The sequence below is a fragment of the Cupressus sempervirens genome, chromosome 2 (genome assembly GCF_028749045.1).
Source record: "Cupressus sempervirens isolate cs-2001-9-10 chromosome 2, ASM2874904v1, whole genome shotgun sequence".
Taxonomy (NCBI): domain Eukaryota; kingdom Viridiplantae; phylum Streptophyta; class Pinopsida; order Cupressales; family Cupressaceae; genus Cupressus; species Cupressus sempervirens.
In genome coordinates, this window is record NC_143119.1 from 397,880,756 (window position 1) to 397,941,703 (window position 60,948).

Sequence of the window (60,948 nt, forward strand, 5' to 3'; positions counted from 1 at the left end):
AAAGGTTACTCATATCAAGAAGGAATAGACTATGATGAAATGTATGCTACTGTGGCAAGAATAGAAGTAGTAAGGTTATTCTTAGCCTATTAAACACATAAGAAATTCAAAGTATATCAAACGGATGTCAAGTCAACATTTCTAAATGGAGAACTTGAAGAAGAGGTATACATAGAACAAGCTGAAGGTTATCCTTTAACAGATGGCAAGGGCATAGCATGTAGATTGAAAGAAGCATTGTATGGCTTGAAACAAGCACCCAGAACCTGGTATGAAAGGTTGGACAAGCATTCGACAAAGTTTGGATATAGCAAAGGCATGGAAAATAGTAATCTCTATTGGAAAGAAATTGATGATGGATTAACGATTTTGGTAATATTTGTTGATGATATCATATCTGGTGGAAATGATGATGAAAGTGAGAAGTTTGTAGAAGAAATGAAGAAGGAATTTGAAATGAGCATGATAGGAGAAATGAAATATTTTCTAGGATTACAAATTGTGCAGGACAAAGAAGGAATCTTTATTTCTCAGACTAAGTATTTGAAAGATTTACTGAAAAAGTTTGGTTTGGAAACATGTAAAACTGTCAGAACACCTATGATAACTAGACACAAGTTATCTACAAAGGATGAGACACCTACTATTGATTAGAAGAAGTAAAAGTCTATGATCGGCAGATTGTAATATCTAACTCACACAAGGCCGAACATAGCAAATATAGTTGGAATTGTTGCAAGATTTCAAGTTGATCCTAGAGAAGCACATTATGTAGTAGTTAAAAGGATATTTAGATACAACGAACACCAGAGTTTGGATTGTAGTATGATAAATCTAATGATTTCACTCTATATTCTTATACTGATGCTAATTGGGAAGGCAGTATGGATGATAGAAAGAGCGCCAATGGTGGAGCCTTCTTTCTTGGAGGAAGATTGGTTTCTTGGCTAAGCAAGAAGCATGATTGTACCTCACAAAGTACAACAGAAGTAGAATATGTTATAGTAGTAAACAATTGTAATCAAGTTGTTTGGATGAAGAAAATGTTGAAGGATATAAGGATAGAATTTAGTGAACCTATTGTCATATATTGTGACAACATAAGAATAGTAAATATGTCTAAGAATCCAATGTTTGCATTCTAAGACCAAGCACATTTCTATCAAGTATCACATGTTGAGAGAGAAAGTTGTAGAAAAGGAAATTAGATTGGAGTATGTAAGCACTAAAGAGTAGATTGTAGATATTTTCACTAAGCCTCTTCCTAAAGAGACTTTTGAGTATTTGTGAGGTATGTTAGGGGTTATGCCCCTTCCTACATCAAAGAAAATGATGGAAGAAGTGCATTAGTCCACTGTAACAGAGCACCATTATTTTTCTGGATTGAATGTTGATGCTTCTTGTATCCAGGGGAGTATCTATGATGGACAGAGTCATCTAGGACTCTTATTGGATATTGTTTTTGACCAATGTCTTTGGACACTTGAGCTAGTCAGAGACAGTTGATGCAAAGATTGTTGGTTGTTGAAACCTTTGACATTGATGTCAATGCGGGAGAAGTATAGCATGAAAAGAAATGTGCATGGAAAAATAGTTTGAAAAGCATGAAAAGTATAGCATGGGAGAAAGATTGATGAAGAGGATTTGAAAATAAAGATTAACAGTCTTTTGCAGTTGGTATTCTTGGAACTAGATATTTTTCATCTATGTTGTCATCAATGCCAAAGGGGGAGATTTTTGGAAGCACAAATGTTGATGATATTCCTATGGGGGAGTATTGTAGAAACATGATTAGATCATTATCATGATGATATGTTACATTCATGACTATTTTTGTCATTGATGTCAGCATAGCAATTTTCTGTGGTATTTAACAGAAGAACAGCAGAAAGATCAAGTTGGTACGGATAGATCGTCAAGCATTTTCAATAACAAGGTTAAAGGGAGATACTACTAAGTGTCTATTATATGTAGCTAACCTCAAAAGCATAAGATATTAAGTCTGAAAGAAGTTACGCAAGTTTTAGTGAAAATTGTTCTAAGATAGAGTTTACAAAGGCATGTTCTAGTAAACTTGTTATATCTCTTAGCAGAGTTATTATTCTAAGAAGCCGAAGTTAAAGATGTGAAGAAGACATTTTGGAGTTTATGTGGCCAAGTTTTCTTATCATAATGACACATGTATGGAAAGATTTCAAGTTACAAGGTAGAAGATTAATGTTATCACCAAGTGTAACATGTTCTTAATCTGGTCCTATAATAATTAATTGAGAAGGTGTAATAGTCGACTCAAGGAATTGTTTTATGGATTTGGTATAAAGGAAGAACATTTTCCTTTATCGTGTATGGATGTATGTGGATAATTTTAAGTAGCACAAGTGCAAAACACAAAGATAAGAAGAGCAAAGCAGAAGTGAAGGAAACTTTATTGCTGAGGTTTTATTGTGTGATTCAAAGTTTGATAATTGGATCTAAGGTTCATGACCTAGTTTACAAGGTTTGACAGTGATTGGTCCAATTGATAGGATAGAGGAAGGGAGTTAAATTATAGTTCATACAATTATTCTACAAGGAATAGTTGAGAGATCAGTTGGACAATGAGTTTGGTGATCTTGCCCCAGAAGTTGTTTGGATAGTGGGTCCTTCTGTCTTCTACAACTCCTAATAGCATTGGAATCTAATAACAAGGATTCAAAGTCTCCTAACAGGGACTCATATGTATTAAATGTTATAATATACTCCTAACAGGGTTGGAATCTTGTAACAAGGATTCAAAGTCTCCTAATAGGGACTCATGTGTACTAAATTTTATAATAGACTCCTAACAAGGTTAGAATCTTCTAACAAGGATTCAAAGTCTCCTAACAGGGACTCATATGTATTAAATGTTATAATAGACTCCTAACAGGGTCCATCCTCTAACAAGGAATATTGATATTAGTACATCATCTTGTGGGCATCATTCGCACCGAGGTTTTCCCTCTGATCAAGGGTTTCCCTAGTCAACATATCTGGTGTAATTGTGTATGTGCATCTCTGTATGGTTGTTATTTACTTTGGTTGAATGGTTAAGATTGTTTAAGGTTAATAAATGTTCTAATTATTGGACAACTGATTCACCCCCTCCCCCCCCCCCCCCCCCCAAACCCTCTCAGTTATCTTGGTGGACTATTGTTTCTAACAAATCCACATTCACCAAAGGACGAAAATCATTTCCCCCTTCAATGTGATCATGTTGCCTACGATGTCTCTGAGTTGTGATTAGAATTCTTCAATTCTTTAAGCCTTTGCATTTTTAACAAGGACAACAATATTTTCCATCACCTTTTCTTTTAAACTGAGACCACGATCTACCAATTATCGCCTTAGTTTGGTCTGGGTTCATATTGTTAGGTGTGGACTTTCTTCACAGACAAATATTTGGGCTATAAAGTTATATCAAATATAAACATACAAGCATTACTGGTATCTTCTACATAATAAAAAATAATTAAATATTATTATCTCTTTAGTAAGGGTGGCATCTAATCTTTTTGAATGAATTTTATATATATATATATAATAAGAAAAGCTTTCATTAAAAATATATTACTATAGAGACATAGATAACAAGGGCACAACAAGAGACAAAATATATATTCATTATTGAATCCTAAATGAATGAATGGCTAGAAAATATAGGTGGGGCATAGTTTATAACTTAATCAATTTAATAACTTTTAGTTTCCCTTTCATTCCCCCAACTCAACAAAAGCTTCCATTGTATAGCCCCCTAGTTTGTCTTTGTCATTGATTTATGTGTATGTAAAGAGGAGAGAGTGAAGAGCCCCCTAAGAAACATTCTCCAAAATATTGGGCACAAGCACCATCGTTGTTCAATTAAATAGGTAAAGGGCATAGAAAAATATTTGAGATTACATGTTATAGAATTCCTCTAACTGGCTCTAATATTTGGTCATATAAAAATTAAAACTTAGTGTATACAATGCACCTACAAACTCTTTAGAATGAATATGGACCCTACACATCAATAATAAACACCAATGCAACATGACTTGAAGACAAGTAGAAAATAAACTATCGAGAAGGAAATAAGCTAGGGAGGAATTCAATTAGATGGTGATATTCAATAAAGTACTTTTTTATGTTTTGGGGAGGCAAAAGAGCTAGATAATGCAATAGAAGGAGCTATGTAAAAAATAATAGAAAATTTATTTCCTTCTTTTTAAGTTTATAACTATGAGCTTTGCACATACATTGATCTCTAGCCTTGGAAAGAAAAATAGTGGGGGTTGAAGGGGATAATTTAGATACACAATTCTATATGTGATATGAAAAGGAAAAATCCCTCTCCAACTCTCATATTTGAAGGGTTTTCTAATGGTCCTATATAGTTGGATAGTCTGAATGAAAAAGAAAAAATGAATCCAAAATAGGGGATTACAGGTGATAAGGATTTATATGTTGATAAGTAGAAAAAAATTCCATGACAAGTCAAATTATGATATTCCTTAAGAATCAACTATGTAGTTTTTGAGTCAAACATATTGACCTTTGAGTTTGAATTGAAAACTACACTATTGAATTTTTTTTATTAAGGAAAACAAGTTTTGAAGGGTGTCAGAAACCCTTTACAGATCTTCTAATTTTCAATGAAGCCGAAACTTAGAAACAACAACCCTTAGATGCAACACGTCACCTAACAAAACAAGGTGACCAGGGTGGCCTCACAGATAACACGGTGCACTACTTGCACCTATACAGGTTTTAAACAGGCTCCTGAAACCCCATGGTTACAAAAGAAGACATTTAATCTCGAACCATGTCAAGTTACAAAACAATAGGCCAAGGAGACCTAGATAACCAAAACAAAAAGGGACAACCTCAAATAGACCAGATGAGCAGTTGGAAAAGAAATTTGAGCCTCAAGATTTACTTTTAGATCCTGTCTTTTGAGAACATAAAGACATATCAAATGATGGAAAAGAGGGCTTGACCTTTTCTACTTTTACTTTTGTCCATCCATCCTCCACCACTTGAGCAGCCTTCTGCCAAGCAAATTCATCCAAACCATTATATATGTGATATGGAAAGGAAAAATCCCTCTCCAACTCTCATATTTGAACGGTTTTCTAATGGTCCTATATAGTTGGAGAGTTTGAATGAAAAAGAAAAAATGAATACAAAATAGGGGATTACAAGTGATAAGGATTTATATGTCGATAAGTAGTAGAAAAATTCCATGACAAGTCAAATTGTGATATTCCTTAAGAATCAACTATGTAGTTTTTGAGTCAAACATATTGATCTTTGAGTTTGAATTGAAGACTACACTATTGAATATTGATAGCAACATTTGAATTTAAATTCCATAAAAAGAAATTGCAATATTATTGAAGCTCTATTTGTAATAACATTTAATTTATTTTAAAGTGATGTAGCACATTGAATCATAAACGTAGGGTGTTTTAAGCAAAGGATGTAACAAGAGGATAGATATACAACACCACCTAGCCTCTTTACCATGATGATGAGATGTATAAATGAAGAAAAATAAGGGATATGTAATCAACATAGATCTTGAACACATTCCATTAAATATTGGATGAACATCAAATTTATACCCTTGAATACATCAAATCGCATCATAAACCTCTCCAAAAAAGGTAAAACAATAAATTGATTAAATGATAAAATTTTATTGGAGACAATACTTTACAAGAATCAACAAATTGTTAATGCTCTACATGGTAAGAAAAGAAAGTTTAGTCCAAATTGGCTTTTATCCTACATTCTCATGGAATCCTATGGAATTGATGCATACACAATAGTTAAAAGGGATGGTGTACCACTTAAAGACCCTATATATGCATTGCATTTGTGTCAATACTATGTTTAACCTTATCTTTTCATTTGTTTTCTTGTCTCCTTATCCACATATCTTTGTGTGCTTGTATTTTCCTTACATTTAAAGCATTATGTGTTCTTTCATATATTGCTTCATTCATGACAAAAACATTTCACATTTGGGTCTTGAATATTATGTGTAATATATTAATTATTTATGATTAAGGTATTACTTAAAGGATACTCACACGTGTCTTCTTTTAATTTAATCATATAATATAGTAGATTCAAATTTAAGGACATGTTAATATATTCTATATAAGTATTCATTTCTTTCATCAAATGTTTAGCAATTTAATTATTATGTTATTTCTCTCATGAAAATCAATCAAATAGACATTATAAGAAGTAAGATGAAACATCACCAACACACACACACACACACACAAAAAGAATATTTGGGTCATACTCAACACTAGACAGAATATGCCCTATATATTGAAACGTGCATTTTTTGTACATCTACCATGTGCTCCTCCATAGGGTGTGACTCCTTGATCTCTAAGATCCTCGATGAGAAGAAGATGCTTGATGTCTATTGGATGGCCTATAGGATGTCATGGATTATTAATGTCTCCTTAATGAGATTCTCTCTCATAGACTTTGTATCTTACCTGTAGCTCTTTTATCTCATGTTCAACCTCTTCCAATCATCTCTTGAGTCACTCCTTATTATCTCTCCTGAACTATATCTCTAATGCAATTGATGAGAAAATATTCCTATATCTATTGAGATCCAGTATATTGTATTTGAACTCTGAGGTGGATGGTACCCTCAATGATATATTTATGTCCCTTAATATGTCACTGACAGAGAATATCCATCCCTTAGCATCGACTACAACATGTATATCTTAATATATACCACACATATTTTTTCATACATATTTATCTTGTTGTGCACTTGTGATCTATGTTTATGTTGTGCCCTAGTTGTGATCTATGTCTCTAATGTGCCCTAGTTTTGATCTATGTCTCTTTTGTGCCCTTGTAATCTATGTCTTTATTGTACCTTAGTCGTGATCTACGTCTCTTTTTTTCTTTCATTCTTCCTAATGTGCTCAACTTCAAAAGCTCTTCCATTCACGACCTCCAATCGCACCTACATCTCTAGTGGTCAAGGAGAGGAATTCCTCCTTGAGCATCCATATTTGAGATTGGCATTGATAGACCAATCAGTTGAGTGCCAACCTTAACGAACTTCGTTAATAGGAGCGAACAATGATTGTTCAACATGTATATAAGATGGAATGAATACTAAAAACCTTCTACTTAATCCTAAATGAATGAATGGATGGAAAATTTTGGTGGAGGAAGATGTTATAACACAATCAATTAAAATTTAATGACTTGTAGTTTCTCTTCCATTCTCCAAAACAACCATAAGAGTGGGAGTTGAAACTTTTACCTGAGTCAAGCCGCACCGGTCATGATTTCCCTTGCCTAAGAACTGCACACAAAAACCCTCCCCCACACTTGCAATTTACGTTAGTCTTTTAATCAAGAGTAATGGATCATATTCCTATGATGTGACAAGTTGCATTGTTACCAACTCTAACAATTCCTCTAGATTTCTAAACTTAACGAACTTCATATCTCTAGTCATATGATGTGAACATCCACTGTCTGTAACCCAATCAGATTTATTTTCAACTTGTGAAAGTAGGGCTTTTTCTTCTCTAATTTCATTTTCATAATTTTCTTCTTTTATAGCCAAAAATCCTAATTCATCATCACTTTCATTGTGAACTCTTTCCTCAAACTCATCATCTTCATTTGCATACAAACAATCACTAGGTCTTCTAGGCTTGAAATTCCTTTTACACTTTTTCTCTCTTTTAAGGCACTTAGAAGCATAATGACCAAATTCATTGCAAGTCCAATATTTTTTTTAAAAATCTTACCATCTGTCTATCTTCTTAGAAGCAAGGAAATTCCTTCTTCAATTCTTCTATCCTCCTCAGATCCAAATCTATTGCTACTAGCATAGTCTTCATTGTGCTTGCACTTCTTGATAAACGAAGGACATACACTTAATGCACTAAAGGTTGTTTCCACTATGGACAATTCTTCAGATTGCTTCAAGCTCACTTCTGTTTCTTCCAATCTTCCAAGTAAAGTCTCTATGGTAAAATTCTTAGTACAAGGTATCACTTGCTCAATCATCTGTGTTGTTTGTCTAAATGGTGGTGTCAATGTCTTCAAGATCATCCATATAATTTCATCTTTATCTTTAGATCCTTCAAAAGACTTAATTCCTACAACAATCTTAGATATTCTACCAACATAGCTTCTCACGGATTCATCTTCCATCATTTTAGCATCTTGAAACAAACATATCCAATTCTGTACTCTGACTCTTTTAGCATGCTTATCAACTTCAAAAGTAGATTCTAAAGCTTTCCAAATTTCATGAGATGTCTTTAAGGATTTTACCTGACTATATTTGTTCTCAGGAAGAGCTAACAATAATTCTTCTCTAGCAAGCATATTATGAATAGACATCTCTTTTAGCTTCACTACATTCCTCAAGTTTGCTTTATTCCACAATATTCTTTTCATTATTTTTCATCAGCCAACATCCTAAACCCATACATAGCAAATGAGTCTTCATCTTTTCCTTCCAATTGTCATAGTTGACTCCATCAAATTTAAGACTTCCTTTTCTGAAGTGACCCGCCATTGATCTCTCAAAGCTCTTAAGCTTTCTCTTCAAGGACTTGAGGCTCTGATCACTGGAGAATCCATCTCAACATGGTCTACTCCCTCTGAATCAATACGACCACTATCACTGAAGGTTGACTGAACCATATCCTCTATTTGCTCACTCACTTTCAAGGTTGCTTCTAATGAAATGTTAAGCTCCCTCTGAATCTCAATCTCCCTCTTCCTGCAAAAATATACTTGAAGAAAAAGATCAAGACAGATAGCTCTTATAATAATTAAAATTCTCTTTAATAATTATTCTCAATAATTATATTTTATTATAAGAACATTAAAAATTTACAAGAAATCAATTATTATTAACATAAATTTCAAATATGAAATTTTCATAATATTCTATATATAGAGAGAGAAATATTGTTGATTCATTTAGAAGTATATTACGTTAGTACCAATATGTTCACCTTACCTTGTTTACCTTATCAACCTCAAGTGAGCTTGTTTCATAGTGATGGTGATGTGTATTGGATAACTTCCCATCCAGGTACCCGGGTGTCACCTTTCAAGGCAACGTGCATAAATATATAGCGTCGCCTTGGTATGCATGTACTACGAGTATTAGTGAGGATCGTTTAGTGTTAGTTATATGTGGTGGGTCGTCTGTTTTCACCAATCCTTCCACTCCATGTAGGTTATTGAAGGACCCAGGTAACATGCATCGACGAGGCAATCACTCCTTTTAACAGTTCGAGCTATGGTCGATGTCCTCCATCTTGATACACCTTGAATTTATACATCATTTAAAACACTACCCATTTTCAATGCAAAGACATCTGCACAAGCTTTATTTTTAGATATAATCTCAATGTCAATTATGACATATTGTTCTACATGTCCTCAATGATGATCATTTTCCTAGCACAAAAGGGTTTCATTTCACAAGATTGCAAACAAGCAGCCATTCGCTGGGTGGACATTATCATATCAAATTGTATTATATATCAATGTTGCACCATTAACATACATAAAGTTACATCGACGTCAGGAATTTGCAGCCTTCACATTCGTTTGCATCAATCTAATACCTCAAGAGTTATAAATTATATGTGCAATAATATATCTATACAAATTGTCATCACAACATTCTATCATAAATTTGAAATATATCGCTACATCCACCATTCACAACATGGATGCTTATCATGAGAAGGCCAACTGTTGACATCATCTAATATTTTGATTGTGAATACAATTATGATTTTAACAGCAAAAAAGAGGGGGAAAATTCATATGATCTCTAAATTTTGCTTGCCATTTTTGTGTTATTTGTGTGCTTTTGCATTGTTCAATATTATTATATTATTACTTTGGGTCTAGTACCATATTGAAGATCGAAAGCTCACTAAAAATGTATTAATATTATGTCATGTCCAAAATATCGAGGCAAAAACATAAGAATTTTTTATTTTTTTAAAGTTAAATACCTCCATGTTTAACACATACTAATCTCTCTAATCTCCATGCTTGGATCTCTGAGCATTGGGAACCAATCTTAGACAATGGTGTTCAGATCTACCCTAATGCTAAAGATTTCTTCATTGTCAAGTTTGAAACTGCTAAAGATAGGAACACTATTCTGTGTGATAGTTTTTCTTGACTGGATCATTACCCTCTCATGGCCAAACCATGGCATATGAATTTAGATCCACTCATGGAATCCTTCAACAAGGTTCCTATCTGGGTTCAGCTTCCTAATCTTCCTATGCACCTCTGGCTTGACTCTGTTTTGGAAGCTATGGGGAATGCTATTGGAAATTTTTTGCTGGTGGACTCGTCTACTTATGATGTTCTCCATTCAACGTGTGCTCAAATTCTTGTTAAGTTGGATGTCTCAAAGGGCCTCCTAGAGAAAATCTGCTTGGCCTCTTCGTAGGCTCCTAGACTCAATTTTTGGATTATGAAGTTATACCCTTCAAATGTAAGATTTGTCATATGACAGGTCACGTGGCTGCTCGTTGCTCTACTGTGACGTCCAAGCCACAACGACCTCATACCTAGTGTCTTGGGGCCTCCTCCAAGAAAGTATACAATGCATAAGTCTCTTGATGTGTCCCCAGATCCTACCGATGGCTCTCCCTCGATGGTCGACTCTTTCGCATTAGTCGCTACTTCAGGGCCTTTGGTCGATATGGATGCCTAGCCTCCGGGTCAGGATGCTATCCCTCTTCCTTTCTTTGATCTGGTTGCTAATCCTAGTCCTAATGGGGGCCTGTCTTCTTCAACTTCTCCTAGGGAGATTGTTATGTCTGGTGCTTTTGCTTCTCTTGGCCTCCTCTCTGAGGCCTGGCTTGTTGAGGGAACTAGGGTAGAGGATGAATGGACTGATGTAAAAAGGAAAAAAAATCTAAGCCCTCTATTCATCCTATAGATATGATTCTCAGGTCGAGCTTGGGAGGCTCTAAATCAAAGGGCAAATCATGAGCTCCCTTGTTGTGATTGGTTTTTGGTGGTGGAGTCCATTGTTGGGTTCTTTGGCTCCTAGTTGGACATTTTGTTTGTGCTAGAGATAGGCTTTTCTATCTCCGTGGATTCCTCTCTTCTTGGGGGGTAATCAGATTTGTCTCAGTCTTGTTTCAGAACTTATTGAAAATCTTAAGATTTGTACAGGGTTTCAAGCATCCTTCAAAACTTGTTTTAATGAATCAAAAACACATACTAATTTGAAAAAGTTATGAAGAGTTTAAATGGGATAGAAGTGAGTTTCAGTTGTGATATAAAATGATGTTGAGTCGACGTCTTAATTAAAGTGTGACATCATAAATTCGAGTAAAGCATTAGGGTTCCATAGTTCTTGGGTTATAGTCAAATTGATATGTTCGACTACTTACCTAAGACAATTAGGTTTTGACATGATTCTATATATTCATTTTACGAGTTAAAACTATAGGTGTATTGAATTGCATTTATAGGTTGTCCTAGCAATACTTTAACACTTTGTCCTGATTTATAACTAACCATGTAGAATTAAATCATTACATTTAAACATTTGTTATTAAATCGATTTTGACATCCATTTACATTACAATAAAAATCAATACCATATACTTATAAAATGCAACCCTTTAATACATTTTTAATCTACCATTACATATCTAAGCAACTAACATTGCCACTACGAATTTTAAACACCTGATTTCAAAAGTCACCTTAGTTCTTACTTGCAAGTACTAACCCAAAGTTACTAATTAGTTAATTCTAACTAATATTTAATACTAACCAACTAACTATAAAATAATTAATAACTAATCTACACTTTACTAACCCAAGATGATTCCCTAGGAAATCTCGTTTTAATATAATTAAATACTTAAAATGAAAACAAACATTTTTTTACTAACACATATTTCTAACACAAAACTCAAATACAAAACTTATAGAAAAAAAATCTATAAACTAACACTTAATTACAACTAACTCATCCTAGCATTAAACACTTACTAACTTTATTAACTACTAACTAAACATTTAACATAAACCAATCGTACTAACTAACTTAATATATATAACAAGAGCTCTTTGCGAGCTTGAGTCCTTGCCTTTTGGTGTGAATTGTGATTAAAAGTAAAATGAAATCATGAACGCTTTTTAATGGTATAAATGTAAGATGAAGGAACAAGTTGAGGAAATTTAATAAAAATGAATGGTTATCTAATTGAAGAAAACCTTACACATTTTTGTTTCAATCATATTGAAATTAACAATGAATTGTAATAAATTTTAATTTTAAAATACAATATTTAATTATAATTATAATTTTCTATCCTCTATATTACTAAATTGATTTAGATTTTACTATAGTATATATATATATATATAATTTGTATTTCTTATATTATGTTTTAATTATTAAATTATAATATATTTAAGATTGTGCATACGAAGTCACTTTTAACATAATATTACACTTTATTATTTGAAATATTTAATATCTTTATACAACACACCTTATAAAGGCCTTTATAATAAATAGAATTTACATCTGGTATTTAGTTTTTATTTCTTTTTAAAGCAACTCTTTATTATTATCGTTTTTTAATCTAACAAAGATCAAATTAATTGATTAATTTTTCAAGATTTGAAATATATAAAAAATTTAAAGCTAGAGAACAAATCTAAATATTTAAAATAGTAAAATATTTTTGATTAAAATAATAATTAGAAGCTAAATCTATTTTAAAAATATATAAATTATAAATTAATTCTTTTTATTTACAAGACAAAATTAAAAATATTTACTCTTTATTTAAGACTTTCTTAAAAAATTACTTTAAAACTATTTTTTTACTTCAAAAAAAGATACAACCCTTAAATATATAAAATTTATAAAATTACTATTTAGTAAATAAGAGTTCAGTAGACATTTTAAATTTTTTTATAGTTTATATTTTATATAATTGAATGTGTACAAATTAATATTGAACATGTATCATATTATAATATATAGTTAAGATTAAAACATATATGTCATGTTATTAATCATTTCTTTTAAATATGTATTCAAATTTTTTTTTTCAAATATCCAAATATTTTATAACACTATAAATATATATAATTTTTATATGACTAATAAAGAGTGTTGTTTGAACTCGATTCGGATGTTTTCATCGCACTTATAGCTATCTAGTAATTGGGTTGTTAAAGATAGTTGGAATGTATAATTCTCCTTCAACATGTTAAGGTTATATCTTTGTTATGCTAATTTTCCTTTATTGTGGATGCAATTTATCGGTGAGTTAATCTGGAGCATGTTTCCTTTTGTCGGTTTAGTGGTTCTGTAATGATCCGCAATTCATGGAAGCATGTCTGAATGCAAATTTCCCATTATTAATTGGTTTAGATTCCTAATTTTATATTTATCTCTATCATGTTGAGATATTATCTATTCTATTTAGATTAGTTGCTTTGATCTTTTCCGTTATCGACTCAGAATTGGTCGTTATATTGTATTAAAGAGACTACAGATTTTAGGTTGGTGTTTCATTTGTTTCATATGGTTTCGATCCTGCAGCTAGAGATTGACTTCACCTAATTTTAGAGGATACTATCATTTTCGGTGCATTAGTTAGAGTTAATAATAGTTGGTGGGTTGTGTTCTAAGGTTCTTGTTCATTTATCTTCTTAGAATGTTATGGTTGAAAGTATGTTAAGGATTTAGCATGGACAGAGTATGATTCTTTTTCCATATATTTTTCCTTATCTATTTTTTTATGCTTATTCTGATCCTAGACTATGGGTAGATATCTTACATGGTTTATTTGCTCGTTGGAATTGTATTCATAGTTCCATGACTGAATGTGATTAGAATTACTAAGGGTTTTGTTTATATATTTGTGTAGGAGCTATCTCTATGGTCTTCAATTTTTGTTTTTTTTAAATCTAGTTTAAGCTTAGGTAGGCTTTTATATTATTGATAAATATAGATTTCCAAGGACTGGGAACCATTTTCCCATGGAAAACTGGAATGGCAGATTAACTTTAATTTGGTTTAGTTTGTTTGCTAACATGTTAATTGACTAGCTCAATTTGAGGAAGGATTGTTCAATGTGGAAGGATTACTTGCACAAGGGAAGTGTTTGTTTCTAAATCAGACAGAGTTCAACTTATTTTTATGCAATGAAGATTTGATGTAAATTTCCAAAGGGGTTCGTTCCCTCATATATTGTAATTTTAAAGTGTATACATCAGATACAATCACTGGGGCATATGCCCCTTTCAAAATGTAATAATATAGGACATTTGTCCCTAGCTACACTGGAGGTTTTCTTCTCCATTCTTTCCTACCAGTGCCCGTTTGAACAAAGTAAAGCTATTGTAAACCTTTTTAAGTTTAATAAAAGTAATCAAAGCCCTAGCAGTTCACCGAATTAAAAAAATTATATGATATATTTAAAATTATATTTTTATACAATATAATCTTTTTACACAATGAAATTCAATTCTCATCCCAAATACGTAAAAAATGAATTATTATCATTATTATCATTATCGTAAGCACATAGAAAGAGGTTAAATTTTGTTTAAAAACTTTTGCTCGTGTGACTAAAGGAGGTTGATGTAATTGAAGAATTCCAATGTCATCTATATCCTATGTAACACTGCAAGATTCTAATGAACCGTAATTTTGATAATGAGGACGTATATTTAAAGCAAGATTAAATCAATTGCAATTTTTGCGGCATTTATTAATCCATGTCAGCTTTATCAGTGGTTGTATGAGGGCAAAGGATTATGGCCACACATCTTTCCCAAATATCAACTTATAAACTCTGACAGGAGCATTAACTCTAGCTTGAGAATTAATTAGATACTTATTCTTTGTACTTTTCTGTATTTTTCAATTCAGAAAAATAGATTTTATCCCCAGGAAAATCCTTCTTAACCAATCATAAAAAAGATTGTTCCTTCTGATAAATGAATTTTAAAATATACAATCAAAAACTTTTTAAAAACTTTAGAAAAAATGATGTTTGGTGAAAAAAACTAATAGGAGGGGGGTCGATCAAAAACATTAGTTCCCTGCCTTTAAAGGTAGGGACAAATAAACTAATCTTTATTTTAAATAGAACAAACTAACTTACTTTAACAACCTAAACTAACCCACCCTTAACCCTTACCCCTTACCTTGGGCAACTTCCCAAATGGGGCACACTACCCAAAATATTCTCCACTCAACCCAAGCCTTGGCATGCGTTCCCAACATAACTCTAGACATGGTACGCATGGAGGAATTGGGAGGTGGGGGCATTTTGGAATGTTTAAAGTTTTTTTTGTTTTTAAAACATAATTCAAACAAGCTCAACCCAATCTCCACTTGGGGTGTGCTCCTCCCCATGCACTTTTTGTCAGATCTAACTTGGGAAGCAATCCAATATCTCAGCCGGCCCTAGTTGGTCACAGGTGTACATGGGTTTTGGGAAGAAGGGACTTTTGGTGGGGAAAAGAAACCAATGGGAGGGTCCTTAGGGAAATTCAATAACATTGTAATCCTTTGCCTTTATAACATGTTGACTTGTGATCTTTTAAACCAATCCTTTACTTGTGTATTTTCTAGCAAGAGGATGAGGTGGAGTAAATGGGGGGTGACATCATCAAACCTGAACTCATGGCGGGAGGGTGGAGTAATGATTTAAAAGTTTCCAGGTGGGGGTGGCAATAAGGTAAGTGTAGGTTAGAGATTTTATTTTATTTTTTTAATTTGAGAAATGTATATTTATTATTTAGTAAGGTGTCAAAAAGGATTTTTAAGAGAATCTTATAGAGAATATTCTTTGTTACTAAAAGGGGATTTAAAATCTCCTCATACATTTTCTAGAGAGCATTTTGAATCTCTCAACATGAAAAATTATATTGCATCCTTTATTTATTTATTTTTGTGCCTTTCCCTTTTTGAAACATAATGATTTTTCTTTTTACTCTATCTAAATCAGTAAGGAGATTATCTAATTAGTTAGTGATAATAGTTAGATATACATATAGTGCAATAGGATTGATAATTTATTGGTTAATCATGTCTTCACTAGGTAGAATTTAAGATGGGGGTTTAAATCAATGTATCCTTTTGAACATTTAGCACAAACCGACGAACCTAATAGATGAATTATTGCAATTATATAATTTAATTACTTCATTCAAAAATTTCCTTATGAAATGAATTTTTTATTACTTTGAATTAAATCCAAGATTTCATGAAAGAAATAGAGACTATTCAACTTGAACCTTTTTGCAAAGCAATAAACTTGAAAGTAAGATATGATTTTAAAATTCAATAATACTTAATCACATAACTTGCATATTTCTTACAATAATAGAATGTTGGATTCATCAATATTGAAATTACAACATTAAGACCATCTCTTTAATGATCTTTCTCAACATGGATATACAATTTAATAGGTGGTATAATAACAAATAAAACCCCAATAACATGACACCAAGAACACCATTAGTGCCTCAAGAAAACCAAAATTGCTCCATCATGAGATCACATCTGGACAATCTGCAAAACACAAAGAACAACTATGGAGAGCTCACCCCCAACCAAAGCCTCAATGTGAGGCCACACCCTAAGCTAGGAAAACCAATAACCAACCGGGTGACATCCAGAAAACAATCACAATGACACACTCACCATATAGTTCCCCATCCAAGGTATGCATGACAAGTTTCAAAATGAACCTATGACTTGGGAGAAGGTGGATTTTTCTAAGTACAAGATGTCAATCACGAACACAAATCATATGCCTCTTCCAAGGCTACCAAATCACATAAACTTATTTTTTTCTCTCTCCTTATTTCCTCAAAACACAATTAGTTTGTATTGACAAGTAAGGGCCCATAACACCTTACTTTTTCTCTCTCCTCAACATGAGAAGAGACTCTGCACTAACCTGGAGTCCAACTAAAGCCCTTTTCTCGTACATGGCCACTTTTTCTCTATCTGAGGGTGAGTAATGCAACACACCGTTCATAGTTTCCTCAATAAAGCAAATAAAAGAAACATGAAAGGAAAACAAATTAAAAATCCACAATACCCATCCCTTAATACTAAAATATGCAAGAATTTAAACATACAAGCAATGAAACAAGAACATAACCATGTCAATGGAGATCCTACCTTCACAAAGGTTATGACAAATACAATTTGAGATGAGTTAAATCCTCTCCTTACAACTCCAAACTTGACCTCTCTAAATGTAGAGAATTGGTGAACAACCTTCAACACTTCAAAGAGACTCTAAATAGTCTCTAAACACACCCACCCAAAATAGCAATAACTTCAAACTTGACTTAAGCCTCCTATGGTCTTCCCACTTGCCCCTATTATAAAGACAACCTTTTAGAGGAGTAGAAACTTGGGTAACCTCATGGTGATATCTCATTTTCCCTTCCCTCTATGGTATATATTTTCCAATGGCAACAATTTCACTCTTATTTGTATTATGGATGAGACATGTTATCCCCTCATGGGACATGTCTATCCATTATAATATAATTAATGTATCTGACATAATCTCTCTCTCTCTCTCTCTCTCTCTCTCTCTCTCTCTCTCACACACACACACACACACACACACACACACACACTTTAGTCTTGTAGTTTATCCAACAATTCCAAGAGAGATCCTTGTTGAGCCAATGAACACTTGTCCACCAACCCCTCTCTACCCTTGTTGGCTATGAGGAATAAACCATGTATTCATATTGAGAAGAACACTAGAATATTGGAAGCTTCACCTACTAAGCCATGCCTTCCCACTCGCATAGTTCCCTTGTAAAAGAAAATGTATATCTTTGTGATTCTTTAAAGAAATCCCCTTTCATAAGTCTTAAGTGACATATGCATAAGTTCCCTCTTCCTTTCTTGAGTTGCAATTTGTTGTGATTTTTCCACAACAAGCATTGTGTAGTTCATACTAAAATTTAGACCAAGTTTGCCTCTTCATCAACCTTTTGAAAACTCAAGACAATATGCGGTCGACAACACATTTCCAAGCTTGTCTTAACCTATTTTCTCTCAAGCAAGAGATGCATTTCATGCATTAGCAAGCCAAGTTATGGCACGACCCCCTCAACTTGAAGTCCTATCTCTATTTCCACCACGTCTTCTCCTAGTGACCTTCCACTTACCTTGGATCCTCCCAATGTGCATACATTTGTTTGGAGCATATGTCAAACCCACTTGATAATAGCCCAAGGCTAAAATGACAATTTTTCGATGGTCAAAATGTATTTATTTTTAGATCACAAGTAGAGTGGGGGGGGGGCATTTCATAGAGAAATTGTATAAAGCAAAGATCAAGAATGAAGTTTGTCCTACTATCATATGAACCATAAAATTTTGCTTCACCCTCTGTAGGTAAAGAACTCTATGGAGTCACCAAAGTTGTAGTTGCAATCAACTAAATGAAGGATAAAGCTAAACAACTATTTCTTTTAAGGCTTCACCATAATTCCAAACTATATTTTTCATTTGTAACCTTGCACCTTAGGCCCACAAGCATTTCTCATAACCCATTGTGATAAAAGCAGGGTTGAATGTGGAGGGTGCCACATGGCACATTATCACTGATTCTTTGTAGTTTTTAGGTGACCTCCTTCATTCAACCATGCAAGCATGGCAAGTGCTAGTCTCTGATAGCAACCAAGCAAAAAGGTCATGAGTCCAAGCCAATTTCCATGGTGAACACGCATCGGTTGGGTACATTTTCAAAGCCCTACCCAAAAGTAGAACTCATCCTATTGCGTCAACCCTCCATCTTCCAATCGTCTCTTAAGTGGTGGGAAGGGCCTACTTGGTACTTCAAAGGAAAAGAAGGTTGTGGATATCGTTGCATGGCTCCTACACACACAAAAGCAATACTCAAGTTCAAAAAACACATGGTAATGTGCAATTGGCTCTTTTCCAAGGTGAAGATGATTACGCATGTTCCACGAGCCCTTTTTTAAGGTTCCTGTGTCAAAGGTGGTTTGTGATGTCCCCAGAGTGGGCCCCTAACGGAAGGTGACGTAGGTCTATCTGTGCGGTTTGTCGCTACCACGTGTCCGGGGTCCTCGCCAGCGAGGCTATCCTGGGGTTGCCCCCTTAACGCGGGGAGGTGCCATTTACTAATAGTCCGGGCTTTTGGTACAACGGTTACTAACTTGGTATCAGAGCCGGAGGTCTCGAGGTCGAGACCCGCGGAGCGTGGTGGGCTGTGATGTCCCCAGAGTGGGCCCCTAACGGAAGGTGTGACGTAGGTCTGTCCGTGCGGTTTGTCGCTACCACATGTCCGGGGTCCTCGCCAGCGAGGCTATCCTGGGGTTGCCCCCTTAACGCGGGGAGGTGTTGTTTACTAACAGTCCGGGCTTTTGGTACAACGGTTACTAACTTGCTCTGATACCAAGTTAGTAACCATTGTACCAAAAGCCCGGACTATTAGTAAATGGCACCTCCCCGCGTTAAGGGGGCAACCCCAGGATAGCCTCGCTGGCGAGGACCCCGGACACGTGGTAGCGACAAACCGCACGGACAGACCTATGTCACCTTCCGTTAGGGGCCCACTCTGGGGACATCACAGCCCACCATGCTCCGCGGGTCTCGACCTCGAGACCTCCGGCTCTGATACCAAGTTAGTAACCGTTGTACCAAAAGCCCGGACTGTTAGTAAACGGCACCTCCCTGCGTTAAGGGGGCAACCCCATGATAGCCTCGCTGGCGAGGACCCCGTACACGTGGTAGCGACAAACCGCACGGACAGACCTACGTCACCTTCCGTTAGGGGCCCACTCTGGGGACATCACAGCCCACCACGCTCCGCGGGTCTCGACCTCGAGACCTCCGGCTCTGATACCAAGTTAGTAACCGTTGTACCAAAAGCCCGGACTATTAGTAAATGGCACCTCCCCACGTTAAGGGGGCAACCCCAGGATAGCCTCGCTGGCGAGGACCCCGGACACGTGGTAGCGACAAACCGCACGGACAGACCTACGTCACCTTCCATTAGGGGCCCACTCTGGGGACATCACATGGTTACAAGGTCCAACTAAGGTAGAAAGTGTGCAGCACAAGTGGCAACAATTTTGTGCATGTCACAAAAATGATGATACACAAAGCAACAATTAGCAAGTGATTACAAGGCCATCATGACAACAAACACATATAAGGAATGTAGGGAATCTTTTCTATTGTTTTTTGTAGTACATTGTATATAAGGACAATTATGGCTCTATCTTAATGGTTCAAGTTCTTTTCATTGTAAAAGAATAATTGACAACAATTCATGAAAAAACACTTAAATAACTTTCAACAATAGCAACTCCATTTAGAGATCTTTACATTGTACTTAATTCTTAATAGAAATCACTATAGCAAACTATTTTTCTAGCTTTTACTATGTATCATGTTTGTTTTGTAATCATCTCAAATCACTTTGCATTGTATCATTTAAGGAATGTGGTTATCCATTACTTAGTTTTCTTAGCATTTGAGAAGATGGGTATAACTAAATGGTGAATGAAACCATGTTATTCACTATTTTAATTTCATGTAGTGCTACAACCTTTCACATTATGCTTTGCAATGGAAAAGATTTATAAGTGTTCTAAAAGCTTTGTATTTTGGCACTTCAAATGACTATATGTATGCTTTACATTCTTTCTCTCTTCCCTTTCCATTCCTAAAAATCTAAAGAGCCAGCTTCTAAAATCTCAGAGGTTGTTTCACAGGCCCCACATCTGTTAAACTTCTAAACTGCCCTCCATAAGCACAAGCTTTAGAGATCAACAAGTAGTATAGACCTTCCCATAGCCCACGTACCCATTGGAGCCTCATTAATTGATCTAACCATTTTTTTTCCAATAAGGTGAGTAGAACATTAAATGCCAATCAATCAACATAGGCACATCTAGCTATGTCTTAATTGGCAATCTCCCTACACTCATTGTGAAATGTCATTTTCATTGGCCCCTTTGATCTCTTATGCCCCAGAGATTGTTCTTTGCATACAAACAAAAATGTATGGTTCTATGTAGGTTCAAGAAGGGAAGATTATCGAGAGGCCCTCGATCCTTTCTTAGTCTTCAACAAAGGATGAGCACCTGTAGCTAGTTTCCCTGCTACTTGGTCTACTTTTGCTTACTCTTCAAAATATGCCAATGTGTGTTCCTCTATAAGGTCTTTACCTTTTGGTTTGTCAAGACACAACTAAATGCCTTGTTGAGGAAGATGCACAAATGTTCTTTCACTAGACTGCATGAGATATTATATTGTGCTTTGCAATGACAACAAATCCAAGTGTAACCTCCACCTAGAAGTTGTTGTACCATTTCCATATATTTCTTCCAGAGGGGAAAGTGTGGTATGTTTTGAAGCAAAAGGTTCACTCCCAAAGTTGGAGGCACTTGCCATTTAATACTTAACACACTAACAAGAATAGGCACAAACCAAAAACAAAAAAACGTCAACACAAAACTAGAGATTTCATTTGTAAAAAAGAAATGTTAAAAAAACTTTAATTTTTTTTTATTTTATTTTTTCAAACTACCTCTTTTGAAGGAATCTTCTTCTTCAATCCTTTGAGAACAAACCAACACTTGCAAATGTGTAGGAATGGTTCAACAATCAACTCAGGGTATTCACCTATCAATCTTCAACTCTCTTTGTGCAATGGCGAGAAAAAAAATTGGTTTTCATTCACAATAGCATAAATTAGATAGATTTTTCCTTTTTGTTGCTTTCAATAACCAAATTTAGGGTTTAATAGTCGGATTACACTTTTTGTGAAAAACAAAACACTTCGTCTATTTTTGAAATAAAAAGAAAATTCAACCCAAGTTCAGTTGGCAACTAGTTGTGTTGAAATCACTATTGTCATTACACCAAAAGCTCGAGCTATCAATGAACATTACAATAGCTAGAGACACGGATCCATGGGAGGCAATTAAGCACATGTCACAAATCCATCAATCTATGCTAGATAGAGGCACCAACCTAGAGGGGATGGAGGCATTGACCTCCCAACAATCCCCCCTCAGCATGACCTGAGGGATTTGAACTTGTAACCCAAAGCTTTGATACCACTTGTTGGAATCATTGTTGTCGTTACACGAAAAGCTCGCATTGTCAATGAACATTACAACAGCCAGAGACAAAGATCCGCAGGAGGCAATTAAGCACGTCACAAATCCATCGGTCTATGCTGGACAGAGGCACCAATCTAGAGGGTATGGAGGCACTGACGTCCCAACAAATTCTTGGGTGCAAATACATCTTCAGTCCACCTAGGTTTGGCAAGGTTGGACCCACAGATAGATCCAGTAGCCTACCTCACTGGTTCAGAACTGTAGACACAGTTTGAACCAGATTAGGACCTGGGTGGCCACAAGGTAAGGAAATTGTAACCTTGCATGAGACCTACCAAAGGTTCTCTTATGGGAATAAGCACACTGGTTGATATGATTATCAAGATGAGAGATAAATGATTGTTGTCAATTTGGTGGGTGTGATTGTGTAGAGATGTAAATGCAATTTGCATGAGCATGTATCTATGCCATCTCTAGATTAGCCACTGCATATGTCAATCCCTTATATTGGACACTCCATGTGTCTAACATTATGTATCATTTTTCCTTTGATGCAATGTGTGGCTATGTTGGACTTACCATACTATTGTGTGTGCAATACAAGTGATTAGGACTAGCTATCCAACATATAGAGATGTGCAATATTTGAGTGCCATTAGATCATTGGCCATGGAATTGTTATTACTAGATGCCAATTGTGTTATATTCAAATGTGATTGCCTCAATTCTGCTCATGAGATTCTCCAGTATAGACCATCCATGAAGGGTTGGATATCACGTACTACTGGTGGTACATGACAGTCATGTAGGCTCTGTGATTTGGCATTAAAGTGCACCCATGATATTTTCTCTCCCACTACCATTAGACAGCATATTGGCAGCATATGGTAAAAATTGTGATTGCTAAAATTTATTATTACATATCATTTTAAATTTTATGTTATATGCTCTTTCTGTTCATCAAGTATATTGAGATAATGATGCAAGCTTAGATGATGTTATGATTGCGGGGATCAAATTTGTAAAGATTGTGTTTTATATCCAGGGACATAGCTCACATTATTTTTTATTTTATTTTTTAATCTACATAAAAAGAACCAAAAGGAAATCATTTAAACAGCATGATACAAACTTATCATAATGTTCATTATCTATTATAATCACAGAATTGCAGTCCTGGAATCTATCACACTGTAAGATGAAAGGTTACAGTTCCAAGTTCAACCACATTCCTGACAATGGTTCCAGACTGGAAATAAATACAATGAATACCACTACACGGAAAAGAGTAATATAAGATCATATAAATGAGAGCATCCATGAATCATAATGGAAAGCTAAATTGAAAAACAGTTACCAATAGGCACAATGGGCTTACCTCTTTTATAATAATCATATTATAACTTACAACAACACTTGATCGCTCTCTCTTTTAAAAGAAACAAAAAAGCTTGGACACACTAAAAGGATGATGCTATCCAGTTTCATTACGAATTCCTTTCATACTTTCTTATTCATATCTTTCAAAGTCATACAGAAAGATTTTACATGCATGCAATACACATCTTTGAAAAAACACCCCAAAGCATAAGAAATATGCCCAGGCATGTAAAAATAGCTGCTATAGAAGAAATTCTTGCTTATTGCTCAAGCTTTAGACCAGTCAAACCAGAAACTGTTATAACCGAGATTTCTAAACAATGCATATACAACCATATTGCAGTCTTAATTTTGCCATGTCCTATATTTGCCACAATTACATCAGCATTCAGAATTACAAACTATACTTTTTAATTATGCAGATATAACTAAGTCAGACCTGATTTTGCCCGCCAATTATGTCAGCATTCACAATTACAACCTATAATTTTTTATTATGCACATATATAACTTACATCGGTCCTGATTTTGCCCCAATGAAATCAGGGTTCAAGTCAGGACATAAAAATTATGTGTACAACCAAATTGCATTCCTGCCTTTTGTCCTAGTTTTGCCCCAGTAAATTGAAACGTAGATATTATACATATACAACCAAATTGTATTCCTTTTTCTCCTAAATTTGCCCCCGTTACATCAGCATCGACAATTTTGGCAACTATCTTAGTTATCTGTATACAGTTCCACTTAAGTCATTATCCCAATTTAGCCCCAATTCAATCTGCATCCACAATTACAACCCTAATTTCTTAATAAAGCACATAAAACAACAACAGTGTCACAATTTTGCCCTGCACTGAACAGATTCTCCAATTACATCAGAAAATTAGCTAATATATGTATATCATTAGACAGCTGCTGACAAACTGCAGAGGGATGACACAATTTTACCCTAACTAAACAAAATTCCTCAATTACAACATAATTTTTCAATAATTGCATCTTCACAATCAACTCCTAGAAGATAAGCCAACAATCCACTGCAACATCTACTCTGTAAACCTAATGTCGACCTAATAGAAACATATTTCGCTATTACAAGGCAATTACGTTCTCAATCCACATGAAAACAAATAAATTGCTACCGAAAGACTACGAAGAGACCCTATAATTACAGATCAGACATAAAACCTCATATTCTTTTGATTTCGACTCCCAAAAACTTCATAAACACAAAAAAATCGCAGACAGGAGGGTAATAAGGCAAGAATAATCAATTCAAAGGCACAAATCCAAATCTAAAATCAAAATAGGTTTGATTGATGAAAAATTTATACCTTCCATTAAAGAATTGAGGGAAAACAGGCAATGCGAAGAGGAATGGGTGAATGGGGTCAGCAAAAAAAAATGGATAGCTCAAATTATTGATTATTTCTTAACCATAATAATCACTTTCTTCATGTGAAAAGGATACTTAAAGAAAAATAAAGCTATAATGTACTTCTGGACTCGTGATCTTTACAACTCTTGAAATATAAGTTGATGTATATATGGATCATTAACTCACCATTATCTGAAAATATATTTGTGTTGGAAACAAGATGTTAAAGTGCTTGACTTGAATGAAGAAACCCAAGATATGTCTAAAGGCACATAGTATGTTTTTTACATAAACATGATGGAAAGTTTTCTTCTGTGATTAGATTCATCATTAACATGACAACTTATTAAGCACCTTACTGAAACTTCCACAATGTATTAGGTTAGATTGAGATTAATACACTCACAAAACAAACAAAAAAATCAGTTAAAACAATAAATGTTATTAAGATAATTATCACTTATAAGAAAGAACATATTGAATCCTTACGATTTTTTTGTACTGATCAAGACTGATAAATTGGGTTGTGAAACTATACCTATGTATGCACATTGTGTCACTGCTGAGTGTTGCATTTGATGTCACAAAAAGAATTTGTTGGATGTGTTTCTGCAAGTTTTGCCCATGGTTGATGTCGGACATTTGATGCAATAATTGATGGGGTTGGGACAAATTCAATTCATACTTTGTATTAAATCATCAGAGAACATCAAAACAAGACTGAGCACCTTCCATGGCTTCTATGATGCATATGAGTCATTTGTAACAACAAACCAAGCATTTTGATGAAGTACTTGAAGACCTGCATTGGCAATATCAAGGAGACCAAACATCAGAATAATCATAAAAATTTAAGTCAGTGTACGCCAAATTGACTTGACAGAATGACAGTCAAATATAATGAGTGAAAGTTTCTACTGCACATCTTTGCTACATCAACTAGCAAATTTTAAAGGAGAGTTCAGTCAAACTGTAAAGAGCATATTGCATCTATTGGTCATCAAAGTTTTATAAAATATAAATTTAACCAAACAGTGATGCTCTAGCAAAATTTGATATATAAACATTTTTTCTGAAACTGATACCTGTAAATCATCTCATAAATCTGCACCAGGGCTCTGTATACTTACGAAAGAAGAACTTAATTATTCAATATTAACAAATTCTCTGAGATTGCAACCTGTAAGTTGTCTCATAAAACTCTACCAGGGATCTTTACGCTGATAAAAGAAGAATTTGATTATTCAAGCAATCAGCTCAGACAGGAAAGTGGATTTGTTTCTAACATGAGTACAAAGTAAATTTTTGTTTTGCTCCAGTAATTAATTAGAGCACTAATGGGAATATTACCCAAATGTAAATCAGATGGTGAAAACATATTCTTCAAAGGCACGGCTGTAGGCAACAACCTCTTTGCATCATCAAAACTATCTAAACCAAAATGAAAAGAATGAAACATAGGAACCATATTACATCCCACTCAATCGAAGTAAAATGATATACGCCTCGAAAGATATGGGAATGCAACTAGTAAATTAAAAAATGGTGAAATAAATATAGTCTACTGAATCGTGCTCAAGTTATAATTGCAAATAGATACAAGAAAAAAAAGTAGAGTTCCTTAAGAAAACCCATGTAAACAGAGAAGAAGCTACAGCATAATGATTGCAAGGAACCAGGACCATCATATAAAGCAGGTTAAAAAATATGGAGGAAAACTGAAACAAATTCATTGGTGTGACATGAATAAGAAGTTTGCATGAACATATGGCAACTTAGTCTGCTTTGCAAGCGAAAAGCGACAAACACAAACCTCAATGCAATCAAAAATATCCAGAACAATTAAAGTTTTTTGTCAAGACCAAATACGGAAATATTTAGAACTGTTTAGAGCAGTGTAACAAGACTCGGACTCGGCTCGGACTCGGCAAAGGTAACTTGACTTGTGACCCGGCTCTAACTCCTAACCCGGCTCAGCGGTGACTCGGCAGTGAATCAGCAAAGTGAAAAAACCTCGAAATTTTTAGATTTTTTAGGATTTAAAGAACATTCCATGCACCCATTATTGAATAAAGCGTAAAGACACAATAACATCATTAAATAGAAGATAATTTGATCATAATGCACATACTTAAAGTTAAAACTTAAAAGTCAAACATCAATTACATAAGTACAATACTACAAAGGTAAATTACTAAAAGTAATTACTATATTACTAATAATTAAAGTTTAAAGTTTAACTTTAAAGTTTAGACATACTTTAAAGTTAAACAGTAGCTGAAGCCTGAAGGAAACATTATAAAAGTAAAAGTGTAAAACATAGAATCATATATAAAATGATAAATCCATGCAAAGTTGCAAACCATCAAAATGTATATGAATTACGTATTATGAAATCCAACACATCAAAATTCAATAGTCATCATCAAATTCAAATGTTCCAAATGCTGATCATATATTAAGTTAAACTGTTAAACCAAAAGTTAAAACAAGACTATAAGTCTACAGCTATGGCTCCTAGTCGGAGTCCTCATCATCATCCTCATCCTCATCGTCATCCTCATCCCCAACCTTAGCCTCAACCTCAGGGTCAGTATAATCTATAAAATGCCTGTTAGTAAGGCATCTAAGGTGGGTCCTGGATGTCTCGATAGCCATAGCATCAGCCTGTGAGGTGCCTCTAGGATCAACTGTACTCTCTGCCTCTGGCTCTGCCAATGTCTATGAGGTGCCACTAGGAACAACTGGAGCTCTCTGATCCTCTGCTGCCATAGCCACAGCCTCAGCCTGGCCCTCTCTATCTGTCTGGTCAAGCCACTGTAGGTCCTCATCATCAAAGACAGGATCAGTAGCCTCAGTGATCCAATCAGACTTCGGATCAACCTCCTCTAGAGTAATCGGAGAGGTGTCACTATCCAAAATCTCCCTGATCCTAATGCGCAGGTTGTTGTGCACAAAGACTAGCCTATTCATTTTCTGCACAGACAACCTATTACGCCTCTTCGAGTGGATGTGCTCGAACATGCTCCAGTTGCGTCACATCCAGAAGTGCTACTTGGCTGGCTCAAAATGCGAATGGCAATTTGCTGAAGGTTTTTAGTTGAAGGCCCAAACATTTGCCACCATCTATCTGAATTTTGAAAAAAGGAATACAAAAAAATATTAGTCTCATTTCAAAATTTGAACTTTAAGTTTAAAGCTAGAAATTTAGAAACTAGATTGTATAAGGCTTAAGCTGCAATTTTTACCTGGCTGCAATTTTATATGACCTTCTTTGCAAATTTCACTTGAAAAAATGGGCCCTGATGCATTATTATAGGCATCCATCTCAAGCAATATATCTATGGGATTAGGGGACATCTTCGATATCACTATGTATAGGCCACTAAGAACCTCCTCATCTGCCTTGAAATCATCATGGAAACGGTATGCCAGATTGAGGTAATAGGCTGCTGCGTGGATGGGCTTATGAAGCTGATTTTGCCATCTCCTATCAATTATGTCCCAAATAGGGCCATAGTTTTCCTCAACTCCTACATATTTGGCCTTAATAGCCTCCTTGACCCTATCCATGCCCTCATAAATGTAGCCCATAGAGGGCTTCTCGCCATCAGCAACTCGTGGGAGGGCTACAAGGGGCTCGGTGATCTACAAAACAATTGAACAAAAAAACAATTTAGTGAATGATGAAACTTTGCAAAGTTGCACAATGAAAATAAAACAAAAATATGTATGAGATAAATTAATTTATAAAATTTTAAGACTTAAGCTTTTAAAATTTTAAATTTAAATTTTAAATTACCTCCACAATCTTCGAACATGGCTCCCAAAAACCATCATCATCATAAATGCATTTTGTTGCATCTATCCCTGCAGGGCTATTGGCAAAGGAGGAGGAACTCCATTCTGGACCAACAAACATGCACCTCAACTCTAACCTTGAAGTCAACAAGGATTGTAGTGTGATAAAGTTAGAGGCAAATCTTGTGATACTAGTGTTGATGCGAGTTTTGTATCACTTACATAACATATTAGGATTTGACTATTCGATATGGGATATCAAACATGCAACTCCTCTCTTGAAAAGTTAGTGCTCATGGGACATGAGTATAACTCCAATGTTCCTTACACTGTTGGATACTCGCTCAGTTTTATCGATGTGATTTGTTGGTAATCATGTAGGGGTCTTACGCTATTAATTCAAGGATGACTTGGACTTTGGTGGAATGAAGGTGATGGTGACTCGGTTTGTGAAATGTGCAGAGGCAGATAATGTTGATGATGGTGGTGATGGAGGATGTGTCTGCCAGTGATGATGTTGATGGGAAAGCAATGGTTGTGGAATGTGAATGGATGAGTTCTATCACTTAACTTACTTCTCTAAGCTTCGACTACCCAGCTACTTACTATTCTACTCCTACTCTTATGAATGGAAGGTTAGCAAATGGACGGAGATCGAACCTAATGAGAGCTGACCAGCGACCTCACTTCCACAGGTGCAATGATTCAAAGGAATAATAAACTAGCATACCACACAAAGCTTCCCAACCAGCCGCTAGGATGCTAGTGGCCTAGTGTTGATCCCTATCAAACATTTACCAATGCTACCATACAACTATCCATCTACTTCACTCCTACTTAGCAACTTGAAATGAAACCAACTTTAACAACTTGAAAGGAAATCTAACTAAGTGGAAGTAGAAAACATGCAATAACACCCAATGTTCTTGATCAACATGCCAATCGCAACAATGAAAAAGAGAGCATTTTGGTATTATCTTCGCAACAATTTCTTCGACCACTTTACAAATGAGAGCAAATGGCCTTTTATAGGGGCCAAAAATACAACGGACTGTGGAGATCAAAACAAGATCAACGATCCAGATTGGATCCTCAAAACCCTAATTAGGGTTGCCACCCCATCGGCAAATGAGAAGCTAGCACCTCATCAATGGACCAATGAAAAAAGTGCAAAAAGTGGCAACCAATGAGAAGGCACCAAAATGGTGTCCAATCAGAAATAGACACTTGTCCTATTCTAGAAGAAAGGGAAATTGTCACTTGGGCTTACATCAAATGATCTTCTAATATAAATCTTCCCTTTTCTTTCATTTTCTTAGCTAAGGCAATACTTAGCTAGCCTTTCGTTAACTTCTTCCATAGGAGGACAAGGTGTGTGCTTCGCCCTGAGTTCCGTTGACTTCACCACGCTGCTTGCTGCTTGTAACATCTTTTCATGATCCTTCTCATATTCATTTGCAAATCCAATAAAAGCACTAAGAGAGGAAAGGGTGCCCAAATGCTTCTTCTTGATAGCAACCTTCCCCAACTCATCCAACCTCGATCCAAAATCTGTTTCATTGACATCCTCTTCTCTGATATCCTCAAAATCAAGCGCCACCTCAATGTTGCTCATCATGGTTGAAATGGAAGTGTTGACGCTTGGGCTGTGATGTGCAACTGCCTTTTGTATATCCTTTTACGGTACCGCCATTGGTATTGGTTATTTGCCTCATTTTCAAGAAGAAAATAGTTTTGGGCATCATATCCTCTTTGTTTTTCTTAGTGTTCGCCCGCTTGGGATTCTTACTTGCACTATCATCCTCCATGCTTGTCACCCTATTACGGGATAGTAGAGTGGTAGACCAAAAGGCAAGAAGAACCAAGAGGAGCAATCCTTAGACTAGAGCGAAAGATGGATGTCAACTTAAGAACCCCTTGCAACTCTAAATGATTTGAAATTACCTCTACTAGTAAACTCACAGCGACTTTTCAGAACCTAGGATATGACTTTCAAGAAGTTCAAATCACTTTGCAAATTAGAAATTTATCATGCAATTCACCTCCAAATAAAATTTCCCAACCTAGGGCAAAAATCGCAGCCACTTGTAAAAATCAGAATTTTATCTCCCACAAATTTTGGCTACCACAAAATTCGGCTCCCACAAATTTTGCCCTCCACAAAATTTGCCAAGCAAGAAAAGTGCAGATCTGCTCTTGCAAAATCACCAACGCCTTGAGAAGGAGAAGTGAGAAGTGAGGAAGAAATGGGAGAGAGGCCTCCTCTTATACCCAACTTTCTTCTTGGACCCTGGGAGAAAGAAAAACAAATAATTAATGCAAAATTATGGCCCACAATTAAATACTTAACCAAAATTAATTTTGCCATGATGAAAATTAACTTTCTAAATTGCCAATTAGTTCTAAATTGCAAAAAGAAATTAAATTATGCCTTGAGGGTGTTAAATATTTCCATTTAATGGGGGGTTTAGTAATTAATACGTCATTAAATTTGGATTTTAGCTAACCAAAAGCCATTTTTTCAATATTAAATTACCAATTTCATTAAAGGCAAAAAGTTTTCAAGGCAATTTTAATCTATTAAAGCCATTTTTTTTGCAATTTTTACCCAAATCGATTTTGCTATGCCAATTATAAATTTTTTGACAAAAATAAAATAAAATTTCTTCTAGAGCCAAAAATCGATTTTGCAATTTTATTTCACCATCACAAAAATTAATTTTCTTCACCAAAAATAATCAAGATTTTCCAAAAGACCAAATTTAACAAAATTTTCATTTTTGAAAATTATCCAAATTTTCAAAGGAAAAATGTCTAAGTACAAAATTTACAATTTTATCCTACCAAGTGTTGCTCTTTAAAATTTGTTCGGCTCAAGAATGAAATTGGTGGCTCTAGAAAATCAAGTGGAAACCGGGTGAAAATAAATCTAACCCTCTTCCCACTGGCCTGAAAGTGCCAAGGCGTGAAATTTTCAAAATTGTTGGACAATCCAAAAATTTGCAGAGGCGATAAAAAAAAAGGGGGGTCCCCAAAATTTTGGGGCGATGTTGTGAAAACCTCACAACAACTAGGACGAGCCAACTCTTTTCCCTTCGTGTATTTCCTCATAGTGCTGAAGACCAAGGCATGATTATAGATGAACTTACAAAAGATTTTTGGCCTTGGTAACACATGATTTCACCCATACAAGCTTGTCAATATCCTCTAACATGAGGTTGATGCAATGGGCCGCACATGGAGTCCAAAAGATTTTTGGGTGTCTCTCCATCAATAGTTTTCCTGTAGCAATTTTAAATTAGTTAGTAAACAATGAAAATTTTTGATGTATTAAAAAAATTTTAATTTTCAAAATTTAATGAAAAACTAAAACAAATTTTTTAGAACTAGAACTTAGAAAGTAAGAAGTTAAAATTTTACTTGCAACAACATAATTCGCTGCATTATCAATCACTACTTGGACAACATTGTCTTCCCCACCTCCCTTATGACCTCCTCAATAGTCTCATATAAGAATTTTGCATTTTTCCACGTGAGGAAGCATCTATGGACCTCAAAAACATGGTGGATCCTGAAAGTGAAAATTAAACAAAATAATTATCATTCAAGAATCAATACTCAATAAAATAAAATTTTCGTTATTTAATAATAGTATACATTAAATTTTAGACTTCAAGAAGTAGAGCATGATGAGTTACCTCCACTTGAAACAAGAAAATTTAGGAGGGTTTTGGACCACCTATCTATTCATCCATCCGGCATGATGGTACACCCCTTTTGGCTCCAAATCTTTTTGTGGTCCTCCAACTCAAGTTTCATCTTCTCAACCATATCTAGCAAGAGGGGGCCACTCAACTCATCTTCAGTGGGGGCTTTGAAACCCGCACCACAGATGGAAACTGCATCAATCATCCCCTACCAATAAGGAGTCTTGTTACATTTATAAAAATATTTTAATTACCGTATTTCAAATTTTCAACATCAAGTTAAAAGTATAAAATTGAATATAAATTTTAAAACTTAAAACATAAAACAATCAAATATAAATGAAGTTGAAAACTTGAAGTACCTGGCTGCTATAAATGGAATGTCGCAGAAAATCCAAAACTTGCAAATTGCTCTTACTCCAGCTTCATGTATCTCCCTATTCCAGCCCATGCTCTCAAGTGAGGGTTGTGCACCAGGAGTGGTACGTGGTACAAAAAAATTGTCCAACCTACTAGATTTTCTAAATCTAGGACGAAAGGTAAAGCCAGCACTATTAGAAGGGGTAGCAGCAGTAGCATCACTAGAAGTGCAAGGAATAAATGTAGAAGAAGCACAAGCAACAGAAGCACTAGGACGATAGGGGGGACGGGAAGAACCTTCTCCAACACAGTCTACTGACTCAGAAACATTTGCAAATGAGCGTGGAAGGGAACTAGAACCAATCTGAGCTAATTGTTCTAATTGTTTTTTTTTAATTCTTTTTCTTGTTCATATTTTTACAAGGCTACATAACAAAAATGTTGAGCCTCAACAGTTGCAGCTCCACAAGGCTCAGTATCATAACCACATATGCCAGCAATATAGTATTTTAATCTATTTATCCCTCCACTATTAATGGTTTTGCAAAATAGGCATTTTGTTTGAGTTCTCTTTCTACCCGGAAATTCTATGGTGAACTTCCAACACTCATCTTTTTTGTTGCCTTTAGAGAGCTTGGGTTTTTTACCTCCAAAAGCCATTATGACTTAATTAAGGAAATATGTAAATGTTGCTGCAATAAGACATTTTAGACGAAATATTACCATTTCAGCATTGCATTTTATGAAGATCTAAAGTAAAAAAACAACTCATAAACAAACAAAAAAAATTCATGCAAAAAAACCATAAGCATAGACAAAAAAATCATCAAAATCTAAACAATCAAGTCTTACCTCTTTCAAATGCTTTGGAAAGTGTTGAGAAGAGCTCCTATAAACTCTTTGATGATCTAAATGCAAGCTCCAATGTCACAAATGCAAGCTTTTTTCCTCTTCCTTTCAGCTGGTTGCAAAACAAGAAAACTCTATTTCTCTTCTACCTCTCTCTCTCTTTTTTCTTTTCACTATAGATTGTTATGGGAGCCCTTTTAAGGTTACATGCGTGAGAAATGTAAAAAACAAAATTAAAAAAACTTGTAAAATTTATATTTTAATTGCCGGATTTCAAGCCTGCCGCGGCCGGGTCACGCGAGTCACTCGATGACTCGCGAGTCACGCAAGTCATGCGAGTTACTCTTCGTGACTCTCCGCTCGCGGGTCACGAGTCATTGTGACTCGGCAAGGTCAGCGCGGCTCGCTGACTCGCGTGACTCACCGCGAGTCACGTTACCCTGGTTTAGAGCATCAAACCCAACCATCGCCTCTGCAATGCCGAAACAAGCTTGAGGCTCTTGCAGGAATCCATGAGCATCAAATTCCAAGACCCAAGCAACAACGGCAGATTTCTTTGAGAAAAGACAAGGAAAATTTTGACAAAACGCATCCCCCTCCATGGTGAGACTCTGCCAAATCTATGCCAGGCAATATGCAAACAAAGGAAGGCTGGACTAAAGTGTCGAAACAAGTCAAGAAGGGCACACACTTCCAGCAAGATCATGGATTAAGAAATTGGTATCCTAGACAGGACAAGAGCATCAAGAAACCTATAACAAAAGGATCAGCAATGACGAAGAATAACTCTATCCAGAACAGGATTCAACCCCAACCGAGGGCATTAAAAGTTCTTCAGAAGTCAACCAAATGACATTAGGAACTGTAGACACCTAAAATTGTCCAAATACCCTTTTCATTACTAATTAAATAGATATTTATTATCTATTTAATTATAGATTTATTCCTACATTTAATTAAATAAATTTACATTTATTTAATTACATTCGCCTTTCCTTGATTTAAATAAACTAAATTACATCTTAACCCATTCACTTTAATTAAGTAAATTACTTCGTTTACTTAATTAATCCTTTTTTAATCCCACTTGGAATTAAATATTAAATTTAATCCTATTTGAGCACATGGCTCCTAACTTTAACCCTCACCCAACCTCACTTTCCTAACCTAACCCATCCTTCTAACTTAAGTCAATCCACTTATCCATTAATTAATCCTAGTTTCTCATCTAATTGCATCATTAATCATTTGCACAATCCTAATCAAAGGATTAGCAAACCCTAGTCACATGTGACATGTGACTCTTACACCTCTCACACATGTCATTGATCCATCGCTTTCAAAAGTATCTCACATGTGTGAGAAATCTTGATCTCCACACTTCTTACACCTGTCATTGATCCATCGCTTTCAAAAGTGTCTCACACATGTGTGCGAAACCTTGAGCCTCCAACCCTCTTACACATGTCATTGACCCATCACATCAAAAGTTGCTCACACATGTGTGAGCATCTTTCCCCCTTTGAATGGTCAAAAACCCTAATCCACATGGATCCACTTGACTTCCACCTCAGGGACACCTCATTGATCCTGAGAGATCCTAGCCCTTCATCTTGCATTGAATCTCAACCGTCTGTTTCATCTCATTTCCTATAAAAGGAGAGCCCTCTCCTCATTTCCATGAAGCATTATGTAACCCATTGTTATGCTGCAAGATTTGTGAGCAACCACATCCCACAACAATAAAATCATCAACAACTTGGTGATTTTATGAGGTTTGCATTAGTGCTATTTTGAATGGTCTAAGCTCTTTTGATTTCATGTCATTATTTACATGTTGTCTTTCATATTTGAGGTTTGCATGAACATATAGGAATAGTCTTTAGTTGCTTATTGTTTATTCCGTTGTTACATTTTTATGCAATACATTTTGGCACGTCCGGTGGGACCCACTTCACGGGTTCAAACTAATCATCTAACGTGTTTTTAAGTTTATGTGTGAGTTTTCAAGCTTGTAGGTTGAAGGCTTGCACTTGGAGATCAAGTTTCACGAGGAGCTTCTAATTGAGCCATAAAGCCTATCATCGTGCTTAAAGAACACAAGAGAAGTCTTTTGACATATAACACTCTATATTTATTATTTCTCTATTTCCAAGTTGTAGGAGTGTATATACGTTGAGTATACTTCTTTGTTCAAAAAAAAATCTCTATCTTTGTTGACAAATAAATAGGTAAAAAAAAGGAGTTTGTTTTTATGTTTTTTTTTTATCATATATATATATATATATATATATATATATATATATATATATATATATATATATATAAGTTGTAAAAAAAAAGTGTGGTCAAAAAGTCTAAATGGAAAAAAAAAAAATTCAAAAAAATCAAAAATAATAATAATAATAATAAAATCGTTTTCAGTTTATGCAGGTTTGGCACCCACAGGCGCCACCACCGCAGGCACCGCCCCCGCGCCCTGCTCCTAACTTGGTGGCTCCTCCCTGCTCTCAATCCGTGGCATCGCTGCAACCTCCTCCCTACGACCACAACCTTGCCTCCTGTCTGCCGCTTGTCTTCTCCCTACTCCCACCACTCTGCTTACACCCGCAACCCTCGCTCCACTCGGTGCTGCAACTCCTCCGCCCACGCACATTAACCCTAGCCGCCCTCACCACCGCTACATCTTGCCGCACACTGTCGTGACTTCCCGTCACGAGCGCCGCCTCCGCCCACGTCCTCTTCCCTGCGTTGCTCTTACCTCGCCCGCTGCCACCAGCCACTTGCAACCCTTTGCTCGTGCTCCCTCGCTGCCATTAAACCCTCCTCCCCATGCCTCTGCTCCCTCCGCTCATGCCCACTTCACTTGGCCCTACAACTCCTCCCTCGCTCCACCGCTTATCTCCTCTACCACCGCCGCTTAAACCCTCCCTCCACTTCGCCTCGCCTTTTCGCTCCGCCATTTCTCCACCCGCCCTCCTATAGCAATTTTTTATTTTTTATTTTGATATTTAAATTAAACTTAGAAGTATTGATTTGCTTGTCAAACTTATTTTTAAAGATAAAACTTTTCTTTTTAATAAAATCATTTAGATCTGACCTCTTTCTTTTTTTTAGCAAAAAAACAAAAAAAATTCCCTGACATGCATCTAACTGTCAAATTTAAGCCTGCAGGTCGCTGACGTCATCACTACACCAGCATTCCACATGCCCTTCTAGATCATAAGGAGCAGCCTTCAATTTTTTGCTCATAACTTGAGCATACGGACTCCGTTTTCGAAAAACAAAATATCGCTAAAAAGCCAATTTTGAGCCCGTCGTGATGGTGTTAGTTTCATTAGATTTTGACGTTGTTTAGATCCCTCTTTTTTTTTTGTCAAAGACCAAACTTTTTGTGTTAACATTTTCATTGCAGGGTTATTTCATGTTTGTCATACATTTTCGAGGCCCTAACTTGTGGTTTTGCAAGGATATTTCTTCACTTGCGCATTGAAGGTTGGAGAATTCTAGAAATCACTAACCATATTGTTTGCAGGTTTTGCTTTAAGTTTGTTTTGGCAAAGAACTTGTATGCTTAAACACTTGTCTTTGAATGCATGGTTAAAGCTAAAACAATCGAATTCAATCTTGAACGCCATAAGGAAATTGAACATTTTAGTGAAATGGATGATAACACAATCTTGAATGTCTAAGGATCAACGAACATTGCAATGCATATTTCAATTTGGTGCTTAAAACGAACACTCACTCAATCTTGAATGCATAAAGGGAATTGATTCTTTCCTTACTGAATTTGCTTATGTTGATGACGCTCAATTTACTTATGTTGGCGAACTCTCGATTTTTATGTTGACGACATTGTCAAGTTGGAAAGAACATTGTATGCTATAAACACGTGTCTTCAAAATAGATTACAAAACCTAAAGTTTCATTGAGAAAGAACAAGTGTGTTTTGAACCCCGAGGCGACTTAAGTATTCTCTCCTCTCGCGCCTTCGGGTGATCTTGAGTGCACAAGAAATAAGTGGTCTTGTTTTTATCTTTTTAGGAGGCCTGCTTGCGGATTTCATCACCCCTTGGGACGACCTCAACTCCAGTGTTCTAGCAGAGTATAAAAATCGGGAGGTAAATCAAAAGACCTCTCTTGGAAGTAAAATCTTGTCACTCTTGGCTAAGCCCCAAAGAATTTTATACCTTTGGGAAGTGAAGAAGGAGATTTGGGTTACCGTCTCCCCCACGACTATGTGGCATTATTTTCTTTCATCTACACATTTGGGCCTCACGTACTTTGCATATATCGAGGACGCCCTCTAGTTGATCCTTGTACATCCTAGTTGAAACCTTATAGGATTGTTGGTGTGTTTGATGTTTTTTAGTGTTTGAAACCCTCCCCAGTTGAAGGGGACACACTGGCTACCCTTGTTTTGTATATATTTCATTGTTTGATTTTGCATCTCAAATTTGAAAAAGCCAAAACATCATATAACATAAAAATCCAAAAAAATCAAAAAATCTCAAAAACAACAAAAACAAGTCTTGGTTTAAGTCCTCTTAGTCAAGTTGTCCACATCATTTCTTCTTTCCATCAAATTCATCACCCTCATACATCTCTTGTCTTCATCATTCAAACCATTCCTTGAAGTCTTAATCATCTCTATTCGTCCAAATCATTTCTTCGTCTTCCTAATCATTCAATCTAATCCATAATCTCCGTCCTAGTCAGGATCCAATTTCCTCAACCAATCTCATAGTTCATCCTTAATTCAATCCTTCAAATCATCATTCTTCTAATCCAATTCCTTGTCAAATTCAATCAATTCTTAATTTAGTCCATTTACATCATCCATAATCAATCTTTCTAATTTCATTCACATCTTCTTCTAATTCAACTTTACATCACATCTTCTACTTTGAACATAGGAGCATTGTCATAAACATTGGACTTTAATTCAAATCCAACATTCACTTGTTTGCAATATCATAAGGTTTTTATCAAAGCTATAGCAAAACCTTCATCCAATATCAAATCAAATCAAATCAAATCAAATCACATCAAATCAAATCCAATCCAATCAATATCAAGTCAAATTCAATTCAAATCAAATCGACACAAAGTCAAAAATTGCTCCTAGTCCCAAGTTCATATTTCATTCATCATCAGATCTTTCATCACTCTTCGTCTAAGATCCATGGAAAAGAATTGGCTTAATCAAATGGTTGAAGATCTTCCAAGGCAATCTGGAGTTATACCTCCCATTCAACCTACATATCAAATCAATCCTCATAACTTCATATCCAATTCTAATCCATCTCATGTTCATTATTCTTCTACCTTTGACAAGGGAAATCCACCACATTATCCCTCAACCACATACGATCCCATTCATAGCCCACTCAATTCCTCAAACAGAAATGCCATGGCCAAAGAAATTGAGGAACGAAAGAATTCCATCTTGAGCCTAGCAAATCAACAGTAAAAGTCCACCTTCCATGCCATATGTTTCGAAGACCATAGTCCTCATGTCCCATCCAACCCCAATCCTCCATGTCATCTCCTACCCATACTTCCACCTTCGCACAATCCTAATCCTCCAAAAACATCATCCCCACCTCGTAATAGGTTTTTCTCACCCGAATTCCTGTCTACGTGCAAAAGTCACAATAAAGTGATCCAATCACCAAAAGTCATACCCCCAATGCCATCTCAAGACCTTCCTCCAAAGCATGACATTATGGATTCCTCTTCTCCTCTAGATCCGAGCATTTCCCCATCCCATCGTTCCCTTATCCCTCAAAATCCATTTATCCCTCTTAGCCCATCTCATGATTCCCTTCCTAATCAAGATCAAAACATTCCAAGTACCGCGCACATTACTGAGTCCATTCCATCTCAAGAGTTAGCATCCGTTGATCGTCCACTTCATGAAGAAATTCCTTCCACTCCATCCACTAATACTCCTCCATGTCAAGATCAAATCACTCAATCTCATGGTCCCATTCCCTCCACTCCTTTATGTGATTCTATTCCATCTCATGATCCACTCATTCCGCTACATGATCCTCTTTTAAGTCAAGATCAAAGCTCCCCTTCATTTGCCTTTCATGATCCCACTCCATCCCAAAATCCTAGTATCCCTCATTATCCCCCTTGTAATCCTAATCCTCCACATGATCCTATCACACCTATCCAATCCACTCATGAACCCCATATACATGGACTCAAATCTTGTGTTGAACATAGTAAGTATCCCATTGAAGAAATAATGTCTCAAGATGTTGGTACACCTTGCAATACCAAAATTCCTCCATCCAAACCTACCTGTTCTTATCATCCATATTCCAAGTCCATTTTGCGCCCTTATATCCATATTCCCATTCCTTCCTCATTTCCATCCATTTTGGGTCCTTATGTTCCACAGCCAAGCCCTTCATCCCTTCCTTCTATTTTGGGTCCTTACGTACCTCCATCCACAATATCCAATTCTTCCACGTCATCCCATCATGCTCCTAATCAAGATCAACAAAGGCACACATCCTTGAATTCCTTACAGCATTCACCATCCATACGCTCTCCACCCCATTTATCTTCATGCACCCATACCATGGCCAATGGAAGCAAATTGGATGCCAAAGAAAAAGAGAATAAAGCCAAAAATCCACAAAAATCCAAAGATCAACATGTCCCCTCTAAACGACATGTTCAAGAAAAGAAAAATACAATCCAAAACAGAACTCAAAGGCCACAAAGGCTAACAATCAAAAATGCAAAAATATTGTGGATCCCAAAGCTACTTAATGTAGCAATGAATCTCAAAGAAAGATTCAAAATGACATCCAATTTTGCTAATCCAAAGGCTTCCCTCATTCATAAATCATCCAAGCTTCCATTTTCCCAATCCACTTTGGGTCCTTATATACCCAAATCCACATCCTACATCCATCATCTCCTTCATCCATTTTGGGTTCCTATATCCCAAAATTCAAACTTTCTCCTACATATCCTCCACAATTTCCACCTTTCCATCACCCTTCAAGATGTGTGTCAATGAAGATCTTTCCACCTCCTTCATCCACCCATCCACAAGTATTCCAACCTAGCATCCATCAACCATGTCTTCCTCCTAACCACGCCAGCCCCTTAATCCAAACTTTTTCATAAGTCATTGTCCTCCATTCACTATCCTACCAACATGTAGGAGAAATTAGTACAAATTCCTTGAAAATAACAAAGACAAAGAAGAAAGGGATAACATCCATGTATCTAGATGCTTGAGTCTTCCACCTCCACTTATCCATCCATTCACTCTTCCTCTTCCACTTGCACTCTACATTGGGGGCAAGCTCCGACCATACCACTCTTCCTTACATATCTTCTATACTTCCATCTACTGTTCATTATCCTCTTCCATCTTTGATCTTGACTTTCACTTTCCTTTCATCCTTCCATATGCACTTTCCATATCCCTTGTGCATTATCCATACGTTATCCTCTATACTACCATAATCCTTTCATATATTTGATATTGACATTCTATCCATATCTTGCATCCCATAGTCCTTGTCATATTCATTTCATCCATTTTCCATTCATACTCCTATATACTTCCATCCTTCTTTCATCTGTCCTTGGTCTTGGTTGTCCCATCCATCCTCTCCACTTCATATCCCACATTTCATCCATACCTTTCATATCATTATCCCTGATTCACACCCTCCCTCCCATATTCCTTCTTCATTCCACTTTCGTACCCATGCTCGTGATCACTATTAGAGGCACAATACCACAATGTTCATACATGCTTTGGAAGCGCACATGCCTTCTCTTCCTCCATACGCTAGCCTTCTTACCATCTTTCCATTTTCATGCATCCTTTCCCACGATATTTTCTTCCCTTTTCCTATCCTCGGTATGGGTCATTTGGACTCCTTCGAAACATGGTCCTTGGCTCCGCATTTTCCGATACCATATCATTTGGCCCCTCATATCCTTTCCCCATTCCTTTCATCCACCGACTCATGTTGCTTTTCCCCCATTTACCCTGCCTTGGCTCTCCCTTGTCATTGGTCCCAATCCATTCTATCCCACATCCGTTCATATCACATTCCATCTAATTCTTCCACTCACTTCGATAAAATTCATTTATCCTCTGATTCAAGCAATTTTCCCTTCTTCTAATCCTTTCACATCAAATCAATTTATATTCTACTCTAATCATTCTTCATCCTATCAACATCATTCTTCCAATCTCCTCCAAGTTCATTCTTCCACTTGCATGTCAATTCAATCTATTCATCAAAGTCTCCATAAAATCAAAAACATCAAAAAATCTCAATCAATGTGCAATCAACACTAATCTAATCAATCTAATCTTGCAATCTTGTACATCAATCTTTAATCAATTCATCAATTTGACCCAATCAGTTGATAACCCATTGACCATATTCGAACATCATCATGGGATGTCTCCTTCCCAATCCTCGGATGTACATTGTGCTTATCACTCACTTTGTCATCCTCAATCAATCATTATCAATCAATCCATTAATTGGTTTTCAGCTTGACTAGGGGCAAATGTTGGTTTTCTTTTGGTTTATTGTGCATGATTGCTTGTTACTTGTATGCATTAGTATTTTCTGCATTTATCATAGTCTTTGCATCCTATTGTCCCAAGGAATCATGGTCTTCCATATCATGGTTTCATAAGGCATATGGTTGTAGTAGACCCCTTTTTATCACGTACTTGACACATTGTCATCTCGGTTCCTCATACCTTGGTGAATAGTGTTGAATACAATATCAAACTTAGGTTGTTCATACCATTGCAGCATAACTTTATCAATCTTATCATTTTTCACTCCCTTCCATACTCCCATCCATTTCGAGAGAACATTTGTGTTCTCCTAACCCACATGTCCTCTCAAGGGGGCATACCCTTCCACCCTCGTCATCCTTCCATGACTAGGGCATCATGCTACTAGTCTAATCCTTTCATCCACTATATTTTATTTTTCTTTGATATAACATTACTAATGCTATATCAAAGAGGGGCAAAATGTAGACACCTAAAATTGTCCAAATACCCTTTTCATGACTAATTAAATAGCTATTTATTATTTATTTAATTATAGTCTTATTCCTACATTTAATTAAATAAATTTACATTTATTTAATTACATTCGCCTTTCCTTGATTTAAATAAACTAAGGTTTATTTAAATCCTAGCCTACTTCCCCTCATCCCACTTACATCTTAACCCATTCACTTTAATTGAATAAATTACTTTGTTTACTTAATTAATCCTTTTTTAATCCCACTTGGAATTAAATATTAAATTTAATCCTATTTGAGCACATGGCTCCTAACTTTAACCCTCACCCAACCTCACTTTCCTAACCTAACCCATCCTTCTAACCTAGGTCAATCCACTTATCCACTAATTAATCCTAGTTTCTCATCTAATCGCATCATTAATCATTTGCACAATCATAATCAAAGGATTAGCAAACCCTAGTCACATGTGACATGTGACTCTTACACCTCTTACACATGTCATTGATCCATCGCTTTCAAAAGTGTCTCACATGTGTGAGAAACCTTGATCCTCCACACTTCTTACACCTATAATTGATCCATCGCTTTCAAAAGTGTCACACGTGTGAGAAACCTTGAGCCTCCAACCCTCTTACACATGTCATTGACCTATCACATCAAAGGTTGCTCATACATGTGAGTATCTTTCCCCTTTTGAATGGTCAAAAACCCTAATCCACATGGAACCCACTTGGCCTCCACCTCAAGGACACCTCATTGATCTTGAGAGATCCTAGCCCTTCATCTTGCATTGAATCTCAACTCTCCGTTCATCTCATTTCCTATAAAAGGAGAGCCCTCTCCTCATTTCCATGAAGCACTATCTAGCCCATTGTTATGCTGCAGGATTTGTGAGCAACCACATCCCACAACAATGAAATCATCAACAATTTGGTGATTTTATGAGGTTTGCATTAGTGCTATTTTGAATGGTCTAAGCTCTTTTGATTTCATGTCATCATTATTTACATGTTGTCTTTCATATTTGAGGTTTGCATGAACATATAGGAATAGGCTTTAGTTACTTATTGTTTATTCCGTTGTTACATTTTTATGCAATACAAGAACAAAACAAGAATCAAGGTTTTCAGACAATAGAATTGAAGTCCGATCAAAAGAAAAAGTTGTCATTCCTACCATACCAGGCCTTAATAATAATACCCAGTGTAATGGCTCAAAAATACCAAATTTCACAGCTCACAAAAAGAAGAACTTTTGGAGGGAAAACAATAGCCTGGCATGGGACCAAGGAAATTGGAGACATCCTATTCATAAGCAGCAAATAGGTTACTCCCCAAAAAAGAGCTCGAAACAGAGTTTCAGAGTCCCAAAGCGCTATATGAAGAAGAAAAGAAAGGAAGATCTGGGTTCCCGAGTTTAAGCCGATGTAAGGAGGAAAATATTTTGATCATAAGTAATCGCAACTCAGAGTATCGATGGTTCCAATACAAAATCCTAGGTTTGTTTGCTGTATGGAACACTCTAAAACCAGAAAAAACTAGCTTAGAGGATTGCTTGTATTCTAGCTGCAAGGATCAGGCAAGTATTCTCTCTTTCTGATTCATTAGCTTAACTACATTGCAACAGGAGGCAAAATAGAGATGAGTTATTATCCGGATCCCAATGATTTCATCCAAGTTACAGTGTTAGTGTTTGTGAATGGGTCCCTAATTTTGATATTGTAAAATGCTAAGTCCTAAATGGGTTGAATTTACTAATCTTCCAGTAGAACTTATTAATACACAAAAATCAAGAGATTAGGGAACTTCCTAGGAGAATATTTAGGATTCGAATATAATTCTAAAAACTTAAACAACATTAGAATCCTAGTCAATATGAAAATGAACACCCAGTTCAGGGGACCAATTAAGATTGTTACCAACAGATCTATATAAAATCTGCACCCTAAAATACATCAAGGAAACATTCAAGAAATCGTCCTTTTTGATCCGGATACTAGAAACAGTGAACAGGATTTCTACAAGATAATTCCAAACATGACTCAGCATAAGATATTTTCAAGAGAGGGGAAACAACCAAAAACTGGAACAGCCACCACAAAAACAAGAGAAGTAGGGTATCAAAGTCAAGAAGGAACACAGAAACGTTTAGCCAGCAGAATTCAGCTACCAGAGCAAGAAACTGAGGAAGGTGAAATAATAGAGGAGGACCCTGATAATAACTCTAGCGCAGACCACCAACTATATATCGGTGAATTCAAGGAATGTCAGGATGTTAGTATCAAAGATCCAACTGATTATGAAAGAGCAATGAGAAATTATGTAACGGATTTTCTAAAAGTAACAGCACTGGAAGGAAAGCTAAACTTATTGGAGAATTGTAATAAATGTTCAGGGCAGAACCTATTTATAACTGAGATCAAGGAAAATGTCAGATTTCATAGCAAACAGATAAGAGATATTATGTTGGTATACAATGACACTTGTGACCAACATACTCTATGGGAAGCAGACCATAATCAGCACCTCGGTCAGAAGGAAGCATCAGTAGATTTGGGGTCAAAGATGGTAACACTTATTAAAAGAGTTGAGGAAAAGGGAAGTCTAGATCAAGCACAAGAGATAGATATCATAAGTATAAAGTCAAGGACAGGTTATATACGAGAATTAAAACCAAGTTCAGCCATTAAAACAACTAAGCAACAAACCAACAAGGACTTCAGTCCAGAGAAGGATACAATGAAAGGAAAGGATTTATCATCTCCAGCAATTACTGAAAGGGAGAACAGAAAGGTTATAAAAAGAGCAAAGAAGAGAAGATTACTGGACATGAAACAGGATTCCAATCCAATAGATAAATTGATAAACCCTAAAATAGAAGAAGACAATAATGTAAACATCTAAAAGGGGTGAATGAGCAGTTGAGTGAAGGAATGGAAAAAAATCAAGATCACTAAAACTGAAAAGGCAATGGAGACAGCAACTAATGTGATTCAGAAAGAAGAAAATCTCAATTATGTACCTATCGAAGTGGCGACACTCTTAAGACATACTGGGTAATTTATACAGGAAGGAAAGCTAGGATGAACCACCTTGGAACTTAACCAAAACAGTGAGGAATTTGGAGTATAGGATGTAGAAGGATTTCAACAGGAATTAGGAATTTCATCAGAAAGGCAAAATCAGACAATTCTGGAAGAAATGGCATATAGCCTGAAGCAGTAGACAGGGACTTTAGCAACAAGGTACTAGAGGAAATGGTAAGCGAACAGTCAAATGTTAAGGAAGATGAATCCTTAGCGACAAGTGTGCAAAATGCTAACAAAAATCCAGATATCTTGGGTATAGCAGAAAATTTGGAAGGGTTGGAACAACCAATTTGTGCTAAACAAAGTAAGAAACGAGGAAGGAAATCACTGGCAGAACTCAGAGCAGCTACAGGTATGGCTGAAAACCAGAAAAAGATAAATGATCTTCTTTATGCAGGGAAGGGGAAGCACCTTCCCATAGAGCCAAGAAGATCACATGGAATGTTAGGGGCTTAAACGCCCCTAACAAAAAGCACTTGCTTAACCCCAACTTAACATTATTTGAATCTGATATAATATCAATTCAAGAAACTAAGTTATGTAAAAAGGGAGAGAAACTAAGTAGGAAATTGGGTGCATGGAAAACAGAATTAGTTAATTCCATAGTTACACCACCCTGGGGGACAAGTGAACAAGGGGACAAGTTTCTGGGATGGGGGGACAAAGGGGCCTTAATTTGGGGATGGTGGGGGGATGGTGGTGGGGGACTAGGGGGAGTTGTATATAATATATACTATACATATGGTACTTAAAATACAAGTTATGAAAAGATATATTGCACTATACAATATAAAAATGTAAAAGAGTAAATACTTAAACATTGCATTAAATTGGAACATCAAACATTGAACATGAATAGTCAAATCAACAAATAGTTAACACTGAGACGTCCCCCCATCCTCGGCAGAAGTGGTGGAATCTAGTGGCACTACTAAGGACAAGGGAACGGAGTCCTCAAGTCCCCAGTGCGTCCCCATCCCCGATGCATGGGGCAAAGGGGCGGGGATGTGTCCCCATGTTACTATGGTTAATTCAAATGGGGTTTTTGGAGGGATTGGAATATTATGGGATCCTTTATACCTTAGATTCTCAATAATAATTGGATGGGGAAAAGTTAACAGCTTCGAAAGTGACGTTTAGTTCTTGGTAATTAATGTGTGTGAGCCAATACCTACTATGGTAAATCGATGTTGTTGTAGTTATATTAAACAAAGGAGATTAAAGTTCCTTATATAAATTTACAAAGACAATGTTTCCAAAAGAAACAATCGTGAACTAAAGACGAAACTGCCTAATAAATTAAAGACTAACTACGATGACCATTAAAGAAACATTATAATATTCTAATAGCCTCCCTTAATGGTCATTGTCTAACAGTTGTCTTTTAGTCAAAAATCCTAAAAAAACATTTTGTTGTTTCTGAGACCCTCCTTGGATCTGCAATATGTAAATGACCAAGAAGCCAAAATCCATCCAAAAAAGAAGCCAAAATCCATCCAAAAACGAACAAAAAAAGGTACCCCATTATTAAAAATGCTTTGCAACAAGAGACAAGAATCTGCCATTGAGATGAGTCTACCATTAACCCTCCCAAAATCAGCAAAACATTTGACTAGAAATCATGAAAAATATCCAACCTGATGCTGGATAACGAAGTTGCTCTTAACAACTGGTACGATTTTGAGGAAAATTTGGCAAACCCTCCAAACTTCGCAGATGAGCATGATGCCCCAAAACAAACTACAAAGAGTCATCATTTTTTAGGAGAAAAATCGAAAAAAACAAACATGGCTTTTTAGGTGAAAAATCGAGCATGATTTTTGAGGTGAAAAATCCATCAAAACTAGACAATACAAAGCTTCATTTTTTTTAGGAAAAATAGTAAAACCCATCAAATAATCTTTGAGTAAAAAATTAACAATTAATTCACCAAGGTATCAATTAGGCTCTAGGATACAGATGTGTTGCTAGAGATAGGGGAGGCAGAAGCGGAGGCAGACGATGAAGGGGCGTGAGGAAGCCCTGCGGATACCATTCGGATGCCATCCGCAAGCATCCTAATGTTGACGAAAGCTTGTGACAGGCTTTCCGACGTATCTAGATGCTTGTGGATGGCATCTGTAGGGTAACTGGATGCATCCGAACGCCTCCGTGAGAAAGCCATAGGAAACAAACAAAAAGAATGTTTTTTTAACTTAATTTTGGTTTAAAACATGCCATTTTGGGTTATAATATCATTTTTTTTGCCAAACCCTAAAACAACCCTAACAAAGGCCTTGAAAGCATTCAACCATCGCTCTACTTGCAGTTGGGTTTGCTCTTCTCATTTGGCTTCCATTTTGGCATTTTGAAGGTAACATGATTATTCCGAAGAGTAACAATTGTAGGGCGAAAGTTGGCTTCCACAAGTTCATTAAAATACTAAGAGGTAAGCATTTTATCCCATTCTTGAATGTTTTAATGAATTTTTTAGAGATTTTGATGAATTTTTTCTAGTTTGTGAAGAAAATTTTCAAGCCTTTTTCATTTTATTTTTTTTAAAAGAAATTGAGAAACAGGTTTAAGTATCTATTTGAATGGTTTTGTACCATTGTTTTATACTTGTATGCTTGATATTCATAGTTTTTTTATTGATTTAAATTTATTTAATTTCTTATTATAGAAAGAAACTACATTGTATTGTGCAAGAATGTTGCCACCGGTAGTCAAAGTTCAATGGGAGGACAAGGTCAGAATTCAGTGGCAGGGCAAGGAGGGGATAACTTCAAAGTTGATTTAGGGTCTCATCTATGAAGACATACAACAAGAATATCACAGATTGCAAGTGGTGGCTCGTATATTTGGAGTTGTAATTATTGTCAAAGTAACAAAGGAAAGCCTTTTAATAGCTCTTATTCTCAAGTAAAGCTTCATTTCATGCGCCCTGCTAATAAAGTTTTTGGAATGTACTAAGGTGCAAATGGGAAGGGGTTATCTAATGCATAGATGGCTTTGTTTGTAAAAGAACAAGAGGTTGTTGATCATTCGGTTAAAAGATCCAAAAAGAGTTATTATCAACCTCCTTCCTCAAAAAAGAACAATATGCAACCACGCTTTGAAATGGAACCAATTGTATTTTCCAAACATCCATTCATGCAAGTACCCATACTAGAAGAGGAGTACGAAGTAGAAAATTTTGCAGCAGCCCGGAAACGTGGCCCATTGCACTCTACATTTAAAATGGAAGCAAGAGATTGTGTTGATGAAGCCATTGCACGTTGCCTCTATGTTAATGATCTTCCTTTCACCCTGGTAAGATCACCATATAGGAAGGAAATGGTAAGAGCCATCAAAGAAGCACTAGATGATTACACAAGTCCTGAGTATGAAAAGGTGTGTACCACACTTTTACAAAAGGAGAGAGTTTCTATAGAGAAAGCACTTCAGCCTATTAGAAATTCTTGAAAAAATTCGGGTGTGACAATTGTGTTTGATGGTTGGAAAGATATAAGAAACAAGCCATTAATTAATGTGATTGTAGTGTCCCCCAAAGAGGCAATGTTTCTAAAGGCAATTGATTGTCAAGTGGAGGTGAAGGATTCACAATTCATCTCTAATATTTTCATTAAGGCCATAGATATGGTGGGTAGTGAGAATGTAGTCCAAATTACAGATGAGCCGATGCTTTGATTGAGGGTCGGTATGAGCATTTTTTTGGACACCATGAACTATACACTCCCTCAACTTGATTATGCAACAAATTGGCACTCAAATAGATTGGGCAAAGCAAATACACAAAGAGGGAGAGGACATCCAAATGTTCCTAACTAACCACGTCACAATCCATTTTTAGAACATACTCACAATTGGAGTTACTGAAGGTAAATTAATTTTTTGCAATTAATAAATTTCGTGGATTTGTAATTTAGTTAATATTTATAAATTTATTGTCAATTGACATATTGTTAACTTGTTTAGGTTGCTTAGACCCATTTTGTATCTCGTACTATTGTTATGAGAAGACTTCTCAAGGTGAAAGATGCTTTGAGCCAAATGGTCATTTGTCCTCAACGAGGTGCGTGGAAGGCATCAAATATAGAAAGAGCCCTAAAGATTAGGGGTATGATCTTGGGTGAACGTTGGTGGATTTGTATGCAATATGTATTGGATATCACCGAGCCCATCATCACTATTACATCCCAAATTTTTTATCTTTTAAAAATAATGTCATAGTCGTTGTAATGGTTAGTTAGATACTCTTGATATCATGATCTTGTGAAAAGGAAGTTATGATTTACTGAATTGATTCTTTGGGAAATGACTTGTTAGTTGATTTTTGTTATTTTGGCAAAATAAATACTTATATTTTAATATGAAGATTGTGGTGGATAGCCATTGTGACAATTGTCAGTTATTTTGTTTTATTGATATTTTGATTTAAATGGAGGAACCCATTATTATTGTGGAAAATGCATTTTGGTTGCAGGAGCACACGAAGGGGGGAAGCATTGCTAAATGGGATTCAACGAGTGGGGCACCAATTTTGTCCATCTTCCCACTATCAGGTATGGGCTCTAACTACCTCGATGAAGGATTTAACGACTAGGCAACAGAGTAGACCAGGCAACTGAGTAGACCTTGGACAGTCATGAGCTACTTGGTCGACTTCATAACAAGAGAAATAATAAACCTTCAATACCATGAAATAACTATTACCTCTTTTTCATTTATGAGATTATGGATGTACTCTAATAACGTCTATGAATTGCACTTACAAGTTACATGTATATATAAGTATATGTGTGCGTATCTAGAGAAAATATAATGATAAAAGAAATTATATGTACTCTCAAAATTACATATGCATATAGATATATGAATATGTAGGTACCATCTTAGACAAAAATATCGAAGGCATGATCACATAATATTATATTTGTATATGTATATACATATATAAACTTTATATTGTTTAAAGATTATGATGAAAAAATATATCCTTCTTTATATTCCAACATGAGCGTTGCCACCCTTAGCGGCACAATATTTATTTTAAAAAAATTGAATTCACGATATTTTTGTAACTGCAAGTCGAGCTCCTTGTAACAACAGCGGGAGACTATATTTCCATCCCCCACAGTTGAGAAAACACTCTCTCACACGTTTCTTTCTGTCCATTGCATACAATTCTCTTAAACTCTTCTTTGTTCTCAACTTACTTCAAAAGCATATCATCAAGATAGTAATACAATACTGAGCCGCTTGGGTGCCATATCTTGCATAGTGTTTGCAACCGCACCAGCACCTGGTCTTATTTTTTTTCCATAACCAAGTCGTGTATTTTTCCTCATATTATTTGCATTATAAGTAATGCCTTACAACTCAAGGAAGCCTCCTTATTCAAATGCAAATGTTAGCATTGAGCACCATAGATGGGAAACTCGCAGATTAGTCAGCAAGTTTTTAAAACTCGCCGAGTACTTAAGCTAGGCGAGTAAATCCCAAAAAAACTCGCAGTTGGAAAAACTCGGCAGTGAGGCAAAAACTCGGCGAGTTTTGGTTTAAAACTCGCGATTTACTAGCCTGCAGCCTGTGACAACTGAAAAGGGCAGAAAGTGATTTGTTTGCTCATTCTTTGTTGTATTTGCATTGTCTAGAGCCTTGAGGTGTGGAGAGAAGAAGGTTTGGAGGTATTCTTCACTGATTGCAAGTGATTCAAGGCGGATTTGCAAGGTAGTCCCGCAGCTCACGCCCTATCCCAGTGCGGGGCACTTCTTCTAGGACTAGACCCCCTCACTTTCCTGCTAGTGCAAGTGGAAAGAAGAAGATGTGATTGTATTGATAATTGATGTATTTAGACTTTTAGTATTTACTTCTAGTTTGACAGATTGAAACTATTTACTATTTTGCTTCCTACCATGAGCATTTCGCATGAGAATGCAATTTTGTATACACTATGCATTTATATATATCTAAACTATGCTTGTTTCTTTTGTATTGTCTTTAATTAACTTATTAGATGCATCTTCTCATTAAATTTTGCAAAATAAATGTATTTTTAATTAAATTTCAGCGGTTTTTTAGGTTCATGAGTTTTTCTCGAGTTTTTTTTTTAAATCGCGGAGTTTTTCCCGATTAAACTTTTGGGAAGCTTGGCGAGTTTTTGCCTTTGGTGAGTTTTCCAACTATGTTGAGCACGATTCGCATCTGAGAGGTTTCGGTGTACTCCCTATTTCTCATTCGTATTTTGATCTGATATTTTTCATAAGCATCAACTGCTATGAATCTGGGGAAAGGAATGCCCAAACGATGAAATCATATAATGCTTTATGTTGTATAAAATCTGCCTTGAAATATCTTTTGATTTTCTTTGCTATATGATATGTACCAGTTGTGACTGATTTCAAATGGTTTCACAAACATTTCTGATTTAAAAGAATCTCATGATTATCAACAGTCTCCTAGGATGCACCCCAAGGCCGGTAGAGGCAAGTATTTTTAAGATAATATCTTATACTTTCTATAACGGTCAACTACTTGTTTGTAGTCCGTCTTTCAGTCTAGATAGGAATGTTTCCTATCCTATCTTTAGTTTTGTTTCTATTTTCGTCTTCAATCTACATTGTTTCTTTTAAAAACAACGTCCTTGTAATTCTTTATAAGGAACACACTTGTTCCTCTGTTAATCAATCAATCATCCAAAAATTCGTTAATTTGCCAATTCTTGAATCTTGTAACAAGTATAAATGGGTGAAGACGAGAGGAACCCTGAAAGAGAAAAGAAAAGAAAACTATTTCAGTGTCTTAAATATATGATCTATTAAAGAAAGAGATTTGCATAAGTCTAAGTCAATTCATGATTGTCGAAGATGTAATCGGTTGTCAAGTCGAGCGGTGGTGATTGGGTTCTCTAATACCCACCTAAATCCTTGGCCAAGGTAGTGTAGAGGCATAATTGCCATAAATGATCACAAGAGGTTGAGTGCTAGCTGACAAAGGAAAGGTTGACAAAGGAATCCCTCAACCTTGTCTATTGCTTAGTCGACACTCTAACATCGGTGTAACAAACGAATTTTCCTAACTAAAAAAGAATGAAACTATTATCTGCTTTCAATTAAATATGAAAGTAACATTTCAACTAAACTATCAAACATAACATCTTAAAATCCATTTCATCCGATATTAACTGAAATAACTTTCAACCGAATTAATTACCAATTGTATTAACTGCTTTCTAACCTTTTAATATAAAGTGAAGTAAATCGTTAGTATTCGTACTAAGATTCAAAGTAAAGTAAATGCATTGAGAGAGTAGATAAAACATATAAAAGTACTCGAAGAGTCTTGATTTGGTTGTGCAAGCCTGGGCTACCAAATAAGAGGAGAAGCATTTGCTTAGGCTTAACCTCCCAACCGTGGCCCATATCCATCCCCACACAATCTTTTGAAAAGAAAGGCCCTCCCTACCCCAAGGCTAGGCCTAAGGCACTACTAATCCAGCCATTCAAGCAATACCAGTGTTTAGAATGTTCGCACAGTTATGGACGAACATGTCTGAATAACTAGCGCTATCAAAATCATGTGATCTTTAGAAGGCAATCATGCCTTTAACGACCTTGGCCAAAGTTTTTAGATGAATTTTTAATACCCGAGCACCACCGCTCAACTTGACAATAGAAAAAATTTAAATGGACATGTATGAGCTATTAAATGATTCTTTTAAAAATAATATATTTATTGTATCACATCTGATTTTGTTTCATGTTCTTGCAGATTTTTCTCTCACCTCTTCACCCTCTTTCTTGGCCATACGGCCGAGTGAGTCCTAGGTGTTCAAATCCTAGAGTAATCCAACTCTTTGTTGAACCTCAACTAGTGTAAAGAATAATATATATTTCCAGTACTATCATAACACAATTTTTTTATGACCCAAGAACTTCTATTAAAGGACTTACAAGGAAATAGTTTGATTCTAAAATCCAATTGTAACAAAGGCATCTGAGCATTTCATATACATTTGATCTCAACTTAACATGGAAAGAATGGACTCATCAAATGTCTATTCAATATTGCAATTCAATAATGATGCATGGAATTCATGAACACATTTCTTACTGCTGTAAATTCAAATGCAAATATATATAACAAATTATGATTTGAAATGGCTGATCACATAACCTGATTAGGAAGACGTGGGGCTTGGCTTGATTCTATGCAGCCAACTCTTCTTGATGTGAGTAATCCAAAGTGCAGAGCTCAGAGTAAACAATAATTACGACTTGCCCTCAATCATTCACAGCAAATAAAAAATAAGAGAAACATAGGAGAGCAGAGGTATAAAATGCAAAACACATGTTTTTGGTTCTCCTGACTGGTATATAAAAGAAAGCATTCGAAAATAATAAAGGCTTCCAAGAAGCTGTAACTCTTTGAACAGTTATAAAAAAGAAGAAGAACCATCTTCTTGAATCACTGATGAGAGATGCCAAGTGTACATTCTCGCCTCTTATAAAGATAAATAATTAAGAGGAAGAATTCGAAGGTGACTTAATCAAAAGGAATAAATTATAATTTATATTTATATATACATATTTGCATATATGTATATTATTTAGAAAGGTGGCATCATATTATTATTTGTCCAAGGTTGTACCTACTAAGGTATGCATTTCTAATTACACATCACTTTGGAAGATTATTTTATCTCCACAGCTTCTCAAGGTATACGCATATTTAGGTATATATATTTTAATAGATATGAGCTTGTATAAATTATTACTATGGTGACACCCTACTTTTTATACCTATGTGCACGTATATGTGTGTGTGTGTGTGTGTGTGTGTTTGAAGTGATGAGAAAGTCAACATAAACCATTAAAGGTATGTACTTCGATTATATTAAAATGTTTGTTTTTAATGATTGTCCAATAGCTCATGCGTGTCCAATGATTGTATCTCGTTAAACAAGTCGCTAGGTTCTCACCAAGATAGTTAGAGGTCATACCTGTCGATCAGATAAATGGACTAATGTAGTACCCCATTCCGTAGATCTCATTAAGCAATGCTTCTCCCCTTCATCTACTCCTGCAATCACACGTGCAACATTTTCCACAATAATAACAAATTTCCATGATAATTCCATAATAACAATTTACATAGATAATAATAAGGAAATTAGTTAATAACCATAATTCCAAAACCAAGTAACTGCTAACTACTATCATCAACATATGACAGATAATGGATAACGACCATCATCATTCAACGGTTATACATAATAATTGATAACAACCAATTTTATAAAAAACAACAGTTACATTTAACTACCCTTTTCACATGAACAGGAAAGAAAAATCCATTCAACTCAACGGCTATAATAATTTTAATTAGGTCAAAATTTGGGATGTAACAACCAATATGCTCAGGATGGTAGGGCTATTGTGCCCCACTCTATTCCGAGATAGGGAAGGTCTTTCTCACAAGAGATTGTGTGGGGATATGTTAAGGTTCACAGTTGGGAGGTTAAGCCTATGCCAATGCTTCTCCTCTTTGTCAGATGTCAACGCTTGAACAACACACCGTCAATTATTTCAGTTAACTCACTATGTATCCTAAATCTTTTACTTGTACGTACCTTTATATTACTTGAAATGTACAGTAATAGATGTGATTGAATTGATTTGTATCTTTTAATTGAAATAATAGAAATCAATTAAGCAAGTTAATTTAGCTGTCTTTCATATGAAATAGATATAGTCGTTATTTAATTTTGGATTTATAGTTATGATGTAATGTTTCTCAACTGCTTCATGTCATTTTGTTATGATATTCGGCTATAATCCTAGAATATCTACTTTATTTCCAGCTTAGTAAAATGGTATGTTACAATGACTATGCTTCGCTTTGTCGATACAAATACACATTGCTTGGGAGATGTGTATGATGGCATGGACACCATGGTTGAGAAGGTAAAACATTCTATACAAGCACATGAGAGTGACCTTACAAAATGACAAGCCTTATGCAATACAATGAAAGAAATAATTATGCATTTTTGGGAAAAGATGACTACCCCATTGCACCTCCCTGCATATGCTTTATCTCCGAAGTATTATAGCGAGGCGGTACTTTCTATGCTAGATAGAATTGCACCATATGCTAATGAAGAGGTTGCTAATGGGTGCTCGAAATCTTTTGAAAGAATCTTCCAAGATGATGAGATGCATGAAAAGGTGAGGCTAGAGTTTGGCTTGTTTGCTTCCAAAGCAAATGTTATTCCATTTGCAATTAAGGACCAAAATAAAATGGGAGCAATCACACTTGCAATTAAAATCCTCTCACATGTAAGTTTTGATTTTTGTTTTTAGATTACAACTTGTATTTTGTCATATTGTCATTTACTTTTCCTTTGTATGTTTAATTTTTTTTAATTAATTTAGTGAACAAATTGCAAGTTCTTCTGCTGCTGAAAGGAATTGGAGTACATACTCCTATATCCATTAAGTGAAGCACAACCGTTTGGGGTCAAAGAAAGCTGAGGACTTGGTCCACATTCATACCAACTTGCATCTTTTGTCACGTAAGGATGATGAATACATGGATGGGGCAGCCAAACTTTGGGATGTTCTCCCTAAGTGTGCAAACGTGGATGCAACACTTCATGTTCTTACTATGATGATGGATGATGGTGATGATAGGTCCGTGACACATGGTGCATCTAGTGCAAGTGCAACCATTTTTGGTTCAAATGATATGGACCTTACAGTGGTTGGAGATGAGGAGGATCCAGATTTTTTGAAAATCCTTATGATTCTGATTAATGAACATTGAACATGAACACTGTTTTTGATTTTGTAGTTTGGACATGGAGTCTAGAACATGAATATCTGTTCCAATGAAGTTTTAATTTGAAGCTTGAGCTATTTAATTGACATATGAAATATCTTATATCTTGATCAATGATGAAGTATCATGTGAATAAATTAACAATGATACTATCAAATGATGTACGTTTATATATTTCTAAGTTTCTAACTCTAAGTTCTTGTATTTATAAGTTTCTTAAATTCTTTGCACACACACACACACACACATTTCCAAATGCATCCGTACCCAAAAATAAAAGATTCCCACATCTGCTTCCGATTATGTATCCGAATCGGTAACTTAGGTTAGGCTAAAAGCATAGATTGTTTTATACATCTTAAGGCTAGGATAACCTTGTATTTGGCAAATAACTTTACTATCTCATCAATAGTTAAAGAGGAGATAAGATGTGGGTTTCTTAATAAATGCTATCGTATGGTCCAATATTCCAAAAGGGATTTTATTTCAATAGCATTTTGAAAACTAACAGGGGCTAAGCATTCACAAGCATCCAGAAGCTTAATACAGAGCCAAGGAGGAGCAAAATAAATATAAAAGGAAAATACAGCAGAAGAAGACTATAATAAAATAAATGTATTCACAAGCTCCCTAAGCTTAAGTAAAATCTGCAAATCCCAAATTAGGGGCTTTTTTTTCAAATGTATAACTAATATCTATGTAAAAAGGAGGTATGCCTCCTAAAGACCCCCATCAATTTGAGGGGCATTTGTACTTTCTAAAACAGGACTTCAGTCTCGGGCAATACTGGGGGTTTTCTTCCCCATTCTTTTCCCCAGTGTTTGCACTTCAAACGGGGTAAAAAGCAAATGTAAAACTTTTTTCAAATTGAATATATATATAGGGCATTTGTCTTTTACCGATCAAACAAAAAAAATAAGTTTGAATGAATGTTGATCAGTGTATGGTTCAATTTAGGCATTGAGAAGTTTGAATGAATGTTGAAGACTATATAGTTGAATTTAAGTATTTACAAATAACTTGAATGAAAAGAAAGCTTGCACAGGCCAACACAGAACAAGGTAAAACTTCCTATATACCTTATATATTGTTCAATATTTCTAACTGCGCATTTCAACCTCATGGTGAAGCTCACAAGTAGACTCAGACTGTCAATAGACCAAAGCTTTGTCATCTAACCACTGCAGAAATATCAATTATCCATTAGATAATAATCCCCAAAGGTTTTAAGTTCTCAGATGAATAAACGACAAGAGCATACAAACATCATCATTATAAATTAACGCACACCTTCGTAGTGAACCCTGCAGGATGTTATTGTTTGGGTAAACCACCTAACTCATTGAATAAAGGATCTTTTTATTTTTCTACAAGCAGACCGTCCATGTCTATATCTGTATCACGAGAGACAATTACATCTTTAAGATTTGAAAGTAGAAATTGAAATGTAGACCAGATTTTAATATAATTATTTCTGATGTGGACAGATGTGCCAGACAGAGTGGTGATTAACATGAAAATGGTAGCTAGCTACTTACTATGGTGGTTTAGAATGTGCCCTTTCTTCTCCTCTTAAACATCAGAGCACATGAATTTTATTACTGCAACATATTCACTTTATCGATCTTCTGAACCAGTTACTTTAACATGGGGTAGATTTCACATGGTTTTGGATGTAATCTGTCAGTGAATCCTTTGCAACAAATGTAAAGAGCCTGTTTTGCACTTCAATCCAACTTTGTCCTGGCTGTTTTCTCTGTCTATTTTCTTTCATAAGTTTTCTAACACTGGCTACATCAGCCCACCTACCATCTGCAGCTAACATGTTTGCAAGTAGTATGCGTGTTCCTGCACATTGTGGATCTAACTGAAGTATGCGTTCTGCTACACGTTTTCCTAGATCATATTTTCTATGGACTTTGCAGGCACCAAGCAAGGCTCCCCAGACAACAGAGTCATGTTTGAATGGTATTTTCTTTATAAATTCTTCTGCTTCATCCAGCTGCCCAGCTCGACCAAGAAGATCCACCATGCAACCATAATGTTCTATTATTGGTTTGACCCCGTAATCCTTACTTATGGAATTAAAGTGGTACCACCCTTCATTCACTAAGCCTGCATTGCTACATGCAGAGAGAACGCCAATTAAGGTAATAGAATCTGGCTTCACCCCTTCTTGTTGCATTTGTTCAAAGAGCTGGAGTGCCTTTGTACCGAGCCCGTGGATTGCATACCCTGTAATCATTGTAGTCCAAGTTACGACATCTCCTTTAGACATTAAGTCAAACACTTTTCCTGCATTTTCTATGCTTCCGCATTTGGAATACATTGAAATAAGAGCACTGTTAACAGAAATTTCCAACTCATATCCAGCCTTAATGACAAGGGCATGCACTTGGCTTCCTGTTTGAAAAACTGCTATATTAGCACATGCAGTAAGGACAGTGGAAAGCGTGAACTCGTTAAGCTTTATTCCCAATCTTTGAATTCGGAACGCAAGCTTTAAGGCTTCTTCATCGTAGCCCTTATCCACATATCCCATAACAATTGTAGTCCATGAAACTACATCTTTTACAGTCATCTCATCAACCACTTGTTCAGCGTCGTTTATCCTCCCACACTTGGCATACATTGCAGTAAGAGCATTACCTACAGATAAAAATGATACAAGTCCATTTCTTATGACATGGGCATGAAATTGTTTACCTTGTTCAAGAGCAGCTAAGCTGCCACATGTACTGACAACAATTGCAAATGTGAACTCATTTGGCTTTATTTCAGTTTTGAGCATTTGTTCAAAAAGTTGCAAAGCCTCTTCCCCGTGGCCACCTTGAGCAAATCCAACAATCATTGTCGTCCAAGACACTACATCTCGCTCCCACATTTCATCAAAAAGTTTCTTCGCATCCTTAATTCTTCCAATTTTTGGATACATTGTTGCCAAAGAATTCCCAACAAATACATTTGCTTCAAAACCCATTTTGACGGCAGCGGCATGAAGGCACTCTCCCTGTTCGAAATCACTCATATCTGTGCACGCCCTCAATAAGCTGGAAATAATAAATGGATTCGGTTTTGTATCTGTCCAATTCATCAAACTGAACAATTTCAGCGCTTCTCCTCCAACCCCATGCTGTACGTATCCTGTAATTATAGTTGTCCATGTAAAGTCATTACGTTCCGACATTCTATCAAACACTTGGCGTGCGTCCTTCATTCCTCCGCATTTTACATGCATATCCACAATGGCATTACCAACAAATGTGTTGGACTCGAGGCCGACTTGTACCACATGCGCATGCACCTGTTCCCCGCCTTCGCCCAAGCCCGCGCAGGCCTTGAGAGCACTGGCATAAACAAACGAATCTGGCTTGACATCCGTCCTCAGCATCTGCAGAAACAGCTGCAAAGCTTCGTGTTCATTCATCCCATTAGAATACCCAGCAATCATGATGGTCCAGGAGACCTTATCTCGTTTCGTCATTCTGTCGAACAGGTGGCGTGCATCCTTAAGAAGGCCAGACTTAACGTGAGCATTAAGAATACAGTTTCCTTGAAAGACTCCTGGTTCAAATCCTTTTTCAATCATACGCACGTACATCATTTTGGCAGCTGGTAGGGCTTTTCTATCAATATAATCCTGCAATGAGGTTCTATTCTCCTTCATCTCTTGTTCCCTGCAAAAGTTTTTCACGCTCCCACTATTCTCATCATACTCCTCGACTGCCCGTTCAGCACAAAAACCCTTCGTCCTCGTCGGAGAAACAAGTGATAAATGAAAACCGTTCCACCGTTGGAGACGCCTGTGTATTGTCTCAGCATTCCTTCTGCTTAAGAACCTTTTCATATTTGCGTATCATTCACCATTTCAAGTGATCTTATACCTCTAAATTTCTGCAAGTTTGTTTAGCTGCTCTACTCTTTGGCAACCTCTTGACTTTCCTGATGCTGAGGTTCTTTCTCGTAATTTTTGTGATAGTGAGTTCATTTAAGATCCGTTTGGCTGGGGGAATAGGAATAGGGGAATAGGAATAGCTATTCGAATAGAAAATTGGAGTACGTATTTTTATTCTCTGTTTGGTTCACCGAAAATTTGATGGAGAATTCACAGACCCCAAAATTTATGTTTTCTAAAATAAATAAAACTGCAATAAGAATATGTATTCCAATTCCACCTATTTGGGTGGAATTGCAAAATCTCATTTTTGGGCCAAAATTGTAATATGTATTCCTATTTTATTTTGTATTTCAATTTCAATTCGGTGCATCCAAACAAAGCATTCAAAATTTTAAGAATTTACATATGTCTATTCTACTT

General features: G+C 35.9%; 1 protein-coding gene and 1 pseudogene across 4 annotated transcripts; both read right to left on the reverse strand.

The window, feature by feature from the left end:
• Window positions 1–24,038: 24,038 nt before the first annotated feature.
• On the reverse strand, window positions 24,039–60,643 carry LOC149572814 (putative pentatricopeptide repeat-containing protein At3g47840 pseudogene; annotated as a pseudogene). 3 transcript variants are annotated; one of them, XR_016359980.1, is made up of 6 exons: window positions 58,169–60,626; window positions 57,921–58,024; window positions 57,710–57,811; window positions 54,790–54,869; window positions 25,489–25,752; window positions 24,039–24,300 (listed from the first exon to the last, which is right to left on the reverse strand). The product of XR_016359980.1 is annotated as a putative pentatricopeptide repeat-containing protein At3g47840 pseudogene, transcript variant X3 (transcript). The 3 variants fall into 3 exon arrangements; XR_016359978.1 differs by having other exon boundaries at window positions 24,039–24,350; XR_016359979.1 differs by lacking the exon at window positions 54,790–54,869 and having other exon boundaries at window positions 24,039–24,350; window positions 58,169–60,643.
• On the reverse strand, window positions 27,387–30,662 carry LOC149572815 (uncharacterized). Its single transcript, XM_089813894.1, has 3 exons — window positions 28,753–30,662; window positions 28,199–28,598; window positions 27,387–28,080 (listed from the first exon to the last, which is right to left on the reverse strand). Exons 1-3 carry the CDS (start codon window positions 28,870–28,872, stop codon window positions 27,920–27,922), a joined length of 681 nt encoding a protein of 226 aa, XP_089670020.1. The 5' UTR covers window positions 28,873–30,662; the 3' UTR covers window positions 27,387–27,919.
• Window positions 60,644–60,948: the final 305 nt, after the last annotated feature.

Excerpts from the sequence above, each read along its gene's own strand:
- LOC149572815 (XM_089813894.1), bottom strand. The coding sequence starts at position 28,872 with ATGTTTGTTGGTCCAGAATGGAGTTCCTCCTCCTTTGCCAATAGCCCT. Across the intron at positions 28,599-28,752 it reads CATGTTCGAAGATTGTGGAG|ATCACCGAGCCCCTTGTAGC; the intron begins GTAATTTAAAAT and ends ATTGTTTTGTAG. Across the intron at positions 28,081-28,198 it reads TCATATAAAATTGCAGCCAG|ATAGATGGTGGCAAATGTTT; the intron begins GTAAAAATTGCA and ends TTCAAAATTCAG.